Consider the following 72,089-nt stretch of genomic DNA (forward strand, 5'->3'; position numbering starts at 1 on the left):
CACGTCTATATCCAATGTATGAAGTGTTCTTCACTTTGGAGTTTGGGTGCCCTCAACAACATTTCTATCAAAAACTTAAAAGGAAAAAGAATAATATTAAAATGGAAAAAGATAGAAAAAAAAACAAAAAATTGAAATGCTGTACACTTGTTCATCCGCCAACTCCCTCAACCGATCCACTATCCCAATCTTTATAATTACACTAAAATACACTACATTTCTCTCTTCTATTTAATTAAATAATATTTTTTTGTACTTTAATCATTACGGTTTTCTCTCTTCACAATTGACAAAAAAATCACTACCTTTTTCCCAAATTTACAAAAATTCACTCTCCTCACCCTATAATTTACACTCACAGTCACTCAAAACCCCACCATATAATTTACAAACTCCCCACATAAAATTTTAGAGCACCGGATGAGAATGCTCTTAACAGATCTGCACAATGTAGGCGCCAGTGGTTGCTCGTCCTTGAGTGCCCATCCACCATCCGTGGGCTCAAAACGCACCCATTATGGGTTCTCTAAAGTATTTTAGGATATATGATAATTAGTTTGGATGAGAAAAAAAATAGCTTGATCAAATTAATTTAGCTAAATCTTCTTCTTTAAAAAAAAATATATCAAACCATACCTAATAACCAGCTTTAATGTCCCCAAAAACCCTAAATTGGGTAAGCTATGTTATTACCGAAGGTTGTTGCAGAGTGTGTCATGATCATTTTAGTTTGTTGATCAGTTCAGTTCCGCCAAATAAATAAATATAAATAGTAAAAATAAATTGATCTTGTTTCTTAACGGGTATTGCAGAGAATGTCTATTTATGGTGAGAGTTTAATAATGTAAGGTGACCCATCAAATTTGTTCCATTCCTGGGTCTGAAAACCAATCTTTTCTACATGGGTTTTTAGGGATCTGTGGGCTAGCTTCACTTCTTTACATGTCTTCTTAGGGAAGATGTTTAGGCTTCATAAATATCTAAAAAATAGATTTTTCGTACAATAATTTTATTGAAAAAAAGAAATTTCATTGAAACTATAGCAAAAAAATTAGGGGTCTGTGAATTCTCTAAATGAAAAAAAATGGTTATGAAGTTGTTATTTCCAACCCACAAAATAGACACTTTATGTTATTGCAGGCTTATTTATGCGGTAATATTAAAACAGTTGTGTTTGATTTGACTTACATGGCATGTTTAAATGAATAATAAGTCTTTTATAGCATTAAACCGCAAATCTTATGTGTAGTACATTTATTACCAAGGTTGCAAAAGTCGCTAGGCGGACCTAGACGGCCAACTGGGAGTTGAAGTACTCGGAGAATTTTCGAAAATACTAAATATAAAGAAAATTAACCTTTGGTTATACTATATATGTCAAAATAAGCATAGTTCACGTAAAAAAATGTATCCTAGCCGACTTAGCGCCCCATAGCCTGACTATTAACCAACACGGGAATTATGTTCTACTTTCTTAAGTCAAAATCGACCCAAACTGACTGACTAAATCCGATTCTGGCTAATTTGACCACCTTTGACTGTTTTCGAGTAACTAGACGGAGTTAGAGAAAATCACCCCGCCACCATACCTTGTAGCGATTACTCGGCGAATACTTGGCCTTGTGGACCTACTTTTACAACCATATTTATTACAACCCATCAACATGTACACATATGATTTGTTTTGATTGTTTACAACTTGATTACAATATGCCAATTAAAATGTTAAAACTGATCAACTTATTCACAACCCAGTTTGACTTGATTAGTATACTGGGTTATACGATCCAAGATAATCTTGGCCCAAAGATTTAAATACGAGCTAATTTGTTCAATTTACATTCGCTGGTAAATGTTGAAGTGAGCTTTTATGTGCGATAGACTTGTCACGTAGGTTAATAAGATACTTGATTGGCTATGATATGTTGGGAACCTTACAAAACCACTTTGAAGTTTCGGTAATGAAGTCCAGAGACTTATGCGTTAATTGTAAAGCTTGGCATTTAGCTAGTAAAACTCGAGAGACTAATAAGTCCTATGCTAAATCAACTTATTTGACACATGCACTGGACCACTAAATTTAAGTATAGTCTTAGTGTTTGTTTAACGTGTAAAATAAATTAAGGATTACGTAAATCCTTTATAAAATTTTTATAGACTTTTTAAAATGAATTATCCATTGATTGAAAATAGTTTCAAGTATACCTATACTTATACTTGCTTTATATTTGTTATATATGTAACCAAGTCATTAAACCTTTTTGAAATACAAAATATAATTATACGATTTATAAAAAAGAGTTAGACGTACTCGTCTTTTTAGCATCTAGCCTCTAAACTATACATGATCTGGCCATACTATCTGGACTTTACGTGATCTAGCTTTGAAGTTTAAAACCTTGTTTAAAACGTAGTGTTTGTTTATGGGCTCAAAACCTTATCATCGAAATTTTGTAATATATTTATTTACACTATTTCATAGAGGCCGTTATGAGATTATATTTGATAATATTGACGTCTCTTCATCACAAAGATATGAGTCGAAATATTCTTTCTTATACTTCTTTCAAATAAACCAGCATAATAGTTTGACCATTAGTCTATCTGTCTGGACAACCCTATCTTTGTTTACGAGGAAGAGACATTCTTTTGCCAAAACCTTTGAAAAATCATATTTATATAGTTTAAAATATTTATATCAAGGTTTGACCATACCTTGTGTCACACCCTGACTTAAGGCCTAGACGTGCGACGAATAGTTGGTACTTGTTTTGTAAATATATCAGCGTTATGGGTTGTTTTAACGGAATACTTTATTTAAAATAAATTATTTTCAGAGTTCGTTATCACAAATCAAACTTTAATCGCAGTGGACACCTGATGAAAAACATGATCCACGTATTACACCTCCGAAGAACAAGATTGGCATATATCATAATGAGCATTAAGATATGTTAATAGAAGATTAACTTTCATCGGGATCATATTCTGAACGAGTATCCACACAAAACAACCACCTTAATAGGGCTCCATTTAACCCAGGCTCCATTTAACCCAATCTAAGGTTAACCGAGAACTCGCATTATATATGGCTTCGAACATGATGACTCCTATCGAATTCACTGAGAACCTTCTGTGACATCTGCCCGATCCGACCCGACCCAGGTACCCGTTTCTCTGACCCGATCTCTTTCTTTTATGATTTAATATTTATTTATACTTATATTTTTTTAATAATATATATATTTTCCTTCCCGCCTCTTTCTCTCTCTTTCTTTCCGCCGTCCCGTCCCTCTCCTCTCTTTCCGCCCTCTTTTCCCTCTTGTCGCCGTCCCGCCCTTACGCCTTGTTTCCCTCTTTTTCTTCTAACTCTTTGCTTGTCCTTTGTTCCTTCCCGCCTAAGGTTGTCTGCGCAGCTCCACGCGCCAGACCCCTTACAAGGAATCCTGCGTGAAGACCACCTGTTTCAGCGATACGCGAGACGAACTCTTCTCGCAGCGCGCTAAGAATTGTAATTCTTCTCGCAGCGCGCTAAGAACGGTAGTTCTTCCCGCGACGCGCTAAGGATTTGTAGTTCTTCTCGCAGCGCGCTAAGAATCGTAGTTCATCCCTCGACGCGCGAAGAATTATAGTTCTTCCCGCGGCGCGCTAGGAATTTTAGTTCCTCCCGCGGCGCGCTAAGAAATGTGATTCTTCCCGCGGCGCGCTTAGAAATGTAGTTCTTTCCGCGACGCGTTAAGGTTGGTTCTGTCTGCCTTCGCGCTCGCGCTCTCTTGACCTTCTGTGTCTGCCTTCTCGCGCTAAACCCTTTGAGTTTTCTTCTGTTTAATCTAGCCGTTGCTTTTGTGATTTTGTGCTGTTGACCTAATCTGCTTTATGTCTGAAAAGTTACTTTCGGCGCAGCATGCACACCAACCCCATTGGTTGGCAGAAAAAGTGACTGACATTATCTTTTGAGATCTGCTTTTCCATGCTTGACCAGTACCTTTTTCTGAACCGCCCATGCCTTTTTACTGTTCCCTGTCAGCCTTTTTCTCTTTTCCCTGCTGCCATATCTTTTGATATCTTTTGCTTTTGGATTAATTTACTTTTTGAGATCTTTTCCCCTTTTTCTAGGGATTGTGTTCCCTAGGGTTTCTCTATAAATAATAGTATTATTTTTCCTAACACTACACACACAAAACACTTAATCTCTCATGTTCTCCTTGCTCTCTCTGCCGCCTCCCTCTCTGCCTCCGTATTCCTCCCTGTTCTGCCCTGCTTTTCCGGTAATATATATATATATATTATATATAATAATTTACTTATTAATTATGCTAACTTATAATCAAGACTTAAAACAGATCATTAAAACAATAATCTTTAATTATAGGTTAACTTGTGCTTGCTTAAAGTTGGTTCTTGCTTTATCTTACACCGCATCGTTTATCAAGTGAGTAATCTCGTACCTAATCCCTTTTGCTTTTAATGTTTTGGGATGTTCATGTGTTCATACAAACTTAGAGTCTTAAACTTGTTTATGAGCTTTAGTCGCGCAGTATCCCATGTGTTGAGGACGTTTACTTGGCTGTTTATTTGTATGTGTGTATCATTAACCGCTTTGTTCGGCCTATTCCGCAGTTTTCATGGATCCATTAGATGAACACGGGAGACCTATCGTTTACGGTTTTCTTTGTTTACACTTGCACAGATGTTTTCTCGTTTTTGTGCTCAATTAGGAGCACGGATTGAACTATGAGCTATGATCTATCTAGGCTTGATCACAATCTGATTGCACCCTTGTTAAACACCAGACATACACGTGTTGCGCGCAGATTTATTGTTATCTATGTATTGTATTAAACTTGATTTCTCACCAACACGCAAGTGTTTGACGTTTATTTTAACACATGTTCAGGTTTGCAGTAGCTGTTTTGGAGCTTGTGGACACATAGGACGTTTTTTTTTACTTTTGGACCTAGATTAAAATGTATCAAGACAAGTTATTGCTGTTCGAATATTTTGATTTATAATATATTGATTTATGTTGGTTTATTTATATCTTGTGTTTACCCTGCGCGTGCGCGAATGAATGTATTTATTAAATATTGACACCTAATAGTGTCGCGAGTAATGAAACAATATGTGGCGCCCCGATGTATAATCCGCCTTTGGTCGGGGTGTTACAGATTGGTATCAGAGCTCGTTGACTTTAGGATAGGTGGTTAGACGTAACGGCCTAGAATACCTAAGAGTCCCTTCTCGCGCATGAGAGAAATCTCATGTTTGCGCGCTTATTGTTAATTACTCGTTGTTTATAAATATGCTCGCGCTTGCGCAGTATATGATTTTATGTTTTATTTCGCGATATTTCGATTTTTATTGATTTTACTTACATGTTCGTTTGTTGGAATTGAAAATCCGAAAAGTCATGGTGATACATGAATGGTTGATTTTCAATTTCCATTTACGATTATGTTCTGAGGTTGGAGACTTGAAAAGTCATGGTGATACATGAATTGTCAACCTCCAATACTCATTTTCTTGTATGTTTTATATTGAAGATTGAAAAGTCATGGTGATATATGAATCGTCAATCTCCAATACTCGTTTGCTCGTATATTTTAAATCGGGAATTCGGAAAGTCATGGTGATACACGAATTGTCGATTCTTGGTTCGAATTTGTTACCTTTATTAAGTCTGCATTTAAAGTCATTTAATCTACTTTAACTTTTGATAGTATCTGACTCCGCGAAACCAAGCTTTATAAGATTAAACTTTGTGCTAAAACCAAGATATTAACTAAAATTAAAACTTTTATAGAATGCCTCCGCTATCTCGCCGATTTCAGAGAAGAGAAGCCTCGCGCATGCTTAGACAGCAACGTTCCCAGGAAATGGCCGCCGCAATAGCCCAAGCTTTGAGCCAAAACAATACCAACACCTCTGGTTACAACATTAAATCCTTCAACGCGGGTAACCCTCCGAAGTTCACAGGTCTTGAAGGAGCCACCATGATGCTTCAATGGCTCGAGAAGATTGAAAACACTTTCCTCCACACCCAATGCCCCTCAGACAGACGAACCCTGTATGCTTCCAGTGTCCTGGAATCTAGAGCGCTTACATGGTGGAATGGAGTAGCTCATGCGCGTGGCGCAGAGGCTGCTTCTAGCATGACATGGGAGGAATTCAAGGAAATTCTGACGCGAGAATTCTGCCCTCCCAACGAAATTAAGCGCCTAGAGGAGGAATTCTGGAACTTGAAGCAATACAGCGGTGAAGCGCGCGAGTACGCGACGCGCTTCCACGAGCTAAGCTTACTGGTCCCTCACCTTGTTACCCCTTCCCGCCGAGCCATAGAGAAATTCCTTGGGGGTCTCCCCATGGAAATTCAAGATTCTGTATGGGCCAGAAACCCAGTAACCCTCTCTGACGCCATTGAGTTGGCCGCTGTGCTCAGCGACAACCATGTCAGAGCAGGAACCCTGTTCCTGCGGGGAGCTGAGAAAACCAAACCCACCAAGACTGCCCCTGAACCAACAGAAACCAAACCTGAACCCTCAAACCGTAACAACCTCAAGCGCAGGCGCAAAGCCTATGCGCTTACCAACCCGCCCATTGTCCAGCAACCCATTTATCAACCTCCAGTTTACGCGCCTAACCCACTGTCAACCTACCCAACACCTCCTGTAGTCCACAACTATGCCTTAACCAATCCCGCACTCCCTGCCCCGCCTCTTAAGAAACCTTACACAGGAAATCAACCCTTTTGCCCAACCTGTAGACTTCACCACCCAACCCAAACCCCGTGTCGACAATGTAACCGATGTGGCCGCGTTGGTCACTCTGCCGAATACTGTAGAGTCCCTCTCGCCAACCCAATTGCGCCAACACCACCAGTCTACCCGCAGAACCCACAACCAACCTACCAAAACCCACGACCCAGGTCGTGCTATAACTGCGGTGATCCCAGTCATTTCCGGAACGCGTGCCCGAGACTACAAGTGCAAATCACACAAGCGAATCCGGTGAACCAGATTTCGAACCAAGTGACGCGTGGACGAGCTTTTAACATAACCGCGCACCAAGCGCAAGCGAATAATGACGTAGTTAATGGTACATTTTTGCTTAACGGATTTTATGCTTCTATACTTTTTGATACTGGCGCCGATCGAAGTTTTATTTCTCGCGCCTTCGAGCAGAAGCTTGCGCGACCGCGCAGCGATTTAAAAGAAGATTTTTCAGTTGAATTGGCTAACGGTGAAACTGTTTTAATTAACTCGGTGATTAAAGATTGCACGCTTAACCTTAACGAAAACGATTTTCTAATCGACCTCATCCCCATGCCTCTTGGGAGCTTTGATGTTATTATTGGTATGGATTGGCTTTCGCATAATCGCGCCGAAGTTATTTGCGCCAAGAAGTTGATTCGCATACCTCGAGAAAATGGTGATCTTCATATCTACGGCGAAAAACCCTCCAGTGGTCTTAAGCTTATGTCTTGCGCCGAAGCCCGAAGGCTCATGCGGAAAAGGTGTATTGCATTCTTAGCCCATGTGGTTAAACCTGCTGAAGAAAAGATGAAGCTTCGCGATATCCCCGTTGTGCGTGATTTTCCTGAAGTTTTTCCTGATGATCTTCCTGGTATCCCTCCCGCTCGTGAAGTCGAGTTCCGTATTGATCTTGTCCCTGGTGCTTCCCCCGTAGCTAAATCTCCTTACCGTCTTGCGCCCGCTGAGATGCAAGAATTGGCAAGCCAACTTCAAGAGTTGACTGCTAAAGGATTCATCCGCCCTAGCTCTTCGCCCTGGGGTGCTCCGGTGTTGTTCGTTAAAAAGAAAGATGGATCGTTTCGCATGTGTATTGATTACCGCGAGTTGAACAAACTCACCATTAAAAACCGGTATCCCTTACCGCGTATTGACGACCTCTTTGATCAACTCCAAGGTGCCTCTTGTTTTTCCAAGATTGATCTCCGCTCTGGCTATCACCAGTTGCGCATCCGCGATGAAGATGTTCCGAAGACTGCTTTTCGAACTCGTTATGGCCATTTTGAATTCTTGGTCATGTCCTTCGGTTTAACCAACGCACCCGCCGTTTTCATGGATCTAATGAATCGGGTGTGTAGGCCTTTCTTGGACCGTTTCGTGATTGTGTTTATCGATGATGTTCTGGTGTATTCTAAGACCAAGGCCGAGCATGAGCAACATCTCCGGTTGATGTTGCAAAAGCTTCGAACCGAGCAGCTCTATGCTAAGCTTTCCAAGTGTGAATTTTGGTCTGATGAAGTACAGTTTCTTGGCCATGTTGTGAACAAGATGGGTATTCATGTCGACCCATCCAAAATTGAAGCAATCAAGAACTGGATTACGCCATCCTCTCCTTCTGAAATCCGTTCCTTTCTGGGCTTAGCTGGTTATTACCGGCGTTTTATTTCGAACTTCTCGAAGATCGCTTTGCCTTTAACAGCTCTAACGCACAAAGGTAAACCGTATATTTGGGGCTCGAAGCAAGAAGAAGCCTTTCTATCGCTCAAGCGTTTGTTGTGTGAAGCTCCTGTTCTTGCGCTACCTGAGGGTAATGATGATTTTGTCGTGTACTGCGATGCCTCCAACCAAGGTCTCGGTTGTGTTCTTATGCAACGAGGCAAGGTTATCGCTTACGCATCAAGGCAACTCAAGGTTCACGAAAAGAATTATACAACTCACGACCTCGAACTAGGCGCAGTTGTTTTTGCCTTGAAGATCTGGAGACACTACCTTTATGGTACTAAGTGTATCCTCTACACTGACCATAAAAGCCTTCAGCATATCTTTGATCAAAAGGAACTTAACATGAGGCAACGCCGATGGAACGAACTCATCAGCGATTACGATTGTGAGATCCGGTATCATCCTGGTAAGGCTAATGTGGTAGCCGATGCGCTCAGCCGAAAACCCTGCCAGCTTAACTGTATTTTGCCGCGCACGCATCTTCACTTTGCGCCGATTCAAAGCAACCTTGAATCGCGTATTCGTGACGCGCAGCGCGCATCCATCAGTAATGGTAGCCTTCGCGCCGAGTTAGCGTGTGGCGCGGAAGCGCATTTTGTTTCTAATCTGAGTGGAATTCTCTGCTATCTTAATCGCATCTGGATTCCCTTTGATGAGAATCTTCGCGCTGATATCCTGAGTGAAGCGCATAAATCTCGATATTCTATTCATCCCGGCGCTGATAAGATGTACAAGGATTTGCGCATTACTTATTGGTGGCCCGGTATGAAAAAGGATATTGCTGTGTTCGTAGCTAAATGTCTGACTTGTTCTAAAGTGAAAGCTGAACACCAACGCCCATCTGGTTTGCTCGAACAACCAGAAATTCCTACGTGGAAATGGGAATGTGTAGCGATGGACTTTATTACCAAGTTACCTTTGACAGCAAGCAAACATGATAGCATTTGGGTAATAGTGGATCGTTTGACTAAGTCTGCTCACTTTCTGCCCATTCGTGAAAACTACCGTGTTGAGCAACTCGCGCAGCTTTATGTCAAGGAAATTGTCTGCCGCCATGGTACTCCTTTGAGCATCATATCCGATCGCGATGGCCGTTTTATATCTCGCTTTTGGAAATCTCTCCAATCTGCGCTAGGAACTCACTTGGACATAAGTACGGCATATCATCCTCAGACTGACGGTCAGTCTGAGCGAACTATTCAAACTCTTGAGGATATGCTCCGATCTAGTGTTCTTGATTTTGGAGGTAATTGGGATTCGCACCTGCCTTTGATCGAGTTCTCTTATAATAACAGCTATCATTCCAGTATCGGTATGGCCCCATTTGAAGCACTTTACGGTCGTAAGTGCCGCTCCCCGATTTGTTGGAGCGAAGTGGGAGAAGATCAAATCACAGGACCCGGACTTGTTCAAGAGACAACCGATAAAATCGCCAAGATCCGTGATCATCTGCTGACTGCCAGAAGCCGACAGAAGAGTTACGCAGATCGTAGGCGAAAGCCTCTCGAATTTCAAGTTGGTGATCTTGTTCTCCTCAAAGTGTCGCCTTGGAAAGGTGTTGTCCGCTTTGGGAAGAAAGGTAAGCTTGCTCCACGATATGTTGGACCATTTAAGATTCTCGCGCGTGTGGGAAAAGTTGCCTACAGACTTGACCTGCCGCCCGCGCTCAGTAATGTGCATCCAACGTTCCATGTATCCAATCTCAAGAAGTGTTTAGCTGACGAGAACCTTCACATTTCACTTGATGAAGTTCAAGTTGATGAATCTATGCATTTCGTTGAGAAGCCTGTCGAGATCATGGATCGCGAGGTTAAGCAAACCAAGCGCAGTCGTATCCCCATCGTGAAAGTTCGCTGGGAGTCCAAGCGCGGAGCCGAGTTTACATGGGAAAGGGAAGATCAGATGAAGATCAAGTACCCGCACCTGTTCTCTGCGCAACCTACTTCGAGATAAATTTCGGGACGAAATTTCTTAAAGTAGGGGAGACTGTGACATCTGCCCGATCCGACCCGACCCAGGTACCCGTTTCTCTGACCCGATCTCTTTCTTTTATGATTTAATATTTATTTATACTTATATTTTTTTAATAATATATATATTTTCCTTCCCTCTCTCTTTCTTTCCGCCGTCCCGTCCCTCTCCTCTCTTTCCGCCCTCTTTTCCCTCTTGTCGCCGTCCCGCCCTTACGCCTTGTTTCCCTCTTTTTCTTCTAACTCTTTGCTTGTCCTTTGTTCCTTCCCGCCTAAGGTTGTCTACGCAGCTCCACGCGCCAGACCCCTTACAAGGAATCCTGCGTGAAGACCACCTGTTTCAGCGATACGCGAGACGAACTCTTCTCGCAGCGCGCTAAGAATTGTAATTCTTCTCGCAGCGCGCTAAGAACGGTAGTTCTTCCCGCGACGCGCTAAGGATTTGTAGTTCTTCTCGCAGCGCGCTAAGAATCGTAGTTCATCCCTCGACGCGCGAAGAATTATAGTTCTTCCCGCGGCGCGCTAGGAATTTTAGTTCCTCCCGCGGCGCGCTAAGAAATGTGATTCTTCCCGCGGCGCGCTTAGAAATGTAGTTCTTTCCGCGACGCGTTAAGGTTGGTTCTGTCTGCCTTCGCGCTCGCGCTCTCTTGACCTTCTGTGTCTGCCTTCTCGCGCTAAACCCTTTGAGTTTTCTTCTGTTTAATCTAGCCGTTGCTTTTGTGATTTTGTGCTGTTGACCTAATCTGCTTTATGTCTGAAAAGTTACTTTCGGCGCAGCATGCGCACCAACCCCATTGGTTGGCAGAAAAAGTGACTGACATTATCTTTTGAGATCTGCTTTTCCATGCTTGACCAGTACCTTTTTCTGAACCGCCCATGCCTTTTTACTGTTCCCTGTCAGCCTTTTTCTCTTTTCCCTGCTGCCATATCTTTTGATATCTTTTGCTTTTGGAATCTTTTACTTTTTGAGATCTTTTCCCCTTTTTCTAGGGATTGTGTTCCCTAGGGTTTCTCTATAAATAATAGTATTATTTTTCCTAACACTACACACACAAAACACTTAATCTCTCATGTTCTCCTTGCTCTCTCTGCCGCCTCCCTCTCTGCCTCCGTATTCCTCCCTGTTCTGCCCTGCTTTTCCGGTAATATATATATATATTATATATAATAATTTACTTATTAATTATGCTAACTTATAATCAAGACTTAAAACAGATCATTAAAACAATAATCTTTAATTATAGGTTAACTTGTGCTTGCTTAAAGTTGGTTCTTGCTTTATCTTACACCGCATCGTTTATCAAGTGAGTAATCTCGTACCTAATCCCTTTTGCTTTTAATGTTTTGGGATGTTCATGTGTTCATACAAACTTAGAGTCTTAAACTTGTTTATGAGCTTTAGTCGCGCAGTATCCCATGTGTTGAGGACGTTTACTTGGCTGTTTATTTGTATGTGTGTATCATTAACCGCTTTGTTCGGCCTATTCCGCAGTTTTCATGGATCCATTAGATGAACACGGGAGACCTATCGTTTACGGTTTTCTTTGTTTACACTTGCACAGATGTTTTCTCGTTTTTGTGCTCAATTAGGAGCACGGATTGAACTATGAGCTATGATCTATCTAGGCTTGATCACAATCTGATTGCACCCTTGTTAAACACCAGACATACACGTGTTGCGCGCAGATTTATTGTTATCTATGTATTGTATTAAACTTGATTTCTCACCAACACGCAAGTGTTTGACGTTTATTTTAACACATGTTCAGGTTTGCAGTAGCTGTTTTGGAGCTTGTGGACACATAGGACGTTTTTTTTTACTTTTGGACCTAGATTAAAATGTATCAAGACAAGTTATTGCTGTTCGAATATTTTGATTTATAATATATTGATTTATGTTGGTTTATTTATATCTTGTGTTTACCCTGCGCGTGCGCGAATGAATGTATTTATTAAATATTGACACCCAATAGTGTCGCGAGTAATGAAACAATATGTGGCGCCCCGATGTATAATCCGCCTTTGGTCGGGGTGTTACACCTTCCAAGCCTCTCCCTTGTCCAATTAATCATCTTCCAGTCGATGAAAAATGAAGATTCCTAACATACGTTTCAAGTCTTCGATATAAGATTTCTCCATGTTTTACAAAACTTCTCTCCCTCAGCATTGAATATACAATTTGGATCCGCCACTACCCATCATTTTACCCTATTTAAAATGTTGGCTCAACTATTGTTTGACTCAAGAAAAAAAGTCAAACCCTTGAGTTAAGGATGGAAAATCCGACTTATCCAAATTCCCATAAACCATTGATCTCTTGAATAAATTATTATGCGAAGTACGATTTTGTGATACTATACCACGGACTCGATAATGATTCATCAACCATCTTTCTATAAACATGAATGTATTTAACTTTAGATTATAAAATTGACACTTGAAGAAAATACAATAAATAAACTTAATGGGGCATTATATTAAAGATCGGACTATTTCCGAAAATAAAATAAAAATAACAAGATATAATAGTCCGTCCTGATTAAAAAATATAATGGGGGAGATGTATGTGTGCACACATTGTGTGTATGAGAGAATTGGACCCCAAATATTAAATAAGTGGTAACTAGAAAGAAAAGAATAAAGAAAGTAGAAACGTGTACGGATGAGATGAAGTATGATCCACGTCAGAAAATAGCCCACGTGTCGATTAGCAAATATAGGTTCTGATATTCCCAGAGGTCGTCAATCCACTGGTCCTACATGTGTCCCCTTTCCAACTTGTTCAACTCTCAGGCTGAGGGGTGCGGAGCGCTAGTCAGGGCGCGTGAGGGACTTCGATAGCGCCCCGGGGCGCGAGAGCCACACCACCGGGGCGCGAGAGGGGCGCGAGAGGGGCGCGAGAGCGGAAAACGAGGCAGGCGCCAGGAGGCTCGCGCGCGTGAGTGGCTGTGGGAAATGGGAAAGAGCCGTTGGAAGGCTTTAATAATGAATAAAAATATTTTTTTTTTTTTAACAAAATCATCTATATATATCACAATACATATATCACAATACATATCAAACACAACCATTCTCACATACTACAACCAAAACGAATATCACACACCACACCCAAAACCCAAAATCACCCTATCTTCGAAACCTTTTTTTAAAAACATGTCTGGAAATTGGTACCCAAACCTAGATTCAGATTACCCTTACGACGATTTATGGTCGGCACCGGAACAACCGATGTTTTATTCGGGGTCGCAACAATCATCCGGCTTTCAACCATCCAACATGCAACCGTCTCCTAACTTTGTAGTTCCGGAGACACAAGAACCGGAACCAGAAGGTGAAGCTGCGGGACAAAGAAGACGCGTCCACCGGAAAAAACAACTTGCAACGGACGGGTCGGGTTCGGCTTCGACCGGAAGGGCGAAACGGAAAATCACTCCGTGGTCATCGGATGAGAAGGAAGCCCTGTGTCGGGCTTGGATAGCCATTTCTGAGGATCGGCGTTGCGGTAATTGTTTTAACGTTTTTAAAAATGATTGTAAATAAAAAGTTAAATAAAAAAGTTAAATGGCTTACAAATTTATTTACATAATTTTGCAGCCGACTACCAAAAGAGCAAGGTCTTTTGGACAAAGGTTAGGGAGACGTTCTATTCGCTCGTTGGGAGTACAGAGCGGAATCCCGATATGATTTCGGGTCGGTGGACCGAAATTAGAAAATTTGTCGGCTTGTTTACTAATCTGTTCAACAGGAACGCCGGTCGTATGAGACCAAGTGGCAGTGACGATTTGGCGGTCTATAATTTCACTGTCGAAGAGTGGAAGCAGGAGTGCCTGCGGAGGTATGGGGCGGTGAAGACGTGGGACGGTGTAAAGTTGTGGGAGAGGTTGAGAAGGTGTGCCAAGTGGGTTGAGCTGGTGGCGCCGGACCTTGATGCGGAAGTAGGGCCGAAACGGACTAAAACTAGTTCGTCTGGAGCGTACAGCACAACGGACGGGTCGGATTGCCGGGTTGGATTCGACCTAAACGTTGCGGGGGAGGAAACGTCTTCACCGCCGAGGAGGCGGCCATTGGGAAGGGACGCCAGGGGGAAAAAACCGGCTGAGGGGGAAGCCGTAAACATCAACGATCTTGTTGAATCCCTCAATAAATTCAACAAAACCCTGGAGGTGGTCTCTGTTGACAAAAAGGAAAAAAAAAGAATGAGAGATTTGGACTTCCTTGCAAGAGACTTCAGCCACCTAAATCCGGTCGACCAAATGCTGATGGAAAAACAAAAGGAACGTATCCGGAAGAGGTTGATCGAAGAAGACGAAGCCGAAGAATAAGAATAATGTTAATGTGTTTTTTTAATTTTTTTTAATTAATGTGTTTTTTTAATTTTTTAGTACTTTAATTTTTTTTATATATTAATGTGTTTTTTTAATTAATGTGTGTTTGTTTAAATAATTACTTGTTTTTTTAATAATACGTTTTTTTAATACATTTATAAAAAAATAAAAAAATAAACCGCTCGCGCCCCCTCTCGCGCCCCTCCACACCATGCCCCGGGGCGCTATCACCACTACCAATACCCATCTTATCAAGTTTCTCTCTCTGCCACACGTCACAATATTATTGGATGGCGCCCCCACTCACGCCCCCTCTCGCGCCCCCCACACCCCTCAGCCTCATACACTACTTGATGTCCCTTTTGTATTTTTATTATTCCCAAAACAAAATATAAAATAAAGCACTTTTTATAATATAAAAGTTAAATTTTTTTAAAAAAAATTGTAAGTTGCACCTATAATTATAATCAGTAGAGAATAAAATCTTTTTATAATCATCTGATTAAGAAGAAGTTATAGTTCTATTACTGACTTTCGATACGAACAATATTAAATGTTAATATAAAACTATCAAGGTTTAACGTATAGCATGATTAGTATCATACACAACGACAAATGAACAGTGTGGATATAAGTCTACATTCCGATTTGAGAAGATAACATATTAGATGAGCGTGTCATGCAATCATACTTTTAGTCCGCATAAGCAACAGTTGCATCTTTCATCATATTAAAAAGTCTAACCCAATGTGATTAAAATTTTCTAACGGAAGAGAAACAGTTGTCATCTGCATCACGATAATATTTAAGTATGTGAATAGTATTAAACATGAGAGTAGTCTCTTGTATGAGACGGCATTCATAGGTTTATATCATGGATGTAACCCATCAAACATCATAACAAAATCAAATTATGGATTTCAAAGTTATAATAAATAACGTTAGATTTTTTTCAATCATCTTTCTGCATCCATTTAAAACGGGTAACAACATCGGGTCGGATTCCACATCCGTGTCAAAAAAAGTCCGCTAAATCCATCAACAACTCGTGGTGGCTTCTCATTGGTCCACGTACCCATCTCATAATAACTCCACACGTGTACCCTCAGGATATCACCAGCATAAAGATTTTATTTAAACATCAACGGCCAGGATTCCATCTTGAAGTTCAGATTTCTACATCATGTCCTCTGAGGCTTCCCGTGATGTTGACGGGCAGCTGCCCGTCCCCCCACTCTTGTAGCAGGTATTATATGATCTCCTTCCCCATCTTCTTCCCACAAAAGTTATAATCGATATTATTATGGCGGGTATGTGTTGTGGTGTTGTTACTGATACAAATACTAATACTAATACTGATAATATCAATACACCGTCGACTAGTGGCGGTGTACAAGCCAGGCGAAGAAGGATGGAGATACAACAGCTCCAATTATTTGCTGCATCAAACATGATGATTCCTATCCCTGTTGGCAATCGAAAGCGAAAAACCGTTGAAAGCTGCTGTGTTGATAATAATAATAATAATAAAATTGCCCCGTCGAAAAGGCGCGTAAACTCGGAGAATTCGAGATTCGGTTTGACGGTTGTGTGTGGAAGGAGACGAGATTTAGAAGATGCCGTTGCGGTAAAACCGTCGTTTTGTAAGACGAGTGGTTCGGGTTCTGACGATCTGCACTTTTATGGCGTGTATGATGGCCATGGTTGCTCACATGTAAGTTATTGTCGTTTTTGACTAGGCGCTGATTAATTGCTACATGCATATTTGAAAAAAGTGATATAAATTCTAATTTGTACTTTCTGTACCTGTACCTGACTAATGTCTATCAAGTTCTACAACACTGTTTAAAAGAGCATTAATTTTTGTTTTAGGTTGCAATGAAGTGTAAAGACCGGATGCACGAGATAGTGAAGGAGGAAGTCAAGAAGTGCGAGAAGTCAATCGAATGGAGGGAGACGATGGTGAAGAGCTTCGCGCGAATGGATAATGAGATAACGGAATGGAGCAGCAGTGCTTCCAGCTCGAATTGTAGATGTGAGCTTCAAACTCTGCAGTGTGATGCTGTCGGATCCACTGCGGTCGTTGCGGTTGTGGCTCCGGATAAGATTGTTGTCTCAAACTGTGGTGATTCTCGAGCCGTGCTTTGCCGGAACGGTGTTGCTATTCCTCTTTCCACAGATCATAAGGTAAAATAACCAAATATAGCGTCGAAATCCGATTTCCGTTAATTTTCCAATCATTTTGGACTGTTTATTGATAATTATTTTTTGTATTTAGCCTGATCGACCCGATGAACTTGAACGAATAGAAGAAGCCGGTGGTCGTGTTATATATTGGGACGGCGCTAGGGTTCTCGGCGTTCTTGCCATGTCTCGAGCAATCGGTATGCACTTATTGCTCTAAATAACTTGTTATGTAATTGTAATCTTTGCACCATAGTTTAATTTAATAAAAATAAACTCCAGTTGCAGTCGTGGAGTTAGGTCAATTTGACCTAACATCATATTCATACCCTGTGTCATGTAATTGTAATATTTGTACCTTATTTAATAAAAATAAACTCTAGTTGCAGTGGTGGTGTTACGCCAATTTGACCTAACAACATCATATTCAACAACTAATTGTTAATTTATTCTTGCTTATTTTCAGGCGACAATTATTTGAAGCCGTACGTGATACCGGAACCGGAAGTAACCGTAACAGAACGGACGGAAGACGACGAGTGCCTTATCATTGCGAGTGACGGACTTTGGGACGTTGTATCAAACGACGTCGCGTGCCGTGTGGCACGCATGTGCCTAAGGTCAGAGGAGGTTCCATCGCCACCACGGTCCGATGGTAGTCCACTTAACGTGGCCAGTGGTGAGAGCTCTGATAAGGCGTGTTCGGATGCGGCGATTTTGTTGACGAGATTAGCCTTGGCTAGACACAGCACGGATAACGTGAGTGTCCTGGTGGTTGATCTTAGGAGGGATTTGTGACCATTATTAAGATTTAGGACGTGGTTATTTTGTTTTAGAAGTCTATTCTAATCATGCTTTTGTTGTTTGAGCACCGTTGATTGTATTATTATTTTTTAATGATCGTGTAAATGTATAGTTGCCTAGTTGGTTTAGAAATATAAAATTAAAGCTATCTAATTATATATACTATAAAATAAATATGGGAGTATTAATTACATGTAAAACATGGTTTGCATGGTGCCTTTACAACAAAATATGTGTGTCACTCATTCATTAGCATTTTTAAATCGGTATGAATCAATTGATTGTACGATAGTATAGGCAATAACTTTTAAACATAAATTTGATAGACAAATTTTTTTTTAATTTTAATATGGTTATTTGGATTACATCGAAACAGAAGGCAAGCGGGCAACAAGATGCGCCGCTACCCCTTTTTGAATCGCAAAACCCAATCTTTTAAAAACTATATTTGCTGATCTTGGAGTCATAACATTACTATGTATGACCCGCTGAACACGGGTAAGTAGCTCCACAGCTTCAGGCGCGAGGAAACCAAAAGTGTCAAAAGCAAAGGAATAAATACATGTTGGTTGTCAAGACACGCCTTTTCATGTTTTGCCACCTTACCTGAAGCAGCTTTTAATGCGGCTTGACCGACCGCGAACCCACTACTCCCTAAGCCCACCAAAGGAGAAACCCCTGTTAAATCCACACACACGTGTTTCCCTCCTATCCATCCAAACACCAAAATGTCAGCCGGTCGAGGAGATGATCTTCCCTCCGACGGGTCAGTCAGGAAATTCACAGGTGCTTCTTTCTTAACAGAAATTCCAGCTCGCCTGAATATATTAAAGAGCACATCCCTAACCAGATCATGTCGGTACTTGAACCCCGGGAGCTCTTTACAGTGCACCGTGTGCTCCCCATATGAGTCTAAACACGCTTTACGACAAACATGACATATCTCATCAACCGGAAATAGAGGAATCATAAGGCGATACTTAAGGATACTACGATACTCCACTGGAGACATATGCTGGCGTAACCCATCTATATGGATAGCAAGAAGAAAATCTTGAGCATGTGGTGCTTGTAGACACTCAAAAATGGTTTTTTGTCTGCTTGTCATGTTAAAGTGTGACCCCATGTCGTGAACAATTTTACTAAAAAGAGTGCTCGTCAATGCATGTTGGGCTTTAAAGGGGGCGGTCTCTTTGTTAGAGAAACTGCTAAAATCGAAGCTTTGAATCATATCACGAAGACAAGCCAGAGCACAAGAATAATCAGAATCCATCCCACATATACCACTGTCTCGCAAAATGTGATCCTGAAGCACCCACGAAATGATATATGTCATAATATATGTCATACAAACCATTCTTATACATTTCTTCTGCTTAGTCTAGTTGTTGTGGACTTGTGGAAGTTTAATCCACCAGCGTCAAGGCCACCTCATAGCCTAAGGGCAAGGGTTGCGAAGAGGCACGAAACACCACCACATCAAGAGGGGCGCTTGGTGAAAGCGGGGTGGTAGCTGGTTAGCGCTCGAATTGGGGACAATGCGAATGATGGTGGCGGCCCTGGCGTAGAAGTAAGGTTATGTTTGGGATTGAGTTTCAAAAATGCTTATTGGTGTTTTCAAAAAGCCAATAAGTTAAAATGTGTTTGTTAATCATAAAAATCTTTTTTATTTTAACTTTTTAAAAGGGTTAAAAGACAGTTTTTCAAAAACTCTGAATCCTAACTTTTCAAAATAACTTTTTAAAAAAAATAATAACCTAAAAGTATTTTTCAAACTCAATCCCAAACATGCCCTGACACATGAAATCTAGCTTGTAATAAAATGAATTAATTTAAATTGATACACATCTCTGGTCACATATTTTTCATAAGAATCGGTGATTCCTGAATCAAGTGAGACCAAGTAGTAGTGGTCCATGAAGACGGCTGAGGTGGAAGTACATAGGATAGGATGGATAACGGTGAAGTCTTAGTCAAGTCTGGGAGACACAAGCTAGCATAATGTTAAGCCACGTCACCATTTGGTCCAATCCCACGGCCATCACTCTCTCTGTGTGCTGGATTTCAATCCTCGTCTTACCCTACACTATTCACAGCTTTGCATATTTCGTCCTTCATATCAACTCTTTGTTGTTGAAAGTGCTCATATGTTTTTCATGAATCAGCCTATGTATAATTGTTAGATATATATAGCTTTGTTGGCTATTAACGGGTTGTTTTATTTTTTTGTTAGTGTAGGTTATACATTGGAATAGAATGGTCAGCTCTGGATATTTGGTCCATTTGGAGGACTATATTTTTATAATGAAGATGTGCAAGGGCTGGAGTTGATATTGCTAGAGCGGGTTAAGGCGTTTGTTGATGAGTTTAGGATTAACAAACTTGTCGTTCTCTCGCACTTCACCTACTTAGGGAGTTAGGGCTACAGTTTTGTTCTTGTTGATTTCTAGCTTCTTCATTAGATTCTAGTTGTTTATTGTATTTTGATCTAAAAGATGTGTCCACTTCATGTTGGTCTGATTAATTTTGTGTTTAGGTCATTTGCGTTTTAGGTGTGGGATGGAAGTTTGTGATCTTTGGTCTTGTGCTTTGTTCAAGATGTTGTAAACATTTTCAATAATTAAATCATAATAAAACTAATAAACAAAGCATGTATACATTTTATATATTTGCAATATAATAAGTACTCGGCTCAACATAAACTAAACTACTTTTTGATTGTGAGATGCACAATTAATTTATAGATCCATAAAAAAACAGTAATTTACTGTCGAATCTGATAGCACAAAATCATTTGAAGTGATGGGCTTGGTGGCCGTGGATGGTGAACAAGAACACCGCAGCAGACAACCACCGGAAGAACATATTTATGAAGTGATGGTGATGGGTGCAGCGGTGGTGGAGGCGGCTATGGTGGTAGTGATGGTGGTGGTGATGGGGGAGGGGGCAATGGCGTCGGTGATGGGGGTGGTTTAGGGGTATAACTGTAAAAAATATATTTTTTCAAGAATTTGAAAATATGGACGAGAGAGGTAGGAAACATAAAAAAACAATCTCTCAAGACGGTTTTTTGAAAGAAAAAGTTTTGAAAAAATTTGGACTTTTGCTCAAAGATTACAAAATAATTTGGACTTTACCTTTATTATTTTCTCAAATCCCGTCTCCTACCTTACTTTCCTTCAAAATTTGGACTACTCACTCATTATTTTTATCTTTTCTCAATGCGTCTTATCAGTCCAGATCTTAAATTATTTTAAGGAAAAAAGAGAATCTTATCTCTAAAATGAGCTATTTTAGGAATTTTTCAAAAACATTACATTCTTTGAAGACAATGTGTCGTAATGAAGGTGATGTTTGATGATTTTCTATGTACAATCAATGATTTCTGTTTTACTAGAATCATACATGAAATATATTCGGCGAAACCATACGAATCATTGAAAGCATTGGAATCAAATCAAATCAAATCAAATCAAATCAAATATATTATTATATTGTTATCATCTATAAAACTTATTCTTATACAAATATTCATTGTTGGACTAAAACGTTCAACCATATAAAAAAATTACAAAAACTATTTTATATTTGAATTTTTATATTACTTGTTTGGAGATTTACAACTATTTTACAATCTACTTTTCATGTTTGTGATATGATTTACCCTTTACTACAAATTTTATATTTATAACTAGGATAGAGCCCATGTGATACACGAGTTGTTAAAAAATAAAATAAAAAATTTTAATTTAATAATATGCATATTAACATATCTTATAGATTCATAAGATATAAATAATTTACTAAAATATACATAGATTAGTAATAATAATTTGTATTTGCATTTTAAAAGTAATAAAATGGAAAGTTGCGAATTTATAGCAATTAAGAAAAAAAGAAGATTAACATCAATTAATCCTAATTTAGTTGGTAAGCCATAAACATTTTAGAAGTAAGGTATTGAATTCAATTGCCACCAACAACATATTTTTTATTTTATCATTAGGAAAAATTGTAAAACTAGAAACTTATACACTTGGAGCCTATGCGGAGGGTCTAATTGAATGACAAGTGGAAAAATTGTGTTGCTTTAATATATAGGTAGATTTTTTCAAATGTATACATTCGAACAACATAATTGTTATTTCTATCATATTCTTTGTGTCATATGTTATTAACATCGTTTTTCATTTTTATTTCTTTCCTTTTTATACCTGTCTATATAATATAAACGAACTGAGACGACCCTTTGCTTCAATTATTATCTCAACTAGGTTAGGTATCCGTGTGAAACACGGATTAAAATAAATAATTTTTTTTAAATAATAACACAATATAAGATACAAAAAATACGTTGAACAGATATAAAGATGTAATATATGATAGATTATATTACACATTACACAATATGAAAATAACAAATTGTTAAAAATTCATAAATCTATAAATATTTCATTGTATAAAATATTTATAATTTTAATGATACATTTACCTTCTAAATCAAAAATTAGTAATTTCACTTTGTTTTTGATTTGAATTCTAGATAATGCAACATATAGCTGACCATTAGTTAAAACAGTTCGTCTAAAAAATAAATCAATCATATATAGTGATTGACCTTAACATTTGTTTATCTTTATTGCAAAATAAGTATAAAGTGAAAACTTTTTTCTTTGAAATTTGAAATTAATTATTTTATTTAAAGGTATTAGATTTTTTTTTAAATAAAGTGTGAGTTCCATATTGATTTCATAAATGATTTCAGCTTTTATAACATAATTACCAATTTCTATTTTCACGTGTAGTTGAGCTTTATTGTATAAACTACTTTTCTAGTTAATATTTTAAGCAGCACTTCAACATCGGTTTTGGGACTAACCTATGACTTGACAGCCTTAAATTTTGAAGCCATTTAAAACATTAGGAAAGAAATATATTCTTGTAACATGTAATTTTATATTTGACAGATACCATCTGAACAATGGTAATATTTTTCATCTCTCAGAAACATTGATAACAAACGGTTGCTATTTTCTTGAACAAACTCATTTTTTTGTGCAACTATTACTCGTTCACTAATGAAATCTATATTTTTGAAATATTCAAAAATAAAATGATATACAAAGTCAATTTATCATCTGATTAACAGTGTGCTTAAGTTTAACATTTGTATTCCTAATGTAAGAATTCGAAATGTAGTCTAGTGTTTATATTTTTGTGGATTTTTAAGATGGTGAACTTTACATAAATGATGGGTTGATTAAATAGTCAAGTAACAAAAGAAGTTGTAAATGGATGCTCTTTTAACCAACATGTGGACCGAAAGTCATTCTAATCATAGACTATTTTGACCTGAATCATGTTTGATCCTTTATTCGGTTAAAGAAACTCGCTCGTTTAAATTATCAATAAGCAATGAGAATACATATATGATGAATTGATTAAATGACGAACTTTACATAAATGATATGTTGATTAAATACTCAAGTAAAAAAGAAGAAAAAAAAGTTGTAAATGGGTAATGGATACTGTTTTATAAATTATAAATGGATACTCTTTTATATTTTTCATGGATTTTTAAGATGATGAATTTTACATAAATGATGGGTTTATTAAATAGTCAAGTAAAAAAAGAAGTTATAGATGGATACTGTTATAAACTAACCAGTGGACTGAGATTCTTTAATCAGTTACAAAAACTCACTCCTTTAAATTAACATAAGCACCGAGAATACATAAATAGTGAACTCATATTTTAAGGGTTTGAAAGAAAAAATTTGTAATTTAGTAAGCAATCATATATATTGAATATAAGTTAAAGTTTATTGAAATTTTTTATTTAAAATTAAGCTTGCTCTTCATCAAACAATATCATTTCTTATAAAACATTAATATTAGTTAACTAATATAATATATTTAAAACCTTAAAGTTTGGAATAATTACTCAACATCAACTTGAAAATTAGTTACTTTATAAAAACTTAATATAAATAACTGATACAATATGTTTATGTAAAACAAAATAATATATTTATGTTGGTATTAAATTTTTAAAATTAGAAAATGAGAGATTAAAAAAAGTAAAATATAAAACTATTAATAAGAAAGATAAATGTATTGAATATGAGAGAGAGAAGGGAAACTTTTGTAAGGATCACTCTAATATAACAACATGTGACATTTAAAAACCTTTATTTATAATTGTCACATCCCGATCAAAGGCGGCGGAACATACTGAGGTGTAACGATTGTCCATAAGCACATGACACTAATTAAAGTGACAGTATTTAATAAACTCATTTCATTTCACAACATCGAAAATGTCACATAACAATTATCCATAAAATAACCATAAACAAGATATCACAAAATATGACAAATTTGATATTGTTCATTTTTACTAATATCCTAAGGTCTTTGATGTCGTTTTCTTCACAATCATAAATCAACCAAGATGCAAACCTGCAACATTTCATAAAATAAAGTTTGTCAACACAAAGGTTGGTGAGCAATTCATAAGTTTAATCATATTAGTATATAATAAAGATAGCCACTAAACTTGCATACGAAACGATAAATAAAAGTGGTAATTTGGATAAATAGATATCGCTAAACACATTAGCGACACCTAGTTATAAGGGGATGCAAAATAGTCTAGGATTATATAGTTATCGTTAATTGCATTAGGTTAACGACGCCTTGCTATAAGGGGATGCCAAATAGTCTAGGATTTTATAGTTCCACCAACCAAAAGCGATAAACACATAGTCATATAAGCATAGAACACCAAATCGAGCAATTATTTAGGTAAAGTATACAACTACGTTTGTGGTTTAAGATTCAAATATAAAGCATTTTGTTGAATAAGTATGAAATGTCACCCCTAAAATAAAAGATGGAAAATGGGGTATGAAGTACTCACTTTCAAGTAGTAAACTTGAAAGATGATAATTTGGAGATTTGTCGGAACGACAAGTTTAACGCACAATGCCTAAAAAGAAAAGAAGTCTTGAATTTAGAAAGGTTGTCTTGAAGGTCTTTAGACAAAATAAATGTTGAGAAATGTAAATAATTAATGTTTAAGGTTTTAAAATGTAACTATTTAAGAATTTATAATAATAACCCTTTAAAAATGCAAGTTTGCTCGAAACCGGGTTAAAGTATCTAACCTTAATATTTACTCAACCTATGTTAAGTAATGAGGTGGATAAAATTCAAGAATGCAAATCCCTTTGGAATAAAGATACTAAAATGGGTTTTTTTATCGAGTGTTCGGGTTGTCGGTTCGGGTCTTGATAATTGGTCAAACCCAAAGTCAACTTTCCAAAATATTGAATGTTATGAGATAACTCAATAAAATTTAATAAGACTTAACCAAGTATGTAGTTCCATTGTTTTAGAACTAACAACACATGTTAAGCGAGTGTTCGGTTTTGTCGGTCCAAAGCGAATGTTCGGTTTTGTCGGTCCAAACTTTGTTATGAGATCAAGTTGGATCAAACATTTCCAAGTACTTAAGAAAATATTTAAAAATCAATTTGTAACTATTTTTAAAGAAATATACAAGTCTTGATGGCTAAAAAAAAACACATTTGTGTGTCTTAAGCGAGTAAGAATCGGTTTGGTTCGGTTTCCATCTCACAACAAGTTCATAGATGGTTTCCACATGTCCAAACACTAAAGAACTTGTATAATAATGTACAAATAAAAAAATACTTTAAGTTTTACAACCAAAAGTTAACAATAAAGTCTTTAAACAAAAGTTCGGTTTTCGGTTCGGATCGTGTTTCGGGTTAAGACCGAGGTAAGATTCTACAATCCCATAACCATAGAATTTGTAAAAATGATTTTAGAAACTTAGATCTAACAATAAGTATGTTTAAACAATTATTTAACAAAACTAGTAACAAAGTTCGGTTTACGGTTTAGAGCTATTTACGATTAAACCGAAGCATAGACTCTTAAAACCCCATAACCATGGAACTTGTAAACATGACCAACAAACTAAAATAAGCAAGATTAATATGTATGAATAAGTTATATAGATGTATATATATCAAGGACACGAAGTCCTACATGAAGCCTTGCCTTATGAGGTCTGAAACCTCACCGACCGGAATCGGAGAAGTAACTACCAAAGGTAAACAAGGGGTGTATATTATATATATGTTGCACAACCATAAACAAGTATTAATAAGGCTACATAAACTAATTAAGATGAAAGACTAAAAACCTTCAAGAACACTTAAGAAGATAACCTTGAATCTTTAATGTTTGAGAGAGTTTTTTTTTTTTTGGAGTTGTAGCAAGGGAAAATGAAGAGGAAAGGTGGTGTATATATAGGGTAATGTTGATGGTCAAATATGGGTGTGAGACACAAGAGTTTTCATGTAAAATGGATCAAGACAAAAACACAAAACAATAAAAATAAATAAATAAATATATAAATAATAAAAATAAAAATAGGATGTTTTCAAGACCCAACAAGTGTGAAACAATATTGTAACACAAATCCATCATTTTGATTATAACATAAGGTTCGGTTTACAAATCGGGTCGGTTTACATAACAAACAAATACAAAAACGAATACAAACAAAACCCGAAATTGACGAATGTCACAATAATATAGTATAGACATTATACAAAGCGATCATTCATTCTGATGATTATCTCTGCATTCGACATTCAATTTATTCTCTCTACAATTGATGTTTTGTAAAAGCTCCTCGATGATTGTGGAAGTGTAGATTGAAGTTTAATTCTATATTAATTTAGCAGTCCTATTTTGAAAGCTATAATTCAACATTTTGAGCCCATATGCTCTAAGTTGCTCAACCCATTTAGTAGCCCAAAATTTTAAAAAAGGAAAAAAAAATAGAAGAAAGAAAACCATTTTTACGGCCCATTTTTGTGCCCAATTACCAACTCAATTACCGATTACACCGACCCAAATCAACATGAATACAACGACTCAATTACGGATTAAACCAAACCTACTTATAATCGACATTCAATTAGAAACTATATATCGAAAAACCCGATCTACCCGACCCAAGGAACTTGTAACCTATTACACAATCCGGAAGGACACCCCTATCACATATACACTCAAAAGGACTCTTGTGATCCGAAGTAAAATAAGTGTAGCAAGAGTAGCAAGAAATGTTGCTAGGCATAGTTAGGGTTGCACATAATTAGCTCGACAAATTCACTTGTAAGTAAAGTTGAATTTACTTGAGACGAAAAGAGAAATCATAATGATATTGTTACGAATTAGAAAGTGTGAAGTACATGCTTTTTTAAAACTATTCTACCTTTGAGCATCTAGGAACTTTTAGGGTTCGCCCCTAGACCATGAGGATTTCAAGGAGGCAATGCCTCTAGTTAGGCCGCGAAAATTATTTTGTCTTATATATAGAAATATCATTTGGATGGTTCATTGAATTTGCAAGACAGATAAAAGGTTGTATGAAAATGGCCGTAATTGAAAACTAATTATGATTAGTAAGTTGCTACTTATCATCAAACTAAGATAAACAATGACACCTTGGTTCAGCACTAATAAGCAACTTTAGTGGTAAGCTACTACTGACTAGTAGTAAATTATAGCAATGGTAAATGTGAGTAATAGTAATTGGAGCAGTGATAACAAATTTTCACTGATCAATTACAACTGATTAGTTTCAATGATGTACAAAAATGTAACTACAAACAGTTATAACCAGCAACTGTCATACATTTTTTACAAAATCGTTGCAACACTTCAACGAAATTACGTTGTGGTTAACTACATATAGAAAGGGAAACTTTGGTGTGTTTAAAGACGCGAAATTTGAAGTTTGTTTTTCACATAAGTTACATTATAGTTCGTGTAAAATTTTCTGAGTCTTATGTGATTAATTAAGATTTCATACTCTTTAAATACTTTAGTTTAATTGTAAATACACGAGATTTAAGAAGCTTAGAAAGTCAATCAATGAGAACCAAATGAATAGACTTGTAGGAAAGTGAATGATGGAATCTTACTCGTGGTTGGTAATTGAACAAGTTTCCAAGTATATAATATCTATCTTATTCTTTTATTGTGTTTTGTAATGTAATATAGAACGAAACTAAACCAAACAAATTGAGACATGATCATGTGGTTAGGATGACGACACCAAAACCAAATATGCAACCTATGAATGATTGGAATCATCATCACTTTCCTTACAACACGTTCACAATTACCAAACTGGACCCGTCACACCTTATCAAGAACCATGTTGTAGGTACCACAACCAGCGAACACAAGGCTAGCTTTGCACATGTACTAAAAGACCAGGTACCGTACTACTGGGTCCATCACGATTGCGAATCAAACCACCTGATTCGGGGTCATGGGTACCACTTGTCAGTCTACAACTCTTGTCATAGCCACAAGATTAGTCCATGTCAAAATAATATAGGATGCTAGCATGATCAACGACGTGGAAGAGTTGTAACCTTTGGCCAATTTTCCTCTTCAACTCTCATTTAAGATGCAATAATTAGCAACTTACATTTTAATAATGATGATAGTTTATGTTGGGTTTGTGGAAGCTTAGTCTCGGTTTGGGCCCAGTTTACTTGAAGCTATGTTTTGGGTTAAATAAAAATTGGAGACATTGGAATTAAGTCTTTGGGCCGACCTTATAACCCTTTATTAGGATACGTTACATTTTCGTGTTCTCTAAGTTAGAAACCATAATGCATCACTATGTATTGTAATCCTTATACTTGTAATTTCTCATCATGAGTATTGAGAGGCAATAATAAATAATTGGTTGCAGCTCGTGGACGTAGGTCACTTAGACCGAACCACGTAAATCCAAGTTTCATGTTCGTTTACTTTTCAGCAGTTTGATTGTGTGTGTGTGTTTGCATAACTGATCCTAACTGTTTGTGTGTGATAATTAAGTGTTACTATCATATTTCCTTGGTAAAATATGTGAACCATATTGTAATTGTGTGTATCGGATTTTGAAAGTTCACTCTTGACTGAAGGACTTTCAGAACACATTATTGAATATATATATCATGAAAACCTTGCACTAAAAAAATAAAAAAATTAATAAAATAAAATTATGATGTGGTGAAATTGGTTGGTTCAAGCCATGATAGTATGATACCGATAACCTAAAAGAGTCTACAGGGAAAGATGGGATAAGTATATTCTTGAGATGGCATATGAATCTTAAGGATCCCATGTTTTTCAAACAATAAATAAATTAATAATTGTAGCTTTTTTTTAACGGCGAATTTCTGTTAATAATTATCATATGTGTGAGTGTATAAATTGAACCAAGCCTTCCATACCTAAGTGTTTTAAAGGTTTTATTTTTGAACTCAGATCTTTTAATCTACTTACTTTCCTTTCCTTTCTCAATAAATTATTTATTTTATGTTTGATTGTGAAAGAGATCTCATCCTTAGAATCAAATCCATCAGAAATATTAACTAACAAAAACACATGTAATATTTGGGGTGTATTATTAGTTCAAAACTTGTGATCAAGAAACATGCTAGTGATCAAGAAACTTCACCACAGTAAGTATCAAATTCAGTATATTCGAGCGAATCTTAAAAAGTAGAATATTTGTTTTGGATGCTAGTTATTAACAAGTAAAACATTTGTTTTGGGAATACAATAAATGCAAAACATCAAATGATTGTACGGACGTGTTTGGCCACAAAAACTACCTAAAAAACAAGTGGTTTAAATAGTTTAACGTGGTTCCATACTTCCAAATTTCATTGTGATTGCTAGTTAGTCACGTTTCAGTAGGTCGGTTTTAGTTGGTGGGCCGTAGGCAATAGAACGGATATTTTCGTGTCAAGTTATGCCCATTGAAACAGGTATGACCCAGTTCTTATCTGACCAAATCCAATAATCTTCGTGGGCCTTTGGGTTGTGGTAATGTGGTTGGAACACTTTGAACAAGGGATGATACCTTACCAATGAAACTAATTAACCATGGTAGGCTGACATGATTTTGATGTGTCATGACATGAAAAGGTGAGTCATGAGCAGGTGCAATTACTTTTAGTTTGATAATGTTTGAGGTTAATGTTTCCATGAACAAAAAGATAACAATAATGTAAACAGTTATCTAAATATATAAATGTAAAGTTTGGTGACTATCGGGTCACTTGACGTCACCTTACTTGTCCGTAATATTTTTTTTTTCGTTTTGGTATCGTAACGAGCATAACGGAAGCCGACCAAACGACGGCACCTTACTTATCCATGGCAATTTGTTTTTTTTTTCCCGTTTCGGTACCGACCGAACGTCAAATTTTTTTTTGGTTTTAATTCTAATAAAGTAACAGACATGACGGAAACTGACCGAATTCGATAAGATTTACTCTCTCAACGCCCGCGACCGACAACACTCGGGTTTTACAAACACCCAGATTTACCGACCTACACCTCCGTTTGGTCCAGTCAATTTTATTATTTTTCCTTTTTTAGCTCCGGTATCATAATGAACATATATAGCCAAAACCAACCAATTTTGTGTCTAGTTACTATCTTAATGTACGGGACTCACAACACTTGGGTTTTACCACCACTCGGGTTTACCGACCAAACAAACATCGTTTTAAATAATTTATTTTTTTTATGTTAATTTAACAAATATATTTTTGGGTTTAGTTCTAAGGTTTTACCAATGTTGTCTAAACCATAACGAACGTAAACGATACCGACTTAACTTCCTTCAACTCACCGACGTAATGCTCGGGCTTTAGCAATACTCGGGTTTACCAACGCGCTGGGTACAATACTAGTTTATCATATTTAAGAGGGTGATAGATTAGTAACTGTGTTTTTGAGTGTCTCTATTAGATCTTATGTTTTAATAAACTTATGTCGTTAACTCATTAAAGACTGCTTAGTTTGTTTTATACGATCTTATTGTTTGACAAGTGTCGTTTGTGTTAGGATCTCAGTTATGTAACACACTCACACACACACAATCAAACTGCAGATATTAAACAAACACGAGATACAAGGATTTATGCGGTTCAATTTAGTTGACCTATGTCCACGAACTATAACAAAGAATCTATATAAACAAGGACGTTTTAGCAATAGCCAAAACCTCACAAAGCACTCACTTGATTACAACAAGCTTATAAAAATTCAAAAATACACCCGTTGTTTCAATTTATGGAGACATGCTCTACTTTTCGTCCAAAAAAAAACTTAATATCTTGAATCATTGAGGATTGTGTTGATAGTTGTTACTTTGTTGTTGAATACTTATTACTACAAGCTTTTCAAATACGCAGCACGCCAACCTCATAGTCACGCCTATGACCTTCCTTTCGTTTTACAGTCTGGAATATAGTTGTGCATATTGGTTAAGTATTCTAGTTAAAAGATACATATAGTTCAAACTTTATACCAATAACTTATCAAAGTTCAAACCACATTGGCAATTTGTGACCACGGTGTTCATTAAACCCAATAAAGCACGTCTTCAAGATTTTCAACTAACTGCGCCTAAAAACCGAGGCTCAGACCTTCACAAACCCAACACTTTTTTTTCAAATTGCGAACTTCTGTAAACAAGGCCGAAGCCACGGCGCCCTCCAGAGGAAAGCCGAGAAAAAACAAGGAGAAACAACTACATCAAAGAAATTTACACAAATCTGACCAATTAATTGGTTTGCATCTAGATCTATGTTTAAACCAAAGGTAACTTAAAGACCTAATGTCGCAAATAATATCTTCAATCTTTTTTACAACCCGGAACATAATTGTGCATATTGGTTAAGTATTCTTGTTAGAAGACGTATATAGCTTAAATTTTATACTAATGACTTATCAAAGTTCTAACCACATTGGCAATTTGCAAGATTTTCAACTAACTACGTCTAAAAGCCAAGGCTCAGTCCTTCACATACCCAACAATTGGTTGGTATTCGTTAACTTTTCTAATTAAAAATAAAAAAAATAATAATAAAAAACAGTTTGGACTCGTGTCTCCATCTGACTGTCTCAGAAAACTATTCTGATTCCAAAGATTATTAAACTCAAAATTCCAAGGTGAGTTAATATTTTAAAAGACACGTGGCAAAATATAGATGGGCCAACCAAGAAACCACACTCATCATCATGAGCTTCAAACCGACCTTCCAGAAACTTCCTGCAAATTCGTGGCTGAGAATAACTCACCGCATCCTTCGGCTCACATGACGCCACGTGGACAGACACCAACGTGAGCGTCAACGTGGCACCCTCTTCCTCTCGAAATTGATACGCCTCTCTTCTTATTCCAATGCTTCAATTTAGAACTACAATTTATTTTATTATTATACAAAATATTAATAATTATAATAATTACAATAATCTTCAGTCGCACACATTGTTTCCACAAATACAGTCAATTTAGGGTTTGTTTCTGCTGTTCAGGTGAAGCTAGGGTTTTGAGATATTAGAAATGAATGGTGACGGGGATGGTGACGTGGATTTGAAATTGGAGATGAAGACTGAGAAATCGGTGTTTATGTGGGGGTATCTGCCTGGCGCGTTGCCGCAACGCTCCCCGATTTTGTCTCCGGTGGAAGTTAGGCTGCCGCAGTCGGCTGATTCCGGTAGGTTTTGGACGGATGTGTGCGGCGGCGGCTGCGGATTTGCGATGGCGATTTCAGGTTGTTAATTTTTTAGCTATTTTTTATGAGTTTTTACTTCAATTGTTAGGGTTTGTAAGAGCAAGTTGAAAATTTTGTGTTTGATTTTAATCGCATTTGCAATTAAAAGTCAAAATGTAGTAAATCTGGATCTCTGGTCTCTGATTTGACATTTAATGGTACCGGTACTGTGCTCAGCTCGTCTTGACTTACGAGAGCTTGAGCTCGGCTCATGAGTCGTTTTTCAAGCTCAGCTCGTTTGTTATTTGTTAATTATTAATCAATTCATTATTCATATATGTTTTGACAAGAAACTTACAAGTACCTTAAATAAGCCAAGTTCTTCTCGGCTCGAGCTCCGCTGTGCAGTGTGAAATTAATACATAGAAGTCGAAAAGAGGTAAAATTCAAAAATTAGCAAGGCTTGTTAAGGCTCGATGAGCTCATGAGCCTACACGAGTTTCCCGTACAATGCTCAAGGTTGAGCTCGATAACTAAATGAGCTTTATTTGTGGCACGGGCTCGAAAATTGTCGGCTCGTTTCAAGCTTTTTATCGATTTGATTTCGAGTAGCTCACAAGTGGCTCGGCTCGTTTGCACCCTACGTACCGGTACCGACTGAACACAATCGATACTGGTATCAGCATTCGTTTTTTCAGTTTTTTGGTGTTGGTACCATTTGGTATAGGTGATTTCAGTTGGTATCAGTACTTTTACCCATCTCATCGCCGTCTGTAATGAGCATATATAAAGTTTGATAATTGATATAAACTTTCTTTAACCAGACACAGGGAAGCTGATTACATGGGGATCAACAGATGATCTAGGTCAAAGCTATGTGACATCAGGGAAACATGGGGTATTACAATATAGCTTCATCTATTTTAAACTATATATCAAGTTATATATAAAAGAAGCTAACCTGCAGTTTCTTTACATGCTTTTGTTAAGGAAACACCAGAACCTTTCCCTCTTCCGAATGAAGTTTCATTAGTGAGAGCTGCAGCCGGTTGGGCACATTGTGTCTGTGTAACAGGTATCACTACTTCTATCTGTATTCGAATTAGTAATTCTGATTATTATATTCATTTATTTATGAACTTCGTGTTTTGTCTGCAGTAGCAGGAGAGGTATACACATGGGGATGGAAAGAGTGTGTCCCATCTGGGAAAGTCGTTGGTGACTCAAACACAAATCAAAATCAAGAGAAAGATCCATTTGAGAGACACAATGCGTTTTTAACAGAACAAGGTAATAATATAATTTTGATGATGCATGAGTTTATAGTAACTGTTCATTAACCAAAAATTTAATATTTTACAGTGAGCCCTCGCCAACAAGGATCAAGATTTACAGGTGTAGACGGTAAAGCCATTGGAGATGAAAGTACAAAAAGGAGACGCGTGTCATCAACCAAACAAGCGATTGAAAGCTCATCATCTGGTGATGAGCCTCTGTCAGCTTTACCATGTTTGGTTGCATTGAATCCAGGTGTCAGGATAGCCACCGTTGCAGCTGGTGGGCGACATACATTGGCATTATCAGGTACTTTTAGACCACACTAGTAATTCACTAGTATTTTGAATGCATTGTAACGCTTGTCAAATTTTAGATGTAGGGCAGGTGTGGGGATGGGGGTATGGAGGTGAGGGGCAGTTAGGTCTGGGATCCCGCATACGTATGGTGTCGTCACCGCACCCTATACCTTGTGTTGCCACGCCATCAGCAGGAAAAGATAGATCCACATCGCTTCCTAGGGGTACCATGGAGGGTTATCGAGTCCCTGGAAGTTATATTAAAGGAATTGCTTGTGGTGGACGACACAGTGCTGTAATTACAGGTAAGTTTTTAACTGATGTTATTGTTATTATTGTTAAACTTGAATTTTAATATTGTATAATGTGTCTACAGATGCAGGGGCATTAATGACTTTTGGTTGGGGACTTTATGGACAGGTGAAGCTCTCTTGTTCTCAAAGTATTTTGTTCTTACTTGTTTTCCTGGTTTTTTGTTTTTGTTTTGTTTTGTTTTGTTTTGTGGGTGTCTTCTTACAGTTCATTCACATGTTTTACCCTTCTATGGTGCATGATATATACTTTAAGTCTTTTGTTTCTTGACCTTCCTGAATTGGTGGAGTTGCCAGGTGTCGTATGTATCTGGTATCAAATCTTTATAGTTTGTTTTGTGTTTATTCATTATGTTCTCCTTGGTTTAAATAAGTGTGAGGTACGCATATCATGTGCGCGAGGCGTTGCCATAGATACAATCATTAAGTTTTATTTATAAATAGAAGCTGTGTCTCTCTCATTTATTTTATATCAACTAATCAACCATTTTTCAAGCAAAGTTTTTAACTTTTCCATCATTTTTGTTGCTTTAACAAATCAGTGTCCTGCAAACCCTAATTTGATCAATATGGTTGTTTTTATATATCATTGTCCAATGAACCTTAGTTTTGACCGACTTTGACCAATTTGGTTGTTTTTATACATCAATATTTGGTGAACTGTTTGGCTAGAAGTTCTTTTATATCCTTTATCTAATAAATAAACGAACATGAACACATGTCTCATTCGTTTATTTAAATTCGTTTGGTTATATATGTTTTAAGTTTGTTCAGTTATGCTTGTTTAAGTTCGTTCATTCGTTCATATGTTCATTTAACTTTTTTTTGGGCCAATACAGTTTAGTCTAGTTTTATGAATTTAGATATTACTCATTACAATTTAGCATAGTTTTGTAAATCTTTTAGGCCCAACAGATTGACGCACACGTATACTTTTTAAATTTTAATTGGTGTTTGCTTGGTTATATTTGTTTATATTCATTCTTTTCTGTTTGTTTGTGTTTGTGAACCGTTCATTTATACCTAAATGAAACTAGAGTCACGAGACGAACATGAACACATTAATTTTCTATACGAACGACATAAACAAGAAAACAAGTTTGTTTCTTGTTCGTGTTTGATCGCTTGTTCTGTTCAAGTTAAACAAACGAACCCATACATGCCCCGCTCGTGTTCGTTTGATTCGTTTGCCTACAATCCCAAATTTTGACCAACTTTTGCCCCAAAGGCACACTCGCCTTTCTGATCGCCTTGTGTCTCCATTTTAAACCAAGATGTTTTCCATATCGAGTTGTTCCAAAATTGGTGTAGATTCAATTTTATTGATTTGCTCTGCAAAATCGACATGTAGGTAAGGTAGAAATGATGAAGAAAAGGGACACTGAATGTTCAAGATGAAGTTCTATATTGAAGGCGATAAAACATACATTTTTTTAATTAATTCTATATTCTTTAGATTTCTGTTTGTTGCATGTGTTTTTCTAGTTTCATGTTGATGTGAATATTTCCCATTGTGTAGTGTGGGCAAGGAAGCACCGATGATGAGCTAAGCCCAACATGTGTGACATCATTGTTGGGCATCCCCATAGAGGGCTTTTCTGCAGGCCTCTGGCATACAATCTGCATTTCAGGCGATGGTGACGTGTATGCTTTTGGCGGGAATCAGTTTGGTCAATTGGGTACTGGCACTGATCAAGCCGAGGTAGTTATACATATCATTAATATCAATTTTGAAGGTCGGTGAACAAATATGATTCAATGTTCACTATGTCAAATCAATATGTACAAGCCATTAGAGCTAAGTTTGCATATAGCCCCCTCATGACGTTACACTCAATTTTAAGTGAGACTTGCTACTTAAACACTATACCGTTCCAATTTCTTTTTCTGGGCCAACCAAATTTTGGTTTGCATTTTTACATTATTTTTTTCTTTTTGTTTTTCTCTTATAACTTTTAAACTATGTTCTATTAATTCCAAATATGCAGTTACAACGTGCTTGTTTTTATCTACGTTTTGGTGTAAATTTCATTCAAAACGTAGTCGTGCGTGATAACGTACAAGTCTTCGAATCACAAACGTACAAGCCACAAAAGCTGCTTCAAGGCTTTGTTTCTTTTACAGTTTTTGTTTGTTATTAACCCTTAGAAACTATAATGTTTCATAAAATTCTTGATTTCCAATCGCAATGCGCTCAATTTTGTCAACGATTTGACATGCTTCTTTTTAATTACTGTCGCAGAGTGTTTTTTAAACTATGTGTTGATATGTAAGACAGAGCCGCAACAACTTCATACGATTCGGCAGCCATCGCCGCCGAATGTTTTTTAATTACGTCAATGTCATCGCCGGAACATTCGGCAGCCACTAACTTGTTTATTAATTTCCCTTATCCTTTGTTGAATTCTTCTAGTATGTGTAATGTGTAGTAGTTAATCCATGGTTTGCTTCCTATTCTCTCTTGAATTCTTCTGGTATGCATCATGTGTAGTTGTTAATCGGTGGTTTGTTTCCAGACGTTACCACGACTTTTGGATGCTCCGAGTCTTGAAAACGAAAATGCAAGAATTGTATCGTGTGGGGCCCGACACAGTGCTGTTGTAACAGGTATGTATTGTGGGATACTGGTTTGTTACAAACTTTGTTGACACTTTATTGGAATGTCAAATGGCTTAAATTTACTTTTTTTTATTTGTTTTGCTATTTTTTTTTAAGACGGGAAAGTGTTTTGCTGGGGATGGAACAAGTATGGTCAGGTACACACCTAAACAGAGTTCATTAATGATTTATTATCCTGATAACAATTCTTGACACGTTGCGAACATTGCAGCTCGGTCTAGGAGATGTAATAGACCGTAACATTCCGTCTCAAGTTGCACTAGATGGATGTGTACCGAGAGTTGTTGCGTGTGGATGGTGGCACACACTTCTACTCGCAGAGTCACTTACCTGATGCTTTTAGAGAGCCAGAGCTAGAAAGTTTTGTTAGGTTAGTTGCTGCTCTATCATTGAGGACAAGAGTGCATGAATATGCTTATGTATATACTATAGTCTGCTTACATGTATGCATGTGATCATCATCATTCTTTAAAGTTTCCAAGGTTTATTTATTGTACTATTGGAAATGATTCTCAAATTATTGTACATATGTCAATAAAGCTGGATTTAGACTTGCTGTGTTCTTTCATTCAAGTGACGGTTAAGTTACCGGCTACATGAAGCGTCATAAATAACTTATGTGTATAACTGCAACCAATTAGTAGGTTTTTTTTGGTTTCGGTTCGGTTAACCCACCTTTTTTTTATACGGATTTCGAGTTTAAATATTTTGATTCTTCATAGAATGGGATGAAATCGATTTTCTAAGTTCAAAGCATCAAGTATGTGTGCTACATATGTATATATGATTGACATGTCTCATGTAATTGTCAGTATATGACAAAAAGTGTTAAAATCATTTATGTAGTATACTTGTTTATTGTCTATCAAAGTATGCATTCGGTAAGTTCTTAGTTTATTAGCTCTACTGTTCTGATACCTTAAACTCATATCACATGAACCAACAAGCCTTCTTGATGACTTTCGATTCAGTTCGGTTAATTTGGTTATAACTTTATAACACACACCACAACCAAAACCGACCCGCAATTTTTGGTTAATCGGTTATTGCTTAACCTAGCGGTTGGTTATTTGTTCGGTTCGGTTAATTTGGTTATATGCTTATCCTTCCATGACTATATCATTTGGTTATTTCATATATTATTTTGTGCATATGGAGATTAGTTCCCAACTATTTGGAGATCATAACAGGCTTCCATCCCAAAATCATATTTTGGATCTCAACCCTTTTCTTTGGAGCTGTGTCCATTATTTGAGGTGACGTGTATATGCTCACATGAAGGACTTGGTTAACAACATTTCATAATCCTACAAATACTCACAATAATATTACTTCTTGTCACCTCATTCTAACAGCATTCAACATGCCAATAAGAATGTCGGTGCTGATAATGGCGGTCTTGATAGCACACGCTGGTTTTCGTGGGGCGGCTATCCGCTTCCCTGTTTGTGGGACCACCCCAGTCCCGTACCCGCTCAGCACCGCACCCACATGTGGCCACCCGTCCTATAAGATCAGGTGTGACACGGGCGTGTTGAAATTTGACACAATAACACTTACCCAATCATATCAATCTCTCCAAAAGACCAACGACTAGTGATCGCGGAATCGCCCTTCTTACCGAACACATGTGTAACGGCTGATCTTCCCACCCAGGGCATATAGCTGGACCCAAACTTACCCTTCACAATATCCTTAAACAACACTATAGTCTTCTTCAACTGCACCGAAACAATGTCTTCACTTTCCATGGACTGCAGTCCGACAAGTCCTTGTCGGGCCTATGAAAACGCCTCACCTCGGATGTCCGTGTGCATGAAGTCCCCGCGCTGTTGTTCTTATTATAAAGGAAGCTCTACAAACCTGTATGCGCTTCGGCTAACCATGGATCGATGCAGGGCTTACAAAAGCTTTGTTAATCTAAACAACTCTTGGCCATTTAATAAGTGGCCGGAGCCTAGTGTCGAGTTGATGTGGGCCCCACCACCAGAGCCACCGTGTACGAAACAGGCTCATTGTGACTCGACCTCTACTTGCAGGGCAGCTCTTGATGGCTCATGGAGGTGTGTCTGTAAGTCTGCATTTCTCTGGAATGCAGCCGCCGGCCAATGTGCTAAGGGTAGGTAATTAGATACAACCTAGGTAAATTCCACATCGGCCGTGGATGGTAAAGATGTTTAGTTCTTAAATAATACATAACCTTAGATATTACCAACACGTTTTGGACACAATGGCTGTGGATGAGTAATGGGCTCCACAGTCTAGCATGCTCAAGTGAGGGTAGTTTGGTACAACCCGGGCAACAAAAAAAAAAAAAAAATCCTTGGAGCTTCATGTGAGCAAAAAGGGACAATATTGGTTAGTATGAAAGGCCGAATGCTATAATGTCAATTACTGAATATGTTTTTGCAGATATCAAAAAGGTTAGAAGAAAACGGACTGTACTTGTTGCATCGACCGTATGCATTAGTGGGACGGTGTTTTTAACAACTATTTCCAGGATGGTGATATTTATCCGCCGCCAAAAAATCAATGTCGCACGAAAACGCGTTGCTCGTGAGCGAGACAAGATTATCGGAGCAAGTGGTATTGGAACACTAGCCAAAATATTCACAAGCAAAGAGATCAAAAGGGCAACTAACAACTTCTCATCAAGTGGTCTTCTTGGTGTTGGTGGGTTTGGAGAAGTATATAAAGGTGTGATGGAGGATGGCACGATCGTGGCAGTTAAATGCGCGAAGTTAGGGAACACCAAAAGCATCGATCAAGTCCTAAACGAGGTTCGAATCCTATGTCAAGTCAACCACAAGAACCTAGTCCATCTCCTAGGTTGTTGTGTGGAACTCGAACAACCATTTTTGGTATACGAGTATGTTCCAAATGGAAACCTCTTCGATCACTTGCATGATCAAAATAAACAACCTTTAACATGGACTCAACGGTTAGGTATTGCTCGTGACACTGCTGAGGGGCTTGCGTACCTCCATTTCTCTGCATCGTCCCCAATCTACCATCGTGACGTGAAGTCAAGCAACATTTTACTCGACTACAACATGAAAGCGAAGGTCTCAGATTTTGGTTTGTCAAGACTAGCTGAGGCGGATGTAACCCATGTGACGACTTGTGCACAAGGTACTTTCGGGTACTTAGATCCTGATTATTATTGGAACTATCAGCTGACCGATAAGAGTGATGTATATAATTTTGGAGTGTTATTGTTGGAAATGCTTACGTGTCAAAAGGCTATAGACTTTGGTAGACCGGCAGAAGATGTAAATTTGGTTGCCTACATTAAACGACTAGTGGAGGAGGAAAGATTGGTTGATGCTATTGACCCGGTGCTTAAGAAACACGCGTCTTCGTTGGATATTGATGCTATGAAAGCATTCGGGTTCCTTGCAATGAGTTGCTTGGAGGAAAGAAGAGAGAACCGGCCTTCTATGAAGGAAATATGTGAGGAGATTGAGTATATCATAGGTATTGTAGCGACCACCGTGAGTGATAAACAATGAGAAAGCTAGAATAAATCATCTAATCTAAGCATGATCTCTACATCATGCATTAAAAATTGTGAATGATGCACCAAATTCATGTATTGGTGTTACGGTGTCAACATGTTGATAGGCTATCAAAATTAAGTTAATAAATAATGTAATTTGGAAAAAGACAATGTTGTTAGAAACAAAAAAGGAAAAAAAGATCACATATGGATATTATCTATGATTTTTAAAAAAACATGTGATGTGGCGCAATCAAATTATATAATTAACATCTAATTAGCAACGTTAACTGGAGTTACATATTAATAAACATGAGTAACTAATCTAAGCCCCAACCTTAACACCAAGTGGGATTAGAACTATTTATGGGAATGGCTTCAAATTGTTTAGCTTACTACATATTTTATCAACTTTACAAATGGCTTCAAATTCTTTAGCTTACTACATATTTTAATTCAAAGTAAGATTGGTGTTAGTAAGTTTAGAATTTATGGGCCGCCTTTCTACTCATGGGCCCTCTACAAACCCATAATATTTGCCATCATGTGGCCCACCCAATCTTTGTGGTCGAAGGTCAACTTCTTCCATACTGATTAGTGATTACTGAGCCTCATGATATCAAATTGAAAAGGTAATTAAATTTACTGTAATATTAATGGTTATAACTGTATAATTTTTAATTTTTTTTTCATAAACATCAATTTTTTTTTATATAAGATTTTAGTGACATCTGAATAGTTAGGTTTGGCTTCCGACCTAAGACTTACACTAGTCATCGTTGACTGTACGTCGCCCCAAAGAAGCACAAGCACGGCTATAAATGTCTACAAAGACCATGTGATTTTTAGTTATTGATATGTTGTTACTAAAACCATACGCATTGGGTCATAGACGTCTTACTAAGCCAACAATTAGTCTAGTCTATATATGGCCAATTATGACGAGGTTTGACGAAAGAATTCATAATGATCGTCACAAAATATAACTAATAAGGATTACAAATTTAATTTGATAACTCGGTCACAGAAATAATATCCGTGGTAAGTTAGCGGTAAGTACATTTTGGGATGTTACATTATCAATATCTAAATGCATATATTAAGGAACAGTACAATTTCTAAGGATGGATTCATATAAACCAACTCACCCTCCGAAGTAGACTTCCCCAGGGAGTATTGTAGTACATAAACAAAAGTTATTGTTTTCTTTTATAAAGTTTTATGCAATTTAATTGGCCGCGTTGACACCATTCATTGACTTGATCAAAAGCATACGTCTGGGTTTTTGTCGAAATCATGTGCAGATAGTTGACCCAGAAAAGATTAGAAACGCTTACGTCATTCCATAATTAGTTAGATTGGGGGTATGAATTAATTTGACATTGGCCACCAAATACACGGTTTCGAGTTTGGTTTGAGGTTTGGGTCAGTTTAGGACCTTAGGTTGGACCTCAAGCACGTTTAACTAAACACGGGGTGTTTAAGTCGATACGTGCTCACCTGTTTATCTCTTAAAAGTTAAAAGTGGTATTTTATAGCATAACACAAAAGAATCGTGTATTTTATGTTAAAATGTGACAGATAAAAGAGATATAAGTTTTATGCTTTTCTAGTTTAAACTTAATGTTATCATATAAGTTTGTTCGATCTTTTTTAAATAGTAATTTAGAATATTAACAACCAAAAAAAAATATATTCGGGTTAAATTCATTGTGTTCGTGTCAACTCATGAAATTCATTTAGTTTCGGGTTCATAATTTGGACATGATGTGGGTTTGTGCGAAAAAAATGTTAGGCGTGCACCAAGTTTAACCCACAAACTAGACTTACTTAACACATGCCGGATTTGAACACGCGCTTGCATGCACACACATAGTGGAGGGTTCGTGCAAAAACCACAAAGTTACGAGAAAATTACTATCAATCAGTCATTTTTTTGAAATAATTTATTTTACTTATAAGGTTAGAAATATAAAAAAGTTTTAAAAAGTTTAACCCACAAACTAGACTTATACTTAACACATGCATTTTAGATAAGCGGTTTTGATCATGTGCGTGAACACACACACGTAGAGGAGGGTTCGTGCAAAAACCATAAAGTTACGAGAAAACTACTACCAATCAATCATTTTTTTGAAATAATTTATTTTAATTATAAGATTAGAAATATAAAAAAAATTTAAAATATGTAATGTATTAAAACAAGTCGAGCCCGTTTCATGGTTGGTTCGGTTCGTTGGCTCGGTGTATATCTATCTGTAATAATAATAATAATAATAATAATAATAATAGTGTGTGTTTACTTTTTCAACAAAAGTATATGAACAATTATTATGCTTTTTGAAACTTGCAATATGTACTTTGTCAATGCATGCAATATATATTATATACCTAGCTTCTGAGAAGATTGGGGGAAGGAATTGATCAACTAATTTGGTGAGAAAATCCTTTCATACCTATTTCGATCCCAACCCAATACCTAATAAGTTATTTAATCTCCAACTTGATGCTTCTATAATCTATATATTACTTTAATTAAATCTTCATTAAACTCACAATAAAATTTTACTGCCATACACAATTAATCAAAACCCAACTTAGACTTTTGTCATTTAATTTTCTTTCATTACCTAACATGTAAGCCAAAAGCAAGTAGGACTTAACCAGAGAGATGGCTCAGGTGGTGGGTATGACCCTTGTATCATAAGTGCCCAAAAGCAATTTGCTCTCTTCTGAGGGCACTCTCTAATATTACAATGAAATGAATTGGGTTATAGGGTCATGCATGACTCAAGCTTGGTATACAACCAATGTAATAATAAAAATGATTTTCTCTAACTAAAACTGATCTCCATTAGCAGCGTCAAAAACTTGATTTGTATTATAGCTAGGCTTAAACTTTTAAATGTTTATAGGGAGTTAAGGACTAGACACAATTATGCAAGAATGTGTTTGGTGTCAAACTCGAGAGTGATCAACCGAGTATTTCAAACAAAAGTGTTGTTAATATGCAACCTAGTGAAAAGATATAGTTGCTCTAAAGTTTAAACTATTTGAAGTTACTTATAAGTTAAAATATAGTAACTTTGGGTGGTAGATGTTCAAGGTGGTGAATTTGTTAACTTGATCTTATACGCCTTTAGCGGTTTCATTGCTAATGACAACAAATATGATCTACGAGGAGGGCCACGAAGGTATAATAAATTTCTCATTAGGCATCTAAACTAAAACTATTAGATCGAAGGCTAACACGAAGGTCTTTTCACAAACCACACAATATGCTTGATTTGATATTATATCTAGCCAGGTTGAATCCCTCGTCCGAGGTATCCAACTTTCTAGCATTCAAAAGTTGACACAAAAAAATCATCATAGTTGATTTCTAGACAATCATATGAGATCATGTGCACTAGATTCATGTGGAAAGTCATTAGTGACAAAAATTGAACAATATAATGAAGTGATGGACCCCTAAAAGTGTATACAAATTGAAAAATAAAAAATAAAATTATTAATGCTAAATGCGAGACGAACAGAATATGAAGCTTGATCTTCTCCAATCTTATTGTAGTTAAAAATAACCTTTTCATCTCTCCTTGAAATCTAAAATAACCTTCTCTAAATAATGACTATGCCTGCCAAAAAAAAATGTTTTTAAATAGTTCATATATAACCATAATTTAGGGGGCTGTTTGGTAGCCTTTTAATTGTTATTAAGAGGCTACCTTTTAAAAGCTCATAACCTCTTAATGGTTACCTTAATGGTTAACAGGTAACCATTAAGAGGTTATGAGTCATTAAGAAGTAACTTCTTAATAACTGTTAAGAGGCTACCAAACAGCTCCTTAGTTTTGGTAAGTCATGACTTAAGGGTAACTACTGAAGCCATCAAGGAGAATATAAAGTAACGATAGCCATATCGAGAGATAGTGGGTGATACCGTGATAATTTCCATATATCATAATAAATTAATAATACACAATACGTTATAGTACGGTAGAACAAGTGACAAAATAACGAAATGACAATCTAGTGGATTTTTGTATATATAATATATACTATATGATTTGAAACTTTTATTCATGAACTTATTGTACATGCTTATAAAGTAGAGATAACAATGAATATGCCTCAAGCAAGAATGTCATGTCTCTCGAGATACATAAAAAGTCGTTTAGTAGCGACTCTAGCTCGTGGGGTTTCTGAAGCATGTGGTGGAGATCTATCGTGCTAAAGTATGGTTATAAAATAGATAATATGAGAAAATAATAACATGATTTATGACGAATTGAGTAATTGACGTAATATTTTTAGTTACACCAGGAATAATAAAACAATCCTAGGCAAAAGAGTACGATGTGATAAACTAAATCATGACTAACATAGTGTGATGTTGTTACCAATAATGACTTTCCCCAAACCGAATATATATGGAGCAACATCATATATCTAGTGGGACCGAAGTCAAGAATTCATGACTCAACCTACTTACAAATATTTAATATTCTATCCTCATTTCCATCTCTATAGTTATATAAAAAAAAATTACATTTGTCTCTATTGCTTAATTAAATAATATTCTTTTATACTTTTATAATTACAGTTTTCTCTTTCTCTACTAACAACCAATTCAGTAAATATTAAAAAATAAATAGTGACAAACTTTGTTTCCTCAAATTTACAAAAAATCATTATCTTTTCTCTCTTAATCCTATAATTTATAAACTCTCCTTCAATATGTGGTGAAGCTTATTGAGTGGCCCAGATGAAAAATATGAAGGTCCTAAACCGGCCAGTCTGATAATGAAGTCTTAAATGATACAAATGGTTCATACTAGTTATTTTGTTGTTAGTTTAGCTGTTAGTATTTAATAGCTTTAATTTCTTATGTAATTTATTTTCGGTCAGTTAGTAAAAACCAAAAATTTCTTATACTTTATCTCGATTTATTGTATGTATCGATAAAATTTACCAATATAAACATATTATGAAATATTAATGCACATTCTAAAATAAATAAAGTAACAAAAAGAAGGTTTGCGCATCCCTTTGGTCGTGTCATCTCACATGACCAACCAGAACTCTACCAAAAAAAAGGCATGACTTTATCTTTGTATTTTATCATAATTATTAACCATATATTCATGCATCTACAATTAGTAATTTATTTTTCTATTTTAAAACCACTTTAAGGATAAGTTTAATGTTGTTAAGGTTTCATTCTCCTTCAGAAATGTGCAAATTTGATCTTTCGTAATTTAAACTCATGTTTTAAAAATGTTTGATGATTATAAAAATGCATCATTAAACGACTGTCATTATGCAGACTTTTCTTTTTAAATATTGACCAAATTATTTAATTTCTGTCCACTTGGTTTTTCTGACCACAGGTTAATTTAGTAATATTCCCATTTTCCACCAATGACATGTGAGAAAAAGACTTAATAATATTTGTTATGACTTAGTCCTCGACGCTTTCCTACATCAAATAGTTTGTGTAGATGTTCAAACATTTGTAACTAGTTTTATACTTATATGGTGGACGGGTTGCTCATTTAATATTTGGAAGTATCCTTATCATATATATTTCAATTGATGACTATTTCAAAAGATTATAACATATTTAAAAATATTACAATTCGGACATCTTAAAATATAAACCGTCTAATATGTATTTAGAAAGTTTTTGACTGTTAAAATAAGGCTCGTGGGTGTAGTTGTGTGTATCAATGTCACCATCGATGTTCAACCACCTTAGCTTTTATATCAACAACACAACCCTAAACTCCATTTAAATGCTTTCATTCCTCTTCATTAATCACCCCAAATCAAGATCTAAAAATGACCACTCTACTCTCACATCACAAATTTGCCATTCTTGTTCTTTTATCTTTCCTCGCAACCCTCTCTCATCAAGCAAGCCCTCCCCCGAACCCGAGACTCAAAAACGCCTATTTTGCTCTCCAAGCATGGAAACATTCAATAACCGAGGATCCTCGAGGCTTCACTTCAAATTGGTACGGCTATGATGTTTGTAACTACACCGGGGTGTTTTGTGCACCTGCTTTAGACGATCCACATATCACCACAGTCGCTGGTATCGATCTCAACCATGGAAATATCTCGGGATCCCTCCCAGAAGACCTAGGGTTACTCACTGACTTGGCACTGTTCCATATAAACACCAACAAGTTCTGTGGAACAGTACCAAAGTCTTTTGAGAAACTGCGTCTTCTCTACGAGCTTGACATAAGTAACAATCGTTTTTCTGGTGATTTCCCGTCAGTCGTGCTTTCACTTCCTTCTCTCAAATTTCTCGACATCCGTTTCAACCAATTTAATGGCAGCATTCCTAAGGAGCTATACGACCTTAAACTCGACGCCATTTTCGTCAACAACAACTTATTCGAAGTCAGTCTTCCCAAAAACCTAGGAAACTCTCCGGTTTCTGTTATAGTTTTCGCTAACAACAAAATCAAAGGTTGCTTACCATCAAGCATCAAGAAAATGGCCAAAACTTTGAATGAGATCATTCTACAAAATGTGAGTTTAAGTGGTTGTTTAACATCCGACATAGGATCATTAAAAAACCTAACAGTCTTTGATGTGAGTTTCAACTCACTTGTCGGGTTATTGCCCGAAAGCATAAAAGAAATGAAGAGCTTAGAGCAGTTAAATGTAGCCCACAACAAGTTTTCCGGCGACATTCCAGACAGCATTTGCTCGTTACCACGGTTACAAAATTTCACGTACTCATACAATTACTTTGAAGGTGAGCCCAAGATTTGTTTGAAATTAAAGGACAAAGATGACAAAAAGAATTGTATTCCGGATAGACCGAAACAACGTGAAGAGAAGGAGTGCAAAGCGTTTTATACCCGTCCGGTGAACTGCCGTGGCTGTGGTGATCCTCCGCCGCCACCTCCACCACCACCTAAGGAGCATTGGTTTCCACCGTATGGCTACTACACATCGCCGCCATTGAAACATTAAATAAAAAGTATATCAAATGACTTTTGAATATTGATTTAATACGTATAGACGAATAAGAAATTTGGATTTAATTTTCGTGTGAGATATGTTGATGTTAACGTGTTACTTTTCTTAATTGTTATTGTAGGGGTATGGTACTAAAACCCGGTTCTACGACCCTAAATCTATTATGTTTGGCTTATTTTATTACATGGACTAATACAATGTTATTGGGCTGAGGGGGTTTTGTGGAGGTAACCCTAATTGGGCTAGGCCCATTAGAGTACCATGATGGTGGCCATGAGACTCTCTATATAAGGAGGTCTCTACCTCCTTATTAAGAGGGATGCTCAATAAGAGCCACCACCACCTTTTTGTGTCTGTGAACAAGAAATCCTCAGGATATCTTAGCAGTCGCCTCCACACCCCCGAAACCATTGCAGGTCCCAGCATTGCAGGTCACAGGCGCTGCCGCAGAAGAAGAAGATCAAGACGTGGTTCGTTCATCTCGAAAATCCGTGGAAACATCGTCATGGATCAGGTAAGATTCATTTCGTGTTTCGACATTGGCGCCATCCGTGGGACGGCAACGAACTGCCCTTCGATCTTCATCTCGGCTGTCAGATCTCTCCCAAGAAAAACACAGGTCTGGAAGTTTACAGAAAAAGGCTTCAAAGCTTGTTCTATTAAAGCTCAAAAAGATCCATAGATCTAAAAAGAGGCTTCCAGATCTGGGCAAGAAGAAACGGCCTGATTCGAATGATCAGGTCTCCGGATCTGTGATGGTTTTAAATCTGCTCCAGGCTTCAGATCTGTCCAGATCTGATTTACAGATCTAGGTCTAGATTACAGACCTGGATTTTAGGTCTAAAGTTGCAGATCTGACTCTGAAATTGCAGATCCAGAAATTACCAGACTTCCACCGCCATGTACGCGCGCCCGCGGATTCTCACTCCACAGCCGTGCATGTGCCGCCGCGGAAACCACCATCTGGGCTTTGCGCAAGAGACCTCCGCCATGCACGCACACACACGAGTCACCACTCCATCACCGTGCATGGGCGCATCAGGCCTCGCGCCAAACTTCAAGGTTGGGAATCCTCCTAATATCCCATATGGCTACGCGCCAAACCTCAAGGTTGGGAATCCTCCTAATATCCCATATGGCTACGCGCCAAACCTCAAGGATGGGAATCCTCCTAATATCCCATATGGCTACGCGCCAAACTTCAAGGTTGGGAATCCTCTAATATCCCATATGGCTACACGCCAAACCTCAAGGTTGGGAATCCTCCTAATATCCCATATGGCTACGCGCCAAACTTCAAGGTTGGGAATCCTCCTAATATCCCATATGGCTACGCGCCAAACCTCAAGGTTGGGAATCCTAATATCCCATATGGCTACGCGCCAAACCTCAAGGTTGGGAATCCTCCTAATATCCCATATGGCTACGCGCCAAACCTCAAGGTTGGGAATCCTCCTAATATCCCATATGGCTACGCGCCAAACCTCAAGGTTGGGAATCCTCCTAATATCCCATATGGCTACGCGCCAAACCTCAATGTTGGGAATCGTAATATCCCATATGGCTACGCACCAAACCTCAAGGTTGGGAATCCTAATATCCCATATGGCTACGCGCCAAACCTCAAGGTTGGGAATCCTCCTAATATCCCATATGGCTACGCGCCAAACCTCAAGGTTGGGAATCCTCCTAATATCCCATATGGCTACGCGCCAAACCTCAAGGTTGAGAATCCTCCTAATATCCCATATGGCTACGCGCCAAACTTCAACACGCCAAACTCAAGGGTTGGGAATCCTCATACCACATGCTCATGCACCACATATGCTCACGCATCACATATGCTCACGCATATTACACATGCTTACGCATCACATGCTCACACATATCACAGTCTACACGCACGCGCATGCAACATCTGCGCGTGGCGCATAACACATACCAAAGTCTACGCGCACGCGCATGCAACATCTGCGCGTGGCGCGGGACATAAAGTAGCTCGTAAGCCGCCTCACGCGCAAGCTCCATTACAGCTCATAAGACGCCTCGCGCGCAAGCTGTTATTATTCTTGCAGCCCGTAAGTCGCCTCACGCGCAGGCTTTTATTATTCACACAGCTCATAAGACGCCTCGCGCGCAAGCTGTTATTATTCTTACAGCCCGTAAGTCGCCTCACGCGCAGGCTTTTATTATTCACACAGCTCAAAAGACGCCTCGCGCGCAAGCTGTTATTATTCTTATAGCTCGTAAGACGCCTCACGCGCAGGCTTTATTATTCACACAGCTCATAAGACGCCTCGCACGCAAGCTGTTATTATTCTTACAGCCCGTAAGTCGCCTCACGCGCAGGCTTTTATTATTCACACAGCTCATAAGACGCCTCGCGCGCAAGCTGTTATTATTCTTATAGCTCGTAAGACGCCTCACGCGCAGGCTTTATTATTCACACAGCTCATAAGACGCCTCGCGCGCAAACTGTTATTATTCTTACAGCCCGTAAGTCGCCTCACGCGCAGGCTTTATTATTCACACAGCTCATAAGACGCCTCGCGCGCAAGCTGTTATTATTCTTACAGCCCGTAAGTCGCCTCACGCGCAGGCTTTTATTATTCACACAGCTCATAAGACGTCTCGCGCGCAAGCTGGTATTATTCTTATAGCTCGTAAGACGCCTCACGCGCAAGCTTTTATACTCACAGCTCGTAAGCCGCCTCACGCGCCAGCTCAATTATTATTCTCAAAGCTCATAAGACGCCTCTCGCGCGCAAGCTTTATTACTTTCACAGCTCGTAAGTCGCCTCATGCGCCAGCTCAATTATTATTCTCAAAGCTCATAAGACGCCTCTCGCGCGCAAGCTTTATTACTTTCACAGCTCGTAAGTCGCCTCACGCGCCAGCTCAATTATTATTCTCAAAGCTCATAAGACGCCTCTCGCGCGCAGGCTTTATTATTCTTAGCTCGTAAGTCTCCTCTCGCGCGCAGGCTTTATTATTCTTAGCTCGTAAGTCGCCTCTCGCGCGCAGGCATTATTATTCTCAAAGCTCATAAGATGCCTCTCGCGCGCAGGCTTTATTATTCTTAGCTCGTAAGACGCCTCACGCGCAGGCTTTATTATGCTACAGCTCGTAAGACGCCCCTCGCGCGCAGGTTTTATTATTCTCAGCTCGTAAGTCGCCCCGCGCGCCAGCTTAATTATTACTCTCAAAGCTCATAAGACGCCTCTCGCGCGCAGGCTTTACTATTCACGTAGCTCGTAAGGCGCCTCACGCGCAGGCTATATCATTCTCAGCTCGTAAGACGCCTCTCGCGCGCAGGCATTATTATTCTCATAGCTCGCAAGTCGCCTCTCGCGCAGGCTCTATTATTATAGCTCGTAAGCCGCCTCACGCGCGGGCTTCATTATTTTTACAGCTTGTCACCATCATGGGGAAAACCTCCCAAAACTCAGACAATAAAGACAAGGCCAAAGAAAAGGGAAAAAACCGCCTCACACCTTATAAAGTCCAGCGCTCCACCTAGACGCTTACGCGCCCAGGAGCAACACTGGACTTGGGGGGCTTGTAGGGGTATGGTACTAAAACCCGGTTCTACGACCCTAAATCTATTATGTTTGGCTTATTTTATTACATGGACTAATACAATGTTATTGGGCTGAGGGGGTTTTGTGGAGGTAACCCTAATTGGGCTAGGCCCATTAGGGTACCATGATGGTGGCCATGAGACTCTCTATATAAGGAGGTCTCTACCTCCTTATTAAGAGGGATGCTCAATAAGAGCCACCACCACCTTTTTGTGTCTGTGAACAAGAAATCCTCAGGATATCTTAGCAGTCGCCTCCACACCCCCGAAACCATTGCAGGTCCCAGCATTACAGGTCACAGGGGCTGCCGCAGAAGAAGAAGATCAAGACGTGGTTCGTTCATCTCGAAAATCCGTGGAAACATCGTCATGGATCAGGTAAGATTCATTTCGTGCTTTGACAGTTATCAACTTTTGTTTAAAGTCTGTTTTTGTAATATTGACGGTGATTATTTTAGTTTAATGTGAATATATTAAATATTTTGGTATAATAATGGTATTATTTATTGGTCAATTTATGGTTTAATATATTTCACCTGAATATTTTAGTTTCAAACTTTCAATTGATATGATATTATAGGCTAAGGAACAAGGAAAGTTAGATAACAGGTTAAAATGTGTATCATTAAAAAAATATAGCTTTTAAAAAAGGTAGCTAGAGTCTAGTTGACTCTTTGTTAATTCATCAAACATCAATTAACGTGTTTCATGAATAACAATCAGCTATTTTTCTTCTTTAATAATAATAATAATAATAATAATAATAATACAAATTTAGATTGTTAGATGATAATGCTTGGCAATAATTTAATACAAATTTAGTAAAATCTATTCTTCTTCTTATTATTATTATTATTATTATTATTATTATTTTGTTTTTGTCTTTTCGTTTCGTTTGTAACAAAAATTATGCAAATATCTTATCGGTCAATACCATTGTGATCGGTTTTGCAATGCTAAACAAAATAAAATGTGATATAATTTGGAATTTTCAAAATAAAAGGCTAGTGTAACAAAATATTCATGGATTGGAAAACTGACAAGAAATGGACTGTTTCTAAATTCTAATAATTAATATAAATTTTTTCTTCTGACCAAAAAATATATTATCTTACAAAGAGTATTCTCCCATACTAAACTAGTTTTAACTAGTTTAAAAATACAAAATTTGATAATTAATTTAAAATTACAAAGTAGTTTATAAATGAACTTCTTAACGTTCAAATTGAAGTCGAAGTAGATAAACAAAATTTTGGAATTGCAAAGTGCCGGCTCTATTGGGTTATGGAAGTGGTCTGGACTAGAAAAATGTGTAGAGCCCTACAAATATTTCTAACCCAACTAACAATGCTGTTTTTGTCTAAGGAAGTTAAATGTAAATGGGAGGGCCGTTTTACTTGTTCGTTTGCTGGATTCAGACAAAAGTAGAGGTGCAAAAAAAACCCGAACCCGGAACCGGACCCGAAAAAATATCCGGAACAGGTTTTTTTATACCCGGGTTTTTAATACCCAAACCCGTACCCGACCCTACCCGTAGGGTACGAATAGGGTATGCATTTTAGTACCAATACCCGTACCCGGAACCGGACCCGATTTATACCCGGTAACACCCGAAAACCGGAAGCGGTTCCATACCCGGAACCGGGTTTTTCCAATACCCAAAACCAGGTTTTCCAAATACCCGATCTATACCCAAAATTACCCGGAAAATACCTGAAAAATACCCAAAAATACCCCTAAAAATTGTAACCACTTAAAAAAATCCAATCTATACCCGAAAAAAACCCAGAAAAAACCCCAAAAATAGGGTTTTTTCAATACCCGAAAATAGGGTATTCAAATACCTGGTTTTAAAATACCCGGTTCTATACCCAACCCGAACTCGATGCATAGGGTATGGTTTTTAGAGACAATACCCGGACCCGAACCCGACCCGGGTATTACCAATACCCGGTCATACCCGAACCCGGTTCCATACCCGAACCCGGGTATTTGAAAAACCCGATTTGTGCACCTCTAAATGTCACACCCCGACCAATAGCGGCGGAACATGCCGAGGTGTAACGATTGTCCATAAGCACATGACACTAATTAAAGTGACAGTATTTAATAAACTCATTTCATTTCACAACATCGAAAATGTCACATAACAATTATCCATAAAATAACCATAAACAAGATATCACAAAATATGGCAAATTTGATATTGTTCATTTTTACTAATATCCTAAGGTCTTTGATGTCGTTTTCTTCACAATCATAAATCAATCAAAATGCAAACCTGCAACATTTCATAAAATAAAGTTTGTCAACACAAAGGTTGGTGAGCAATTCATAAGTTTAATCATATTAGTATATAATAAAGATAGCCACAAAACTTACATACGAAATGTAAGGCCCCGTTACCGGTAGCACTACTTTCGTGTTGGATTTACTCATAAACACAGTTCTAAATATCAGAGTTAATTAAAACATTTACGCGGAATATAAAACTTTCATAAAACATTACATAATTCATAACTTGTCTCAAAACATCCTTTGTCTTTCAACATTAAAGCATTAAAATTAAAACATCATAAGTCTTCAGATGCCAGACTCTTATTCAGTGCCACGTGTCTCCTCAAGCGAGCTGCCTCATCCTACTCACCTGCGTGCATACTAAAAGTCAGCTACGCTGAGTGAGTTATAGTTAATCACATAATCATACAATACATTCTTACATTTCATACTTAACCTCTTAACTTTCTTTTATACACACCTAAGTGCTTTTACTTTCATTTTTACCTTCATACTTTCTTACATACATAATCATACGTTTTAAAGAGCCTTTCGCCCTATAACCTCACAGATATTATAAGGGTCTGGTCCCTAGTTTTCGAATATTAGAAGGGTTCGATTCCCTAACATCACAGACATTATAAGGGTCTGGTCCCTAACATCACAGATATTATAAGGGTCTGGTCCCTAGTTTTCTAATATTAATAGGGTTCGATTCCCTCGTCGTTACCATACAACCATACATCATACCTCGAGTATTATTAGGGCTCGGTACCCTCCTTCCTCGAATATTAGTAGGGTTCGGTTCCCTAGTTCTCGAATATTAGTAGGGTTCGATTCCCTCTTCGTTACCATACAACCATACATCATACCTCGAGTATTATTAGGGCTCGGTACCCTCCCTCCTCGAATATTAGTAGGGTTCGGTTCCCTAGTTCTCGAATATTAGTAGGGTTCGATTCCCTCTTCGTTACCATACAACCATCCTTTCCTTCTTTTATTAACTTTATCACATTCATACACATAAGCATACATAACATACTTACCTTATACCTAGCATTACAACCTGACAGTACGTGCAATATCCGAAGATCGTTCACGTACCATCAAGCAATCATTCATTCATATCACATATGGCATACACTTATCACTTAGGATAAATGTATTAATCAACACATCAAGTATGCACACAGCCCCGAAAACATAACAAGGAATGGGGCTAGAAACTCACCTGAACACGGTTACGTTCACCGTTAATCGTAATCCCTTTCTTCAGTTGTGCACGACTGACTGTATAACAAGTATACGTATCAAACAACTATCACTACTCATATCATCTTTCTAGTCTTAACTACTACCCACAACGAACGGGGGTCCGGGGGCAGCGCCCCTGGCAGCGGGGTCTAGGGGCGGCAGCCCCTAGCAGGGTCCAAGGGGCAGAGCCCCTGGCTGGGGTCGAGCTGCCAGGTCAGCTTGGAAAAATTTTATTTACATTAACGGTCTTAACACATTTTTCATTAGTTTTTTTTTTAATTTATTTTCTAATCGAACTTGGCTTTAGGCGAAGTTAAACATTAGGCGAACTTAGCTTTAGGCGAAGTTAAACCTCAGACGAACTTAGCTTTAGGCGAAGTTAAGCCTCAGGCGAACTTAGCTCTAGGCGAAGTTGTCATCAGGCGAACTTAGCCGTAAGCGAAGTTATCAATTAGGCGAACTTGGCCTCAGGCGAAGTTATCGCTTTGAAGGCGAAGTTATCGCTTTGAAGGCGAAGTTGCCCAGTTGCAGGCGAAGTTGCCCAGATCAGCCGCTGTTTTGGTTTTTATTGAGCATTTTGGCGATTTTAACACCCTTGTTAAGGTTCGACATCACCCACTACGCTTCCCGATCATTTTCGGTCGTATCTACACTATAAAACTTGGATCTTTAAACTTCAAAGATCAAGAATCATACCTTTCTGAGCTTGTTTGGATCTTGTTTAACTTGTTATCACAACTAATCGCTCTCTCTCTCGGATCTGGCTCGGTTCTTCCCTCAGCCGGCGGCGGTGTTGGTGTGTGGTGTGTGTGTTTTAGAGTGTTAGAGAATATGGTGAAATGAAAGATATTTTAGAGTTTAGGGGATATTTATATCCCTTAAATCCCATGGACCTAAGGCCCATTCTCATTTAACCCATCTCAATTAATCCAAGTCCATGATCCGCTCCTTACTCGATATCCAATAATTAACGCGAAATCACTAAACATAACTTTCTTTATTCAACATTAAAATTTTAGGATGTTACACAAAACGATAAATAAAAGTGGTAATTTGGATAAATAGATATCGCTACACATTAGCGACACCTAGCTATAAAGTGATGCCAAATAGTCTAGGATTTTATAGTTATTGTTAATTGCATTATGTTAACGACACCTTACTATAAGGGGATGCCAAATAGTCTAGGATTTTATAGTTCCACCAACCAAAAGCGATAAACATATAGGCATATAAGCATAGAACACCAAATCGAGCAATTATTTAGGTAAAGTATACAACTACGTTTGTGGTTTAAGATTCAAATATAAAGCATTTTGTTGAATAAGTATGAAATTCCACCCCCAAAATAAAAGATGGAAAATGGGATATGAAGTACTCACCTTCAAGTAGTAAACTTGAAAGATGATAATTTGGAGATTTGTCGGAACGACGAGTTTAACGCACAATGCCTAAAAAGAAAAGAAGTCTTGAATTTATAAAGGTTGTCTTGAAGGTCTTTAGACAAAATAAATGTTGAGAAATGTAAATAATTAAAGTTCAAGGTTTAAAATGTAACTATTTAAGAATTTATAATAATAACCCTTTAAAAATGAAAGTTTGCTCGAAACCGGGTTAAAGTATCTAACCTTAATATTTACTCAACCTATGTTAAGTAATAAGGTGGGTAAAATGTAAAAATGCAAATCCCTTTGGAATAAAGATACTAAAACGGTTTTTTTTATCGAGTGTTCGGGTTGTCGGTTCGGGTCTTGATAATTGGTCAAACCCAAAGTCAACTTTCCAAAATATTGAATGTTATGAGATAACTCAATAAAATTTAATAAGACTTAACCAAGTATGTAGTTCCATTGTTATAGAACTAACAACGCACGTTAAGCGACTGTTCGGTTTTGTCGGTCCAAACTTTGTTATGAGATCAAGTTGGATCCAACATTTCCAAGTACTTAAGAAAATATTTAAAAAATCAATTTGTAACTATTTTTAAAGAAATATACAAGTCTTAATGGCTAAAAAAAACACACTTGTGTGTCTTAAGCGAGTAAGAATAGGTTTGGTTTCCATATGTCCAAACACTAAAGAACTTGTATAATAATGTACAAATAAAAAAATACTTTAAGTTTTACAACCAAAAGTTAACAATAAAGTCGTTAAACAAAAGTTCGGTTTTCGGTTTGGATCGTGTTTCGGGTTAAGACCGAGGTAAGATTCTACAAACCCATAACCATAGAATTTGTAAAAATGATTTTAGAAACTTAGATCTAACAATAAGTATGTTTAAACAATTATTTAACAAAACTAGTAACAAAGTTCGGTTTACGGTTTAGAGCTATTTACGATTAAACCGAAGCATAGACTCTTAAAAACAATAACCATGGAACTTGTAAACATGACCAACAAACTAAAATAAGCAAGATTAATATGTATGAACAAGTTATATATATGTATATATATCAAGGACACGAAGTCCTCCATTAAGCCTTGCCTTATGAGGTCCGAAACTTCACCGACCGGAATCGGAGAAGTAACTACCAAAGGTAAACAAGGGGTGTGTATTATATATATGTTGCACAACCATAAACAAGTATTAATAAGGCTACATAAACTAATTAAGATGAAAGACTAAAAACCTTCAAGAACACTAAAGAGGATAACCTTTAATCTTTGATGTTTGAGAAAGTTTTTTTTTTGAAGTTGTAGCAAGGGAAAATGAAGAGGAAAGGTGGTATATATATAGGGTAATGTTGGTGGTCAAATATGGGTGTGAGACACAAGAGTTTTCATGTAAAATGGATCAAGACAAAAACACAAAACAAAAAATATATAATAAATAAATAAATAAATAAAAATAAAGGTAGGATATTTTCAAGACCCAACAAGTGTGAAACAATATTGTAACATAAATACATTATTTTGATTATAACATAAGCTTCGGTTTACAAATCGGGTCGGTTTACATAATAAACAAATACAAAAACGAATACAAACAAGACCCGAAATTGACGAATGTCACACTAGATACAAGGGCCCATACCATTGGATCCATCGTTTAGACTTTAGAGACATAGGGTGTTCACCGGTTTTCATTTTCTCGGTTTGAATATTTTTTAGCTTAAACATAGTTAAACCAAATTAATAATTGATAACACCCAAAAACTTGAATTTTAATAAAATAAGTGTTCATCGGTTTGGATTTTGCGTTAATCGTGTTCCTCGATTTTAACCAAATTGAGTTTCTAGAACCGAAAGCCATTGCCTAAATTGGTTCGATTTAAAACTAAATATATTAACGTGGTTCAAATTTAACCGCTTTTTGTTTAGTTATATATTTAACCAGTTGAAATGAATATTGATCATCTCTAGATATTGTCAAGATTGATGAAGGCTTTGGGTTTAGAATTAAAGTTTCGGGTCAACAAGATGGAGTGATGAGCGGGCACTTGGGTAGGTTTCTTTTAATTAAAAGTAGGCCTATTATTTTTTGTTTCTTTGTGGACTAAATTTCTAACCCTTTGCGTGAGTTAGTAGAAAAGAAACCCTAGTTTCAGCCGTGCATGTAGATCACGTTGACCAAACCATGTTAATTTGTCGCGTTATTTATTTTCTCGTTTCTGCGTGTTGAATTCGTTTGTGCATTATGTGTTGATTTTCCGATGCGCCATTTAATATCTAACAATACCATTAGATAAAAATATGTAATAATAAACATCCATTTTATTTAAGTTTAAAAGTAAAGAAAACAAATATTTCAATTTAAGAAATATACAATTGAATTAGTACGATCTTCCTTTATGTTGGTAATACGATTTGTACCCATCTTGACTTGACCATTTTATTTTTGCTTTAATTTCAAATTTGGCTTTATTCCTTTATGTAAGAAGTGAGAAATTAACCGATTTGGTTACTTGGATAAGGGTCATCGTCAAAATAAAGTAAAGTCAACACGTTATCCCGTTTGACATTATGTTTTCTCGAGCTTGGCCGATTCCAACCATCTCCACCACTTCTAATAAACAAATGGCAAGAATGATATTATACAATAAAATATAATGATTTCTAACATTATATAAGATCTGTTAAGTGGAAACTAGACATCATAAAGTGAATTGAGCATCTTGAGTCCATTATACACTACTCACTATTCGAGATTGAGTCATTAAAAACTCAGAATAAAGCAAATTTAAATGAGTTTGAGTTCATGCTTAAGTTTATATTAGAGCTTCGGGAAATTATAGGCCTGAAGATTAAACAAGCCTGTCATTTTTATATTTCTTTTTTGTTTTATATATTAAGTATGTATTTACAAATAGTTAGTATTATATATAAAGTTACGAATTTTTATTAAAATAATATATATTACGTTTCTATAAAATTATAAATCTATATAAAGTTAATTATAAACACAAGTAATGAATTATATATGATAAACAAGTTGGACCTAAATCAAACTTAAAAAGTTGTTTTAGGGGAGGAGCACGAGTTTTAGAAGTAAAGTTTAAATGAGCTTGGCTCAAGTAGCTTTGATTCTTAAAGTTAAACGAGTCAAGCTTGATTATTTAAAATAAATGAGCTCGAATTCAGTTTGTCTGGTTTAGGGCCCTTTTATTATTTAAACAATAAATATTGGGAGAAATGTATTATAAGTACAGTGAAAAATAAGGGAAAATTCCCAAAATAGTCTTTTTTAGAGAGAAGATTCTCAAAATAGTCCTTTTTTCTTCAAAATAATTTAAGATTTGGACAGGGAAGACGCATTGGGAAAAGATAATAATAATGAGGGACCAATCCAAATTCTGAAGGAAAGTAACGTAGCAGACGGGATATGGGAAAATAATGAAGTTAAAGTTCAAATTATTTTGTAATCTTAGAGCAAAAGTCCAAATTTTTCCAAAACTTTTTCTTTTAAAAAACCGTCTTGAGAGACTGGTTTTTTATGTTTCCTATATTTCCCGTCCATATTTTTAAATTCTAGGAAAAAGAGATTTTGAAATCTCGTCTTGAGAGACACATTTTGGATGCATTTGTTCTTAACCGACGAGATTTCTTAATTTCCTACCTTTCACGTCCAAATCTTATAATTCTTCTCTTTCTTCATGTGTCCGATCATCAGACGTCAGATTGTATATTTCTTCATCTTCATTCTTCATATGTCCAATCATCTTCTTCATATGTCCCATCAAATCATCAAATTTAATGAATTTTAAACGATATCGGGCCTAAATACCTCTCTCTCTAAAAGTTAAGATTTTTCCATGTATTTCTTATTGGAATTTATTTTCTTATAATATTGCAATAGGATCTTTGTAGCTACATGGAATGTGGCTGGAAAATCACCAACAGGTTCTTTAAACCTTGAAGATTGGTTGCATACTTCACCTCCAGCTGACATTTATGTTCTTGGGTGAATTTATTTTGTATGCATATTGATTCTTGATCTTATTAAACATACTAAAGTTGACACCTTTATTAAAAATCAGGTTTCAAGAAATTGTCCCACTAAATGCTGGAAATGTGTTGGGCACAGAAGACAACTGGCCCGCTAAAAAGTGGGTCACACTCATTAGAAGAACACTAAACAGTTTTCCAGGCACAAGTTTTGATCCGAATTTGGATTTTGAAGAATCAAAAACAGAACAATTCCCGTCTTTTTCAAACACTGGCCCGTTTCAGTCATTGAGCCGTAGCATGAGGATAACAACGCGTGACACGGGCATGTCACAACCGAGACTTGAGTGTGGATACAGTGGATCAGACCGGATTATTTTTAGAAACCTGGTCAACGGTTATGACCCAAATCTTGGGTCTTCTGATGAAGACAACGGGCCGGATGATGATTCACCTGATGGCATACATGACCAAGAAACAGAAATATACAGTCTGATGATTTGATGCATTTATTAAATGTTTGTTATAAATTTAATTTTAGGTTTAGTTTAATATGCATATACATTAAGGTAATTTTAAGTTTAGTGCTGAAGAATGAAGATGAAGAAATATAAGTGTGATGTCTGATGATCGGACACACGACGAAGGAGAAGAATTATAAGATTTGGACGTGAAAGGTAGGAAAGTAAGAAATCTCGTCGGTTAAGAACAAATGCATCCAAAATGCGTCTCTCAAGACGAGATTTCAAAATCTCTTTTTCCTATAATTTAAAAATATGGACGGGAAATATAGGAAACATAAAAAACCAGTCTCTCAAAACGGTTTTTTAAAAGAAAAAGTTTTGGAAAAATTTGGACTTTTGCTCCAAGATTACAAAATAATTTGATCTTTAACTTAATTATTTTCTCATATCCCGTCTACAACGTTACTTTCCTTCAGAATTTGGATTTGTCCCTCATTATTGTTATCTTTCCCCAATGCGTCTTCCCAGTCCAAATCTTAAATTATTTAAAGGAAAAAAAAAAGACTATTTTGAGAACCTTCTCTCTAAAAATAGTTATTTTAGGAATTTTCTCTCGAAAATAATAATATATTGCAAGCTGTCAGCCTGTCACACGTGGAACATGGCTTTCGCTATGCAAAGACTGTCAGCTTCCATCCATGTGTTATTTAGTTACAACCGATGCCACTTTAACCTATTTTGCAAACTAAAAACAGGTATTTTATATTATATTTAGAAAAAGAAAAAGAAAAAGTAAAAAAAACCCCTTAATTAATGGTATGCTCTGTTTGTTGCTAAGAGATATATTGTATTTGTAAAAAGAAAAAAATTGTTTTGTCTAACAACATGTTTAACTAATAAAATCGGAAAAATCTCTTTAATTGATTTGCTAGCAAACTTTACCTGCAAATCTCTGGCATTGTTTATGGTTCGAATATATTCCTCTTGATAACATATTCGGTGAATTTTAAACATCATTAAAAATCGAACTTATTTTTTTGACAACATAGAACACTTAATTTGAAATTGATTTTGATACCAAATGATGATTAAACATTAAAAAACATATATTCAAAATGATGATATTCAAAAATATAAATCATGCGGTTTAAATCAAGTGTTTTGATGGATGTGAAAGAGTGTGAGCTCCTCTCATGTAGGCGCCAAGGGCACAAAACACTGCCACAACTAAAATATGAATGAGTGAGATAAGAGATGTAAGAGTATTAGTGGGCGTGAGTTCATGTTATGTTTTATTATTATTATTATTATTATTATTATTATTATTATTATTATCATTATAACTGAAGAAACACTAATTGACCCCCAGATTATCCGTAATCTGCCCGGGGTCGATTAGTGTTTCTTCATTGGCGCCATCCGTGCATAAAAGCTAGAACTAATTCTCTCAGTTTTTTCAAAACCTCCGATTTGATGGTTAACGTTACTCCGGTCCCCAGGCCAGGGAGTAACCAAGAAACCCCGGTAACCACAACCCCAGCTACTGGGGGGAACACCGGCGAATACACACATTTTACGAACACTACCCCGGTTACCCAAGCCGGGGCAAGTGCAGTAAATTTTACGAACACTACCCCGGTTACCCGAGCCGGGGCAAGTGTAGTAAACAATCCTCCCCTGGGATTCATTGATACCCAGGTGGAAAGACAACAGACGAGGCCCCCCCGCCAAACACTTGAACAAGTTAAAGCGTGGGCGGAAAAACGTCAAAGGGAATTCCAAGCTGAGTTGGATGAACGCTTACGTTTACTCCAACAGGCTGACGAATTTGGAAGCACTCGACAACAGCTCAACATGAGCAATGAGTGCGAGTACTTGGACGATGATTCGGAGGAATCCGACACCGACGTAAACCCTCGCCATAAGGCGAAAGGGAAGCGTAAGGAAACGGACTTCCAACCAAGAAGGAATTTTGGAGAAACCTTCAAACCAAAAAACGCTGGTGGAAACCCACGTGACTTCTCTAAAACCTTCAGACCAACCGCTGCAAATGCGGGAACCTCCAAGTTTGCAAGGGACATTGCGGAAGCAATCGCCCCAAGAAGTGCCAAACAGATGTCCAACATCGGCACCTATGATGGTATATCCGACCCAGACGATCATTTGAACAGATTCATAGCGGGGGCAACCGTCAGCAACTGGACGGAACCCACGTGGTGTTATATGTTCCAGATGACGTTGGTTGGAGCAGCCAGAGCGTGGTTCGACCGTCTACCGGTCCACCACATCTACGATTGGGCAGACTTCCAACAGAAGTTCAGCCAACACTTCAGTCAACAAAGAAAGTACACTGAAGAGCAATGGACAATCCTCAACTGCATCCGAGAGGAAGATGAGTCTTTACTAGACTTCATCACGCGCTTCAATTCAAAGAAGCTAAGTCTGGGCAGTATTAGCGAAGATCTTGTTCGCGCTGCTTTCATCCAGGGCGCGAAAGACCCAGAGCTCATCCGCACCTTAACGGGTAAAGATGGCATGCCATCCACATGGGATGCCATCATGACAGCAGCTAAACGCTTCGCGGAAACGGAAAAGCAACTGGGTAGAGATCTTCCCCAAAGCACAAACCTCTACACCCAGAAAACAAGAGAAAATAATGTCCTTACCGCCCGACTAAACAAAAAGAGGAAGCTAGGTATTTGGCAGTCAAGGGTAAACTTCGACACCTTATCCGGCTCGCACCCTCGGTTAGGAGGAAAGGACAACAGGCAGTCGTCGAACCGGAACCCCCGGTGGACGCCGCTCACCAAAAGCGTCACCGAGATTTTCGACACCGAGAGGCTCCCATGGCCAAAGGCTCCAATAATCCGAGAGCGTCACAACGCTGATCAGAGCAAATTCTGTGACTTCCACAGGACAAAAGGCCACAACACCGACGAATGCATAGACTTGAAAGACATCATCGAGAAATTCGTCAGAGATGGAGAACTCGCACACCTCGTGGCGTAAAGGATGCTGAGCAGGCCAACACGTGTAGAACCCCAGTTGGGAAAAACACGAAACTACAGCTACAATGTTGGAGACTACATACTGCGTAAACAACGAGATTCCGAACCAAGTGCATATCGGCTCGATGGCACTCCCATCCAAACAACATGGAAGGGAGCTTAATTACACAGTTTTCATGTAGATCAATTCCAAACTTGTAAAAGAAAAGGCCCAGAGCCACTTGTAGATCAGTTTTTTCAAAACCTCCGAAAAGATGGTTAACGTTACTCCGGTCCCCAGGCCAGGGAGTAACCAAGAAACCCCGGTAACCACAACCCCAGCTACTGGGGGAACACCGGCGAATACACACATTTTACGAACACTACCCCGATTACCCAAGCCGGGGCAAGTGCAGTAAATTTTACGAACACTACCCCGGTTACCCGAGCCGGGGCAAGTGTAGTAAACAATCCTCCCCTGGGATTCATTGATACCCAGGTGGAAAGACAACAGACGAGGCCCCCCCCCGCCAAACACTTGAACAAGTTAAAGCGTGGGCGGAAAAACGTCAAAGGGAATTCCAAGCTGAGTTGGATGAACGCTTACGTTCACTCCAACAGGCTGACGAATTCGGAAGCACTCGACAACAGCTCAACATGAGCAATGAGTGCGAGTACTTGGACGATGATTCGGAGGAATCCGACACCGACGTAAACCCTCGCCATAAGGCGAAAGGGAAGCGTAAGGAAACGGACTTCCAACCAAGAAGGAATTTTGGAGAAACCTTCAAACCAAAAAACGCGGGTGGAAACCCACGTGACTTCTCTAAAACCTGCAGACCAACCGCTGCAAATGCGGGAACCTCCAAGTTTGCAAGGGACATTGCGGAAGCAATCGCCCCAAGAAGTGCCAAACAGATGTCCAACATCGGCACCTATGATGGTATATCCGACCCAGACGATCATTTGAACAGATTCATAGCGGGGGCAACCGTCAGCAACTGGACGGAACCCACTTGGTGTTATATGTTCCAGATGACGTTGGTTGGAGCAGCCAGAGCGTGGTTCGACCGTCTACCGGTCCACCACATCTACGATTGGGCAGACTTCCAACAGAAGTTCAGCCAACACTTCAGTCAACAAAGAAAGTACACTGAAGAGCAATGGACAATCCTCAACTGCATCCGAGAGGAAGATGAGTCTTTACTAGACTTCATCACGCGCTTCAATTCAAAGAAGATAAGTCTGGGCAGTATTAGCGAAGATCTTGTTCGCGCTGTTTTCATCCAGGGAGCGAAAGACCCAGAGCTCATCCGCACCTTAACGGGTAAAGATGGCATGCCATCCACATGGGATGCCATCATGACAGCAGCTAAACGCTTCGCGGAAACGGAAAAGCAACTGGGTAGAGATCTTCCCCAAAGCACAAACCTCTACACCCAGAAAACAAGAGAAAATAATGTCCTTACCGCCCGACTAAACAAAAAGAGGAAGCTAGGTATTTGGCAGTCAAGGGTAAACTTCGACACCTTATCCGGCTCGCACCCTCGGTTAGGAGGAAAGGACAACAGGCAGTCGTCGAACCGGAACCCCCGGTGGACGCCGCTCACCAAAAGCGTCACCGAGATTTTCGACACCGAGAGGCTCCCATGGCCAAAGGCTCCAATAATCCGAGAGCGTCACAACGCTGATCAGAGCAAATTCTGTGACTTCCACAGGACAAAAGGCCACAACACCGACGAATGAATAGACTTGAAAGACATCATCGAGACATTCGTCAGAGATGGAGAACTCGCACACCTCGTGGCGTAAAGGATGCTGAGCAGGCCAACGCGTGTAGAACCCCAGTTGGGAAAAACACGAAACTACAGCTACAATGTTGGAGACTACATACTGCGTAAACAACGAGATTCCGAACCAAGTGCATATCGGCTCGATGGCACTCCCATCCAAACAACATGGAAGAGAGCTCAATTACACAGTTTGCATGTAGATCAATTCCAAACTTGTAAAAGAAAAGGCCCAGAGCCACTTGTAGATCAGTTTTTTCAAAACCTCCGAAAAGATGGTTAACGTTACTCCGGTCCCCAGGCCAGGGAGTAACCAAGAAACCCCGGTAACCACAACCCCAGCTACTGGGGGGAACACCGGCGAATGCACACATTTTACGAACACTACCCCGGTTACCCAAGCCGGGGCAAGTGCAGTAAATTTTACGAACACTACCCCGGTTACCCGAGCCGGGGCAAGTGTAGTAAACAATCCTCCCCTGGGATTCATTGATACCCAGGTGGAAAGACAACAGACGAGGCCCCCCGCCAAACACTTGAACAAGTTAAAGCGTGGGCGGAAAAACGTCAAGGGGAATTCCAAGCTGAGTTGGATGAACGCTTACGTTCACTCCAACAGGCTGACGAATTTGGAAGCACTCGACAACAGCTCAACATGAGCAATGAGTGCGAGTACTTGGACGATGATTCGGAGGAATCCGACACCGACGTAAACCCTCGCCATAAGGCGAAAGGGAAGCGTAAGGAAACGGACTTCCAACCAAGAAGGAATTTTGGAGAAACCTTCAAACCAAAAAACGCTGGTGGAAACCCACGTGACTTCTCTAAAACCTTCAGACCAACCGCTGCAAATGCGGGAACCTCCAAGTTTGCAAGGGACATTGCGGAAGCAATCGCCCCAAGAAGTGCCAAACAGATGTCCAACATCGGCACCTATGATGGTATATCCGACCCAGACGATCATTTGAACAGATTCATAGCGGGGGCAACCGTCAGCAACTGGACGGAACCCACGTGGTGTTATATGTTCCAGATGACGTTGGTTGGAGCAGCCAGAGCGTGGTTCGACCGTCTACCGGTCCACCACATCTACGATTGGGCAGACTTCCAACAGAAGTTCAGCCAACACTTCAGTCAACAAAGAAAGTACACTGAAGAGCAATGGACAATCCTCAACTGCATCCGAGAGGAAGATGAGTCTTTACTAGACTTCATCACGCGCTTCAATTCAAAGAAGATAAGTCTGGGCAGTATTAGCGAAGATCTTGTTCGCGCTGTTTTCATCCAGGGAGCGAAAGACCCAGAGCTCATCCGCACCTTAACGGGTAAAGATGGCATGCCATCCACATGGGATGCCATCATGACAGCAGCTAAACGCTTCGCGGAAACGGAAAAGCAACTGGGTAGAGATCTTCCCCAAAGCACAAACCTCTACACCCAGAAAACAAGAGAAAATAATGTCCTTACCGCCCGACTAAACAAAAAGAGGAAGCTAGGTATTTGGCAGTCAAGGGTAAACTTCGACACCTTATCCGGCTCGCACCCTCGGTTAGGAGGAAAGGACAACAGGCAGTCGTCGAACCGGAACCCCCGGTGGACGCCGCTCACCAAAAGCGTCACCGAGATTTTCGACACCGAGAGGCTCCCATGGCCAAAGGCTCCAATAATCCGAGAGCGTCACAACGCTGATCAGAGCAAATTCTGTGACTTCCACAGGACAAAAGGCCACAACACCGACGAATGCATAGACTTGAAAGACATCATCGAGACATTCGTCAGAGATGGAGAACTCGCACACCTCGTGGCGTAAAGGATGCTGAGCAGGCCAACGCGTGTAGAACCCCAGTTGGGAAAAACACGAAACTACAGCTACAATGTTGGAGACTACATACTGCGTAAACAACGAGATTCCGAACCAAGTGCATATCGGCTCGATGGCACTCCCATCCAAACAACATGGAAGGGAGCTCAATTACACAGTTTGCATGTAGATCAATTCCAAACTTGTAAAAGAAAAGGCCCATAGCCACTTCTAATGGAAAAGATTCTCATTATCACATTGACGCTGATAATCTTACATTTATACTTATGAACTTTCCACACTGATATGCCGGTCTTCACCGCATACATAAGTGGGGAAGTAAGTCGTTGCGTGTGGAAGGCGGAAAAACCAGCACAAACACAAAAAACGGCCAACCTTCACGCAGGTTAGTTATAGGTAAAGTTGGGTCATCCCACTAAATGAAAGTGCCGGTCCTACCCGCACAAATCATGATAGAGGAAACCGAACTAACCTATTGAAAACCGCGCGTCGAACGGTTAACTTATCCAAAACACTGATATGCCGGTATTCACCGCATAAATAAGTGTGAAAAGAAGTCGTTGCGTGTGGAAGGCGGCAAAACCCGCATAAACACAAAAAACGGCAAGAATTTCCAAGGAAAAGATGAGGAAAACCTTCACGCAGGTCAGTCATAGGTAAAGTTTGGTCATCCTACTAAATGCAAGTGACGGTCTTACCCGCACAATCATGATAGAGGAAACTGAACATTAACCTATTGACAACTGCGCGTCGAAAGGTTAACTTATTCAGAACACTTAGAAAATCTCTTAAGGAAAAAATGAGGAAAACCTCCACGCAGGTCAGATATAGGTAAAGTTTAGCCATCCTACTAAGTGAAAGTGACGGTCTTACCCGCACAATCACGAAAGAGGAAGCAAAACTTTAACCTATTATCTGCCACGTTGAAAGGTTAACTTATCCAAAGTACTTAAGAAATTGCTAAGTTAAACTAAAGTATGCACAAGCGAATCATATATTGTTTATGCGGCAAAACAAGTGCCAAATTAAACTATAATATGCATGAGCAAGTCGTATAACGTTTATAAAGCAAGAGTGACGGTCCTACCCGCACAAAAGATTTATATTCCATAAAAATTCAACTGTTACAAGAATGGCCGGGTATCTACCCGCCTACAAGAATATAAATCTATACAAAGACGCAAATCTATCCTAACAGTGGGAAAGGATTTAAAAGATCAAGCTTCAGGGCCACTCCCTCCAAACCCACTTGTAACCGCACCATCAGTTGGCTGTGGCGGTTCAAGGAAGGTCTTGAGAATGGTTAGCCCATCATCAGCAGCAGCAACTTCGTTCACCTTCTCCACCACCGGGTGCGGGAAGGCAGCATACTGGTTCACTGCTTGGTCATATACAGCTTCAGTATCCACATCATATAAAGGGAAGTTGGAAGGCGGGATGCCCTTCTCAACGAACCCTAGACCAAGCAGGAAGGCCGCCTTTTCCCCATCCTCATGAGAAGCGTTGAGGGTTGCGCTCATGGCATCGTCATATGATGTGTCCGTGAAGACCCGATGCACAACCTACAAAACAAAAATACAAGTATCAAAACCTTTTTCTAAGTACAAAGAAAAGCGTAAAGATATTATGAAGCTATGCATACCTGCGACAACGCTTCTCGTAGAAGCCATTCATTGGTAATCAGAGCCTCCTGGAGGGCAGCTTGAGCTTCATTACGGGCGCGTTCGGCTTCGTTCTTTGTAAGGTTGGCAAGCAACACATCTTTGGCTGCAGCCTCTTCGACGCCCTTTAGCTTACGCTCAGTGTGGTCAAGCACCCCCCTCTGGTCCAAGATCTCTTGGAGCTTCTTGGCATCTTCCATTGCCAAGGCATCATGAGCCTGCTGAAGCCTCTCTAATTTGGCTTTGAGCTCCTCATTCTCAGTGCGTAGAGACTCAGCAACAGCTTCAGCCTTGGTGGCCCTCTCAGTTGCGTTCCGTGCAGTTTCCTTAGCCAACCGAAGCTGTTCATTAACAGCTTGGGTAGCCTTGGAATGGGCCTCGAGACGGGCCTGAACTTCAACCTCGAGGGCCTTGAAGGCCTTCTCCTTCTCCGCAGCAACGGCGGAGAGTCTCCTGTTCTCTTCCCAGATAGCCCGCGCCTGAGCTACTTCTTGGATACGAGCCGCCTTTAACTTGTCGTTTTCACGACAAAGCAGCTCGACGCGCGGCTGCATCCGGGCAAGGAGAATTCGAAGCTCGTTTGTCAGCCTACCCTCTTGGTAGCTCGACATAGCGTCTCCCAGTGCACCACTGGGGGCGGCGTGGCGCGCCCACTCGACGCAATCCACAGCTGTCCGAAGGGTGGTTCCCCGGCGGATATTCCACCGCGGAACAAACACCTCATTCGAATCCGACACTGCAAAAACAAAAAGCAGTTAGGAAATGATGATAAAAAACAAAAATATATATAAAATGGCCAAAATAACCCTACGCACCTGTAGGGTCGACAGTAGGCCGGTAGCCGCTAAACCCATCACCCGAACATAACGGATATCCATCCAAGAGGTCAGGCAGATGGGAAGGAGACAGAGATTGGCTTGAAGCCCCGAACATACCTGCTGAACCGGTCGGGGACGAGGTAGTCGCCGGCGCCGGAGGCACGGTCGAAGCCGCTGTGGTAGAGACCATCGGAGGTGAACTCACAACCGTGGCCGCCGCTGCGGAAGAACCCGCAGAAAATATCACCGCCGGCTCAGTGAAGGATTCCGTGAAGATCGCACTGACAGCCGGCGGGGATGATGTTACAGTTGGAACAGTTGCCTCAACCGAGTGAGCAACTGAACCAACACTTGAAGCAGGCGCAGTCGCCTGGGTCATCGCCTCGGGTAGGTTGACCAAACCTACCGTCATGGGTCCAGAGGTGCTCCTCCCCGCTCCACCCTGGAATGCAGTTGCATCCACGCCTGCATGAAGACAAGATAGTTAAATATAACGGCGGAAGGATATGCAGTTAAAGTAAATGAAAATTATACTTACGAGTTCTCTTCAGCTTGAAGGTTCTGATAGGCGGGGATGAACCCGATGGAGCCGGCCTCTTCACGCCGCTCACCGTCGTACTAGGCTGCCCGGAGGTGACAGCTGTCTCAACCTCCGGAACAGTGGTCTCGTCACCACCAGGGTTCCCCGCCACCTCTTCACTCTCGGTTTCTGACTCTGACCGATTCCCCTGATCGGCAGTAGAGGCAACCTTCGCCTTACCCTTCCCGCCAGCAGCCTTCTTCTTCCGCGTGAAGAAAGGACCATCTGCTGATTCCTCATCAAAAGATGACAAAATTAGAGGAATTCCAGCAGAGGTTTGAGCATTGACAGGGCGAGGGTTAAATAACTCCTTACCTGGCCGCGTGGCGCTCAGAATCGGGTGGCCCGACGGGTAGACCTCCACAAACCGATCCGCCGTTTGCTCCAAGATGGGCAACTCGTTCTCATCAAGAGCACGGGTACCCATCCGAGCGGGACCACCAGCCTCCCGCGGATGCAGGAGCGATTGTAGGTCGTTTCCCTTTGAAAACAAAAGAAACAGTTAGAAGAAAACTTTAAATCAGCAAAGAAGATGAAGCATACCGTAAGGGATAGAGTTCAAACCGTATTTAAGGACGATGGGAACCTGTGGCTCCTCCGCCCCAGCATCTTTCCACACCCGGCTCATCCCGAGCATCACCATCCCGGACTCCGCAAAGCGGTAAACCGGAGACTGGACCCGGGAAATCTTGAAGAACCATTCCGCCTCCTCATAGTTGAAGGCGTGAAGGTTCGGGAGAGCTCTCCCGTTCTTGAACGTCATCGCTATGGGGACGACGCGAACGGAGATATAGAAGAACTCTCGCTTCCAAGACCGAAGACTGCGCTTGGTAGCGCATATCCTCAAACCCTTGATCCGAGTGACTAAGGTATACCACCCCTGGATGCACCTCCAGGAATAGAAGGTCATCAGGCGGTCGACATGGGGCTCCACGCCCAGAATGAGGCACACCCATTCAAAATGGCGAATCTTGGCGATTGCCATTGGGTGTACCTCCGTCAGATGCACACCGTGTCTCTCCAAAACACGGTACACAAACTTCGTCAATGGGAACCTGAGATTCCCATAAACGAAGAATGCGGCATACACCCCTATCTTGCCCTTGGGGGCATCGTACACCGTCTGATGAGGCTTAGGAAACTCAGGCTCGAAAGGCTCGAGCATGAACTTCCTAACAATGTACTGGTACAGGTCGACGGTAAGAGCACATTGGCACTCACCAGCAGTACTCTTATCGTCCTTATCAGAAGTAGACGACGGATTCTCGGCATACACGTCAGACTCCTCGGCGGTAGCCTCAAGATCATGAACGGAACACATGTTTTGAATGTAAAGAAGAACGATTTCAGGAGAATGCTCGATAGAAAAGTTAGAGTATTCGCTGGAAATCGTTTAGAAGAAGAAGAGAGGTGAAACTGTGAGTTGAGATGCAACCTCTCCTCCCTTTATATACTCATCGCAATGAATGAGATGAATTTAATGCGGAAGAGAGAGGAAAACGCAGGTGCAATGAAACTATGACACGTAGAATATGCAAGCTGGCAACAACTGTTGACAGGACGCGTTCCGTAAACTTCGCGGCCACGCGCCCGAAAACTTGCGCCCACGCGCCTGAAAAAGCGTCTGGAATGACCATATACTGTCACGTCGCCATAACTTCCTGCACGTCCTGAAACTGTCAGAAGAAACCATCGGACGACGTTTCAACAGTCTGGACTGTTCTTATCCTTTCACCAACTCTTCAAATTTCAAAAAGATTCAAAAAGATTCAAAAGTAAGCGGGACTATACCCCTTACCTTGGCAACCAAGTAACTATAAGACAGGTGCGAGTACAGTGTTAAGGCAAAACCCTTCACATACTTAGCACCTGCAGGGAATTGAAGCCAAGAATACCTCGGCAACCAAGTAACTATAAGACGGGTGCGGGTACAGTGTCAAGGCTAAACCCTTCACATACTTAGCACTCGCAGGGAATTGAAGCCAGGAATACCTTGGAAGTAAAGTAACTATAAGACGAGTGCGGGTACAGTGTCAAGGCGAAACCTTTCACATACCTAGCACTCCGCAGGGAATTGAAACCAAGAAGGAT

General features: G+C 38.8%; 2 protein-coding genes and 2 pseudogenes across 2 annotated transcripts; all 4 read left to right on the forward strand.

Moving 5' to 3' along the window:
• The first annotated feature begins 16,372 nt into the window (after positions 1-16,372).
• On the forward strand, positions 16,373-17,751 carry LOC143530805 (protein phosphatase 2C 3-like). Its single transcript, XM_077026240.1, has 4 exons — positions 16,373-16,483; positions 16,642-16,956; positions 17,048-17,153; positions 17,420-17,751. Exons 2-4 carry the CDS (start codon positions 16,648-16,650, stop codon positions 17,749-17,751), a joined length of 747 nt encoding a protein of 248 aa, XP_076882355.1. The 5' UTR covers positions 16,373-16,483; positions 16,642-16,647.
• Positions 17,752-32,128: 14,377 nt separating this feature from the next.
• On the forward strand, positions 32,129-37,517 carry LOC143530806 (ultraviolet-B receptor UVR8-like). Its single transcript, XM_077026241.1, has 11 exons — positions 32,129-32,438; positions 33,203-33,276; positions 33,369-33,453; positions 33,537-33,668; positions 33,741-33,962; positions 34,030-34,257; positions 34,329-34,372; positions 35,783-35,965; positions 36,780-36,870; positions 36,979-37,019; positions 37,094-37,517. The coding sequence occupies exons 1-11, from the start codon at positions 32,228-32,230 to the stop codon at positions 37,214-37,216; spliced, it is 1,434 nt and encodes a 477-aa protein (XP_076882356.1). The 5' UTR covers positions 32,129-32,227; the 3' UTR covers positions 37,217-37,517.
• Positions 37,518-38,186: 669 nt separating this feature from the next.
• LOC143530865 (wall-associated receptor kinase-like 20 pseudogene) lies at positions 38,187-40,394 on the forward strand (annotated as a pseudogene).
• A 5,801-nt stretch (positions 40,395-46,195) lies between these two features.
• Positions 46,196-47,472, forward strand: LOC143530807 (leucine-rich repeat extensin-like protein 4 pseudogene; annotated as a pseudogene).
• Positions 47,473-72,089: the final 24,617 nt, after the last annotated feature.

Source organism: Bidens hawaiensis, unplaced genomic scaffold, assembly GCF_021521415.1.
Source record: "Bidens hawaiensis isolate Kalapana, Puna unplaced genomic scaffold, B.hawaiensis_p1.1 tig00009039_1, whole genome shotgun sequence".
NCBI lineage: Eukaryota > Viridiplantae > Streptophyta > Magnoliopsida > Asterales > Asteraceae > Bidens > Bidens hawaiensis.

Bases quoted from the DNA above. Each gene is read 5' to 3' on its own strand.
- LOC143530805 (XM_077026240.1), top strand. From the start codon at position 16,648: ATGAAGTGTAAAGACCGGATGCACGAGATAGTGAAGGAGGAAGTCAAG. The intron at 16,957-17,047 runs GTAAAATAACCA...TTTTGTATTTAG, and splicing joins CTCTTTCCACAGATCATAAG to CCTGATCGACCCGATGAACT. The intron at 17,154-17,419 runs GTATGCACTTAT...GCTTATTTTCAG, and splicing joins TGCCATGTCTCGAGCAATCG to GCGACAATTATTTGAAGCCG.
- LOC143530806 (XM_077026241.1), top strand. From the start codon at position 32,228: ATGAATGGTGACGGGGATGGTGACGTGGATTTGAAATTGGAGATGAAG. The intron at 32,439-33,202 runs GTTGTTAATTTT...TTCTTTAACCAG, and splicing joins ATTTGCGATGGCGATTTCAG to ACACAGGGAAGCTGATTACA. The intron at 33,963-34,029 runs GTACTTTTAGAC...GTCAAATTTTAG, and splicing joins ACATACATTGGCATTATCAG to ATGTAGGGCAGGTGTGGGGA.